This window comes from Echinops telfairi, unplaced genomic scaffold, assembly GCF_000313985.2.
Source record: "Echinops telfairi isolate 266 unplaced genomic scaffold, ASM31398v2 ScPeMD7_7467;HRSCAF=8505_1, whole genome shotgun sequence".
Taxonomy (NCBI): Eukaryota; Metazoa; Chordata; class Mammalia; order Afrosoricida; family Tenrecidae; genus Echinops; species Echinops telfairi.
The window spans coordinates 40583247-40655335 of record NW_022111368.1 but is presented as its reverse complement, the minus strand read 5'-3'; the positions used below and the strand labels follow the sequence as shown (position 1 = coordinate 40655335).

The following is a 72089-nucleotide window of genomic DNA, read 5'->3' as shown; positions in this document are numbered from 1 at the left end:
TGGAGACCCATCAGGTAATTTAAAGCTTTAATTTCAAGCCCATTTCTGAAGGCCTGGAGATAAAACCAACAGATCTGAGATGAGGCAGGAGAGGGGACAGAAACCTATCCTATAGGACCTGAAATATTTCCAGGCCCCACAGAGAAACAAGTCTGACTTGTGGGGTCCATGTTAGTGCTGAGTGTGTGTAAGGCAGCACAGTTGGCTATCAAGAGTTAATCTGGTGGGTAGAACCTATACCAGTTAATACCACTGACTTGGCCCCAACGCACAACAATTCTTTGGGTTTCTGTAATCTTTACGGGAATAGAAAGCATCTTCTTTCTCCGTGTCTAGTGGTTTCAAACTGATAACCTTGTGGTTAGCTGGCCAACACATAACCCTTTATGTCACTAGAGTTCCCTCTAGATGTGTTGAAATACAGCCAGGCTGAACCCTGAGCTGGACACATACTTGCCTTCCATTGAGTATAGAATGGTAGAAATCTCCAGTATGGCAGAAAAAGCTAAGGCTCCTCTAGGGAAGGAGGAATGTAAACCCTCCTGTGTGTTCCCAGAACTATGCAGCATAGCATTGCACAATCATATTGTTTTGCCCCTCAGTAGGTACCATGCACTAACAGCACCAGGTTTTACTCTTAAAGTATCACGAAAGCATATACAGTCCAGAGGATATTGAAAACCGCTGCCTTTTCAAGTAGGTTTTGTTCCTACAGCATTAGCCATGAGTGGGCATACAAAGAGAACCACAAGGATTTGTGGGACTAAAGCAGAGGGTTTAACATAGTGTCATCAAAGTCCTAGAAAGAGAGGCTGAAAACAATACACAAATAAATAATAAATACAATACACAATACATAAATAATGGGTGAAACTCCCCAAATTTGGCAAAAGGGATAAGCCTAGAGATTGAAGAAGCTGAGCGAGTCCCAAGCAAGTTGTCAAGACCCATCATAATAAAGGCAAGGACAGATTATTAAAAGCCACGAGAGAGACAGGACACCTCACCTGTACAAGAACCATTTAAATGAGAGCAAATTTCTTCCTAGAAACACAGAGACCAGAAGGAAAAGGCACATTTTTCTAGTGATGAAAGAAAAGAACTTGGCGAAGAAAGCTGATGGTGCCCGGCTATCAAAAAGTATAGCGTCTGGGGTCTTAAAGGCTCGAAGGTAATCAAGCGGCCATCAAGCTCAGAAGCAACAAAGTCCACATGGAAACACACCAGCCTATGCGATCACGAGGTGTTGAAGGGATCAGGTATAAGGCATCATCAGAACAAAAAATCTTACCATAGTGAATGATGGGGGGAGTGCGAAGTGGAGACCCACAGCCCATTAGTAGGCCACTGGAGATCCCCTTGCAGAGAGGTCTCGGGGAGGAGACGAGCCAGTCAGGGTGCGATGTAACAATGATAAGAAATACAACTTTCCTCTAGTTCCTAAATGTTTCCTCCCCGCTCCCACTACCATGACTCGAATTCGATCTTGCAAGTCTGGCTAGACCAGAGGATGTACAGTGGTACAGATAGGAACTGAAAATACAGGGAATCCAGGGCAGATGAGCCCTACAGGACCAGTGGTGTGAGTGGCGAAACAGGGAGGGTAGAGGGAGAGTGGGTAGGAAGGAGGGAACCGATTACAAGGGACTATATGTGACCTCCTCCCTGGGGGATGGGCAACAGAAAAAGGGGTGAGGGGAGACGTCAGACAGGGCAAGATATGACAAAATAACAATTTATAAACTATCAAGGGCTCATGAGGGAGGGGGGAGCGGGGAGGGAGGGGAAAAATGACCTAATGCCGGGGGTTTAAGTGGAGAGAAAATGTTTTGAGAATGAAGTACAAATGCGTTTTACACAATTGATGTGTGTATGGATTATGATAAGAGTTGTATGAGCCCCTAATAAAATGTTAAAAAAAAACCCAAAAACTTTCACCGTCAAAAAAAAAAAAAAAAGTTGTATGAGCCCCTAATAAAATGATTTTTTTTTAAAGAAAGAAGAAAAGAACTGTCGACTAGAAATCCTGTGTTGGGTAGGATTATCCTTTAGAAAGGAAGAGGAAATGAAGACATTTTCAGATGAAGGAAAACTATGAGAGCTTCTTACCAGCCAACCTACCCTTGAAGCATGACCAGAGGAAGTTCTGGGAACATAAGCAACCCAAAGAAAAGGTCTTGGAACATCACGAACAGAAGAAATAATAGAAAGAGGAACAATATGAGCAAATGCAATAGACTTTCACCCCCCTTTTAAGTCTTCTACCTTATGGTTGAGGCCAGTACAAAAAATATATGCTGGTCTGATGTGGATTTTAACAAATGTAGATAAAATATTGAAGATGATCACATTATGAAGAAGAGAGAGGCCCGTTGGCCCACCAATTAACTGAACACTGGCAGTTTAACACACCAAGCCGTACTGTGGAAGAAAGAGCGGACAGTCTGCTCTCATAAACATTAGAGCCTGGAAAACCCTCCTCGACAGTTCTACCATGCCACTAGAGGTCGCTACAAGTCAAAATCACATCAATGGCCTGTAACGACAATGTTATGAGTGGAGGAAGGTCAAAAGATGTAGTGAGAGCCTTGGTCTCCACCCTTCTCTCAAAGCAGATTTTGGTAGTGAGGAAATTGTTCCCCTGATGGAAGTGGTGATTACAGGCATCTGTACGTGTGATAAAATGGTATAGAACAACACACACACATCGAACCCAGGACCACTCCTGGTTTGGGTCATGGACTGTAACTGTGCAGGATGGAACCACTGGGAGAAACTGGGCAAAGGTTCAGAGGCCCTTCCAGTGTCCTAGAACCCCAAATGCCATCAATGTCACACCTAGGCAAGTCCCTAAGGGCAAGGCTGCCCCTCCCTTGGCGAGGAGGAGAAGTGGTAGCAATCCATTTCCCGGCACAGTCTGCTTCAGGACAAGGCAATGCAGACCTCAGGTTAATGGTCAGAAAGTATTCGATGGAGGTTGAATCTATGTGGAGACTCAAAAAAACAGTTTCAGGACTTTCACTGTAAAGCACAGCCTCGGGCAAAACTAGTGCTCAGCATTTAAGCTCGAATACACTTCTCGTGTAACATGGCTGTAGGTATAAATACTGGCCCAGAGTAGGGAGCTGCCTGATGGCCACAGTGAAATAAAATGCTGTTTCTTCCCTGCGCTGTGTCCACCACCTCCCGCCACCTGACACCTGTGCTTGAATGGCCTCTTCCCAAGGGCCTGAGTGCTGTTGGCAGGGAACACAGCCAGAGAGCCAAGGAGGGCCTCCCAGCTCCCTGCACCACAGCTGTACTCTTGGAAGCCTCGAGAGAAGGAGAACAAATCGCTTGCAGACACTATAGAGCCATTCAGGGCCACACCTGCCAGACCCAATGTGTGATACCCCAGTCCTCCCGAGGAGGTGCCCCCTAAGCAGTACTGCTGGAGAACAGACTCGGGGGTTGTCTCTCTCGTGCGTGTGGCAGATTGGCCGAGACAGTAGGTCCCCTCAGCTGGTGGAGGACAGCCTAATCTCAGGCTCCTCAGGAGGAAGCAGCTTCCAGTCTCTCGGTCTCAATCTGTTTAGTTGTGTTTAGGTGATGCTATTCAATAGCTTGATAAATTGACAGTCTGGTTTGTTTGTTTTTTCCCCACTTGTAGCAAAGTCCATAACTTCCTGCCAGAGGTATTACTTCAACAGCCACTCCCTAGCCACTATAAAAGAAAACAAATTGAATGCGAGAGTAGGAGCACTCGTATTTATTAAGGACTTCCTACGTGCCAGGAAATATGCAAAGTCCTTTTATGTATAATGTCCTTTTGAGCTCTCGTAATAACCTTAGAAGCCCTAGTGTATCTGGTCCCTAGAAGACAGCATTGGTCTGAGAAACAAGGTGACAATCGGCAGAAGTTCTCCTAGGTGGTGGGAGAACAGCTGACCCAGAACTGGACAGGAGGAGAGCCTGGGCTATCTGTGGTTGGTGGTGTTGGTAGGCACCATCCAGTTGCTTCTGACTCAGAGCGACTCATAGTACAACACAATGAAACACTGCCCCCTCCTGCGCCCTCCTCTGAATTGTTCTTTTGTTTGAGCTCATTGTTGCAGCCACTGTGTCCATCCATCCAGTTGAGGGCCTTGTTTTCCCCCTGCCCTTCCACTTGACTGGGCATGAGGTCCTTCTCCAAGAACTGCTTTCTCCTGACAAAACCTCGCCAAAGGCCCCGGATGATGATGCATCACCATCTTCGCCTCTAGCAGCATTCTGGCTGTACTTCTTCCAGACAGATTTTATCTTCTGTCTATCTATCTATCTATCTATCTATCTATCTATCTATCTATCTATCTATCTACCTACCTACCTACCTACCTACCTACCTACCTACCTACCTACCTACCTATCTATCTATCTATCTATCTATCTATCTATCTATCTATCTATCTATCTATCTATCTGGTACTCCCAATATTCTTTGCCAGTACCATAATTCAAATGCATCGATTATTCTTTGATCTTCCTTATTCAATGTCGAACTGGCTACTTAGCAAACACGGCACTGCTGCCCAGTCGATGCCGATTCAGAGCGACCCTATAGGCAGGAAAGAACTGCCCGGTAAGTTTGCGAGACTGTCACTCTTTATTGGAATTGAAAGCTTCGTCTTTTTCCTGTGGAGAGGCTGGTTTCGAACTGCTAACCTTGAGGATCACAGCCCAACAGCTAACCCCATACACCACCAGGGCTCCTAACTGGCTATTTGGGGACTCAGAATTAGCACTGACTATGTGTGGGGTTTGAAAGAGTCCGCCTTCAGACGAAGGACAGGGTTCCTGAGTGGGCAATGGAAGAAAACTCTCCCCAGCCGTTTTCTGTGCGATGGCGCTGCAGGCTGACCCTTGCTGTCTGCCCGCTTTCTCCGGGAATGGACGTCTTGGGGACAGTGTGACTTCCTGCCCAGCTTTCCCTGCAGGGAAGGGCGAGCTGGGAAGGGTTCCCTCCCCGGCCTGCGGGAACAGTCTCCGGACAGAGCCTGCCCCGCCTCTCCAGCGCTGCTCACACCCGGTGATCAGTCCCTCTGGGTGCAAAAGTTCGGCCCAGTGTCTCCCGGACCGGTTAACTCGCGTCACCGACGTGGGTGGTGTCGTCCCGCCCCGTCCCCGCCTCCCGTGACTCCTCCCTCTCTCACTGGCCCGCGTGGAAAGGCAGCTGTGGCGCCATTGGTGGAGGCGGGGCTGGGGGCGGGGCTAGAGAGGGCGGTGAGTTCCTTCCCTGGGTTGACAGGGGACACTAACCTCAGTGTCGCCACTGCTTGGCAAACTCTCCTATGGCACTGGTTAGCCTTCACGGCCTCCTCTGCTGACCCTGGGGTCATTTTGGGTCACCCGCCCTGATAGTAACTAGGGGAGAGCTCCGCACCCCTCACATCCCCTTAGGGATGCTGCTGGGGCTGGCAGAACAGGGGCACCCACCCCTCTCTCTGCCCACTCCTGCATTCTTCCCTTGCCTTCCACAGGGCTTGGGCCCCAGTGCATTCAGTGTCTGCTTCCCAGGGCACCAAATCGGGGAAGAGACATTACACTGAACACCCTGTCTCTAGGAAAGAGGTCAAGCTCGATACTGCTTTGAGTGCAGTGCGGATGAAACACTGAATGATGAGCTGTAATGGGCTTTGAGGAGGGCCAATGAAGTGTGGCTCAGAAGCTTCCTGGTTCCCATTCTTTAAGGAAAGGCCTAGCAGTGCATGGAAAAGCGGAGAGGCTGCCTCTGCTTGAGTCAGCCTGTGGTGTCTACTGATTCTTCCTGATAGTTGTGGTGTATGATTCTCTCTCCCCTTGAAGCTGCGCTTGAGATGAAAATCATCCCCTGCCTGTCTGACTTAGCTCTCTTTCCAGTTCTACCAAAACTAAAGCTTCAGGGTTAAGTGTTTCTGATTCATGTTGTACCAGCTTCCATAAATAAGGTTGTGATAGTTAGGTTTTATGTCAATTGAAGTGGCTGGGATCCTCCCATGGTTTGATGTCAGACAGTGGAGTCAACAGCGTGATGGGATCGTCTGTGAAGAAGGCAAGCAGTTGTGGGCAGAGTCAGGTAGAGATCGCCTCCTTATCTGGTCACAGCCTTGATACAGTTGAGGGAGGTATCATTCAGGGCGTGGCCTACTCAGTAGAGATTTGTGGGATACAGAAAGATTTCTCCCAAGTTGTTTCCTCCAAATTTATGCCAAACCTAGCTGCTTGCTCCACGTGGTAAAAGACTATACACTTGGAGGTCAACGAACGTAGGTCAGAGGTTATTCTCCCTCAGGATTATCAGCCATCTAGAGCAATCAGACTGTATAGTCTGTCCCACTCTAAGTAGGGCCCATTCCCTTCTGATAAGGATAGTAGTAGATTGCTTCCCTGTAGGAAAACCTAGGGAGGTCAAGGCCACTTAAGGGGGACCAAGGTTAGGCCGCCATCCTGAATCTAGGGTCTGCCCTTCTTGTCACATATATACCCCTAGTCCTATTAAGTGTACACCCCTAGGTCATCCCCTTCCTGTTACACTTATGCCTATTGTACATATCTTTCTGTGACGTATGTCTTTACCTGTAATTAGGGGGCATGCATAACCCCAAAGAGATATAAGCCTTGGTTAGTAATAAATCGCCCTCACTCACTCCTGCAATTCCCACCTTCCACATCCTCACATAGACCACCAAGCAGGGCTGAGGTGAGCATGCTACCATGAAATGTGTCTGACTTCTTTATTTTACTCCCTCTCTCCCATCTCTCCCATTTCTCTATGCCTTTCTGACAATCTTTATATATCTTAACCGTACAATTGTGCTTACTGAACCTGTGATTAGTTGTGGAGGGCTGGCTTCCCCCACGGAGATCGACAGGCTATTCATGTCTACTGGGACCTGCATCCTGTATCTGGTGCATTGGCCTCCTGCTGAACTGCCTGTTGATCCCAGGAGCCGTGGGTGGCCTGCTGACCTTGGATTCATTCAGCTCTGCATCCACCAGCTTCTCATCAAGTGTGCTGCTTTCCCATTTAGAACAGAGTCAGCCACTCCCTCCCCAAAGTCTGGCACAACCTGGAGAAGGTTCGTTTTGTTCCATTTCCATCTGGCTGTACATGACTGCGTTGGTGTATTTATACAAAGCTTTGTCATATCCTGATCATAGCGGGAAGATACTTTGTGACATTAATTAACTCAATATTCCCTTCTCACATTGGACACTCTCCTCGCCAAAATTCACACTTTTCCTCTTCACCAATTTATTTGGCATTCCAGGCCCACTGCTCCAGGGAAGAAGATGTACCTTAGAGTGCCAAGAAGAACAGAAATAACTTAGATTTAAGACCCAAACATGTGAGTCAATGTAGCTAAGACAAGAAAAGTATCATCACGGAAAAGCAGAGGAATTAGTAGGGAAGCAGTTGGGGAGAATAGTACAGCTTAGTACTTGTGGATTCCTCTCCACCTTGCAGCTTGGAAATGAAAACCAAACCTAATCCATTGACAGAGTTTCTCTGACTCATTGTGACTTTGTAGGAGAGAATGGAACTGCCCCATAGGCTTTTTCAAGACTGTGAATTTTTACGCAAGCAGTCAGCCATATCTGTCACCCACAGAGTGGCTGGTGGGTTCAAACAGTCCAGGGTATGTTTAATATTCATCTATGCCATAATGCAAAGACATCGATTGTTCCGTTGTCCTGGGGGTGTTTGTCTTCTGGACCTATATCTGACAACGTTCTGCAGCAGCCAGCTTTGCAAAAGTGGAGGCCTCGTCCTTATTCTCAGTCTCTCTTAATCTAGAAGCACCACTGAAACCTGCTTGCCAGGGGTGACCCTGTTGGTATCTGAAAGGCTCATGGCATAGCTTCTAGCATCACAGCAACACATAAGGCACCACAGTGGGGCAAACTGACCTGCATGGGGGTAATTAATGATAATAACTACTATTTATCAAGCACTTACAAGGTGTTAAAGGCTCACAATAACACAACAATGAGCTTTTGGCACCTTATGAGTGTTTAATAAAATAGTAGTTATGATTTGACATAGGGATTTTCATTCCTATCTTAGTGAGAAAACTTGAGACTGAGAGATCACAGAGCCTGTTGTGGAGTTAGAATTGGAATCCAGACCTGTCTTAGACCGGATTCACTGGATTCAACTTCAAAAATCTATTTGTATATATAAATTAGTAGTCTAGGTATTGTCTAATGTCATTGTTGCCCTCAGTATATAAGATGAAGAACTGGAATCAGGCTGGAATGATTGTGAGTGGCTGAAATATCGATAGGACCCTCAAACACTGTATTCAATGCTATTTCTCCTGTACTGCCCACTCCTCACTTGTCAATGTGGTTCCAAAGACCAGATTACTACATAAACATTGGCATTTTTGGAAAATGGGAAAGGATTACATCATTACATAACTGGCTAATTACATCATTACATACCAGCTAACCCACTGAAAAGCATGGCCCAGCCAAGTTGACACATAACCTTAAGCATTATAGCCAACATCAGTTTTGTCTCACACCTCAGCATTCATTACTGCAAGATATGTCATTAATGTACAAAATAGTATGCTGAAGTTTTTACTGGGGTTGTAAATATGAAATGTCAAACAATGAGACAGTTGATAAGTGAGGAAGGAAAAGACATGTCCATTTCATTAGCTCAGCAGATGACAGGTTTTCCATTTGCGCTAGACATTCATTTTTCCAGGTGCTGGGTGTACAGCAGTGAACAAGACATACTATAATCCCTGTCCTCATGAAGCTAAAAATTTATTAAAATCATGCTGAGACAAAATTTTTCTGGTCATCATGCAGTGTACTGATCAATTAAAATTGTAACTACTATTACATTGGTACTTCGGTAAAAATATATAGCTATATATTATTGCCAAATACTATGTATAAAAAGCTGATGAAGCACTGAAAGTACTCATTCATCTATGCCAAGAAATTTCAAAGACAGATACTTGGCCAACTGACTAGAGAGATCCATATTTGTACCCATTCCAAAGAAAAGTTACCCAACCGGATGCTCAAACTATAGAACGATATCGATATCGTTGATATCACATGACAGTAACATTTGCTGAAGATCATCCACCAGTGGTTGCAGCAGTACAGTGACAGGCAGCTGTCAGAGGTTCAGGTCAGATTCAGTAGAGGATGTGAAACAGGAGGTTATTGAGGTCAGATGGATCTGGGTTGAAAGCAGAGAATACCAGAAAGGTGTTTATTTGTGTTTCATTGCCTATGCAAAGGCACTGATTATACAAAGGAGTCTTGGATCATAGCAAACTATGTATAGCGTTGAGAAGAATGGGAATCCCCAAATTCTATAGTGTGCCCATGACAAATATGGAGATGGACCAAGAGGCATGTAATAAAATAAGGTAATACTGCATGGCTTAAAATTAGCAAAGTTGTGGATCTGAGTCGTATATTTTCATGATATTTATTCAATCTGTATGCTGAGCAAATAAACAGAGAAGCTGGATTGTGTGAAGAAAAATCAGGATTGGAGGAAGGCTTAATTAACAACCTGTGATATGCAGATGACATAGCATTGTTTGCTGAAAGTGTGGAGGACTTGAAGTACTTGCTGATGAAGGTCAAGGGTTGCAAAATTTGCTATAGATCACAACCTAATGTAAAAAAACCCCAAAATCCTTACAGTTGGACTAATCAGTAACATCATGATAAATGGAGAAAAGGTTGAAACTGTCAAGGATTTCATCTTGCTTGGCACCACAATCAATGTTCAGGGAAGCAGCAGTCAAGAGGTGTGGTCGTTACATAATTTCATGTCAATTTGATAAATAAAAGTGTAAGGTGGAGTCTAGCCTGTCAATCAGGTCACAGCCTGATGGTACGTCCTTATGGGTGTGACCTTCTCATTGGGAGGTTCCTGGGAACGTCCCTCTCTCTCTCTGCCTTCACCTCTGGGCTTGCTGACCCTGATGGTTGTCAGAGCTGGAGATTCGTCCAATGTAATTGGATCCACAGCAACCACCAGCCTGTGATGTTCCTGCATTCTGCACCATTGAATGTGGCTTTGTCAGTCTAGAGAGAGACTTATAGACTAGCATTGCACTTATGGACTTGTTCTGGCCTGGGCTGGGATGTTTTCCTGATATACAATTACTTTTGCTATAAAGCTCTTTCTTACCCATATATGAGTGTTTCTGGATTTGTTTCTGTAGTCAACTTGGCCTAACACAAGCTCAAAGGACACATTGCCTTGAGGCAATCTTCTGCACAAGACCTCTTTAAAGTGTTGAAAAACAAGGATTTTACTTTAGCGACTAAGGTGCACCTAATCCAAGCCATGGTATTTTCAATTGCCTCATAAGCATGTGAAAGTTGGACATTGAATAAGGAAGACCAAATAAAAAGTGATGCATTTGAAATATGGCATTGGCAAAGAATATTGAATATTTGGCACAAGGACTGCCAAAGGAGCGAAAAGATCTGCCTCCACAGAAGTATCTCCTGTAAGTATATCTCCCAGAGAAGGATGGTGAGACTTCTCACATACTCTGGACACATAATCTGGAGGGACCAGTGTGGAAAAGAACGCGATGCTTGGTACAGTAGAAGGGCAGTGTAGAAGGGGAAGGCCCTTGAGAGCGAGTGGCTCCTGCAATGGGCTCAAACATAAGAACAATTTTGAGGCTGGTGCAGGACTAGACAGTGTTTCACTCTATTGGACAGAGGGTCGATATGAGTTGGAACTGACTCGACGGCACCTGACAACAATGAAAACAACATATTTAAAAATATTTTTCACACTGGACATCCTGGGAAACCACTGGTACTAGTAAAAGGAGCCCTCATGGCATAGTGGTGATGCATTGGACTGCTGCTGTGTTAGACAGGGTTCTCTAGAGAGATAAAACCAAATTGCTGATAATTTAAAATATTTATTTATAAAGATAATTAGATATATAACACAAGAAATGAACTGTTAAATTATATACAGATAGATATATAATACAAGAAATGAACTGTTAAATTATAAAGCAGTACAAATGGCTCAGTGCAACTCACTCCCGTGAGAGCAAGTTGTGAGACACTAGCAGTCTCGTCTGCTGCCAGGTCTTCCTCTATATATAGAGAGAGCTAGACTATCTCAGCACAGCAGCCAATCACAAGGCAGGTCACCAACCGCCAGTCCCCAGCTCCAGAGATGTCTTAAAGGGACCTCAACTTACAGCGACCCAGTCCACAGGCTAGGCGTCCCACAGGTAGTGTAGCCTGTAAATTGAGGCACAGAACAAGCAAGGCAACCGCACACTGGTGTGATGATCAAAGAGCAAGAGACAAGAAAGGCAAGGCTCACGGAGCCATTTATCTCTCTGCCTTTCAGTTAATCCCACTTGTGTTTATGGGCCAGGCTGGCACAATAAACTATCTCAACTGCTAACTGCAAGGTTCGCAGTTCTAAACCACCAGCCACTCTGAGAGTGAAAGACAGGGCTTTCTACTCCTGCGTAGCATTAGTCTCAGAAATTCACAGGAGCAGTTTTACCTTTCCCTACAGGGTTGCTGTAAGTCAGCTTCAAGTAGATGGACGTGAATTTGCTATTAGTGACACTGAAGGATTCAATTATCACAAGTACATGATCCATTCAATCAAAGAGGGATTTGTGTGCAGTCAGTTCAACTTTGGCCTGAGAATATCTGGGTTATAGAGGAAATATTGAGTAATCGCCGTGGGTATTCCTACTCACACATCATACAACTCTATGGTTCAAGCAAACTGGAGTGATGATTTTATTGATATTTTTAATGATGTCATCCCAGGAACTCATTTGGAGGCAGGGAAGAGATTATTTTGTTTACCCTTTGACTCTGGGCTCTCTAAGGCTACTTCTTAAACACGTATGGAAGGAATGAACAGCAAAGTCACATTTGACCTAGAACCTCAGACTCCTGAGTCCCCATGGACCAGGCATTCATCCACTTAGAGCTGGACAAAGGTTGGGTGATAGGTTAAGGAAAAGTTTCATATTTCAAGAAATAAGTGTATTTTCTGGTCTTTCTGGTCACGTTGTTTCCCTCGTGGGACACTGATGGCGTCCAGATTGTCTGTTGTCCTCTTTAATCACAAAGATAGGCCAGTAGGCGGGCGAAGGAACTGGTATTATTCTCCTTTCTGTATGGCCGACTAGAAAAACGAAGACACAGAAAGATGGGTCTAGGCACTTGCAAAATTCCGGCATCGATCTTGCTCCTCTTTTCAGATTCTTGGCTCCTTTGCCCGCATGGCCCCCATCTCTTCAATTTGACTAACTCGTTCCACCGCTCCCACCGGGTCCCAGTATTACAAGCAAGTGGCACTTGCCAAACTACATTTCCCACAATGCCAGGCGCCACGCAATCTCATATTGGGGTTTCCTCTAGCTGCCAGCATAATTATTGCCGTCTCTAACCCACATTTCTCAAAATTAAAAACATCTATTGTTCACTCCCGCGTGAACATGCTTTTAAAATTTCCACTATCGATCCCAAATGTTCCGAGCAGAGGCTGCCACCTGTGTAAATCCGTTCAGGCGACTGCTTTAGTCACTCTCCCGCCCGTGCCCGGGCCCTGCCAGGTCCCCGGGGGCCTGGGAGTGTCATTGGCGGATGACCGCAGCCCCGGCGCTGCCGCCGCGACCATGGCCTCCGGCAGCAGCGGCCTCGCTGTCTCCCGTCTCCTGACGCGCTACTTTTTCGGTGAGTCCGTCGGGGACCCTCTTTTCTCGGTCTCCGCGGGTTCCTGGCCCCGCCAGGTCCGAAGTTGGGGCTCAGGCCTCGCTGAGTCCGTAGGTGCGACGCCAGGCGGGGCGCAGGCATCTCGGGGCTCCGTGGAGTGGAACGGAGGTCCAGTGGGTGGGGGTGGGGAGCGAAAGTGGGGAGCTTGGCCTAGCCCCGGAGCTCCAGCTGCTGGCGAATGGGGTGTAGAGGTGGGGGAGGCTGGGCCCGTAGTCGGGACTCGGAGCTGTGCAGACTTTGAGAGTTGCAGGCTGGGAGTGAGGCGTGTGGTGATCGGGGTTCAGCTCAGCTGGGATGGTGAATTTCTGCGTCGAGAGGGATGAGGATTTCTCGGTAGGGAATTTAGGAGCGAGGCTGACAGTTACAAGGCAGGCTAGTCAAATTGCCCTTCCAGTGTGCCAGGGTCAAGGAAAGCTGCGTGCTGCACCCAGAGTCCTCATGGCCCAGAAGACTCCTAGAAGCTTATAGTTGGCTGGGGCTTACTTAACCAACGTATTTGTAGTGTTTCAAGCCGGCCGTGGGAACACCACTCGTTTCTGATTAAGTAATGCCCAAGGGTGAGCGGTGCTGAGTATCTTACTGTGATCAAAGTCCCTGTAGCTGAAACAGACTTTGGAATCGGTCACGCCAGGGTTTGAGATCTGACTGGTCCTTTATGTAGGTTGAGCATTAATCCTGGACACTTATTTGTTCTTGTTTGAAATCCCATGGAGTGGGAAGGATGATTCCATACTTTAATTAATTGAAGACAGTAGCACTTGCCCCATTATTTTGTCTGCTACCAACAATGTCAAATAGTTGCTAATTAAAATTGTGACACAGCATTGGTTGACATTCTGGTATAAGAGCTGTTTTAAAAGTGGGGAAATGTGCATTTTGCAAATCGGGATGACCTGGGCTCACTGTGTCAACGAAGCTTATGTAAAGCACCTGGTGTGTAATCTGCACTCCTCTAAAGCTAGTTTTCTTCTCCCATTTTAACATCCACTTTGCACCTCATCCTAGGGCTTGTGCTGAATAGTGAATAAATATTCCAAAAGTATGCAATGATAAGTGTATACTCACCCAGAAAATCATACCCCTTACCCCCAGGGAGTTGACCTGCTAGGACAGAGTAGAGCTGCCCCACAGGTTTCCCAGGGTTGTAGTCTTCATGGATGCAGACTGCAACAGCTTCCTCCCTCAGAGTGGATGGTAGAGCCCGACCATTCACGTTTTAGGCTGGCAGCTGAGCCCTTTAACAACTGCACCACCTGTGTTTCTCAGTTCCCCAGTAAGTCCAAATTCAATTTGCTAGCAAGTCAATTTTGTCTCACAGTGACTCTGAGCTTTCTAAGACTGTACATTTGTATGGGAGCAAATAGCCGCATTTTCTCCTGAGGAGCAGGGAATGGGTTTGAACTAGTAACCTTGCGATTAGCAGCCCAGTGCCTAATGCACAGGACAAGAAGGAATTTGGGTGGCCCAGAAGTTAAAAGCTTGTCTGCTAGTTGAAGGAAAGGTCAGCGATTTCTCTTTGGCATCTCTCAAAGATGTGGCACTGTGCTTCTGCACACATCACAGCCTTGGAAATCCTATGGGACAGTTTTACTTGCTCAGTGAGCTAAGTGTTGCACAGCTAATTAAAAAGTTGCAGGAGAAAGAGGAGGAAATCTGCTTCTGCTGATGTTTACAGCCCTGGAAACCCTATGGAGCAGTTCTACTCCGTCCTGTGTGGTCCAGATGTGTTGGATTTACAGTCTCTACAAGTTAGAACCTACACAATGGCAATGGGTTGTGTTTTCAGGGGGAGGACTTAAGACTTTCCGGATAACTTGGGCAAGTAAGAGTTGGGTTTGTTTAGGATGGTTTTCTGGAGATCCTTATTGTATAACTTAAAGGACAGTTGAGGGTTTCTTAGTACGATGAGAAAAAGATCAGTATTACCCAGTAATTACTCTGGTCAGCAGTTTGAGCACCAGGAATCAGGTGTATTGGGTATTGGTCTTTCACTCAAAATTTCACCGCTACTGAGTCAATTTTGACTCATAGTGACCCTATGGGATGGGGTAGAACTACACCTTGGGTTCTCAAGGAGCTCTGGCAGCCTAGTGGGTTACACATTGAGCTACTAACTGCTAGGTCAGCAGTTTGAACCCATCAGCCGCTCCACGGGAAAGTGAAGCTGTCTGCTCCTGTCAAGGGTGCTGGCCTCCACCAGTTCATTCGAATGGGGTGTGGACTAGGATGTAGGAGAAGGCAGTTATGCAGCTCCGCCAGTGTGGTGGGCAAGCCCCGGAAGGAACTGCCCAAAATCTCCCCTGAGATTTTGCAGATTTGGTTCCAGAACATCACAATAAAGTGAGTGTGATAGGCCAGGTTGACCAGAGGAACAAATCCAGAAACATTCATATGTGTGTAAGAGAGAACTTTATATCAAGAAGTAATTATGCATCAATAAAATATCCTAGTCAGTCCAGATCAAGTCCATAAGTCCGATATCAACTCATGAATTCTTCTTCAGACTCATGTAGTAAATTCAATGATGCTGAATGTAGGAAGACCACAGGCCGGTGTGTGGAAAGTCCTGTGGATCCATTGGCGGTGGAAGCATCTCCAGAGCTCTGGCTGCCATCAGCATGGCTCCGTGTGGCTTGTTGACAGGAATGTGATGCAGAGAGAGAGTCCCCAGAATCCTCATTAGAAGGTCACGCCCACAAGGAGGCATCAGTCAGACTCAGACCTGATTGACAGACTAGACTCCACCCCTCCATTCTTATTAAGTTGACATGAAATTGTGTAACTACCACAGTGAGTCAGCTGGAGGTTTTTGCTTCTGAACGCACGTTAAAGTTAGGTGTATACTGCACTGTAGTCCATTAAAGCGTGTAGTAGCGTTGATGAGAATGACCAAATTGTGACACAGACACAAAGTGAGTACCTGGCGTTGGGAAATGGCACCTTTGACCTTGCTTAATGCAGGGTTGCCACAAGCCTTCGGTTGTGAAAAATTCACTTGTCCGTGAAACACAGTAAAAGGAAGTGTGCCTGAATGAGGTTCTGACAGATCCCAGTGCTGGTCAGAGTCTAAAGAAATCATGTCCAACATATCAAGTGCTTTCGTCTGCTTTTAGCAATGCTTCACCACTCTCTTCACACAGAAATGGATGTTCGTTTTCCCTTCCAGGATCAGATGGTCTTAAGTGATCATCTTAGCTTACATTTTTGTTGCTGGAGCGGTCTTTAATTATCCAATTCATGAGATTAATTCAGTATTAAAGATCTGACAGGTGTGAGGTAGAAACCAAGCCCTCCTATATTTAGGGGATTTCAGCCTATGGCGTTTCATGTACAAAGACACGAATCCCCCAAATCTTCTCTTTGCCTTGCCTCATTTCTGAGCCCATTTCCACACCTACGAGAAAACACAGCAGCCACACTACTCCCACTTTGCAAACATTTCATGTAGACAATCACAGATTTTTAAACTGTGAGGTTAATAACAGAATGCTATGCACCAGGGTATATTCGGTCCCCTTTGTTCTTTTAAGTTTCAATTGACTGCACTTGACGGGCTGAAGGTCATAAATGTTGCAATATTAATTTGAGTTAGAAAACAGAAAACAAAAATAGCTTGTCAATTCTTTCCTGTTGGGGTAGTCTGAGTGCCTAAACATTTATGAGCAGTTTAGTAGCTTGTGAAAAAAAAGGGGATGCTACTGGTCGAAGTGGAGAGAGAAAATAAAGTGAAAAAACGAGAAAGATTTATTTCTTGAGAAAGTTTAAGGATTTTAGAAGCAGCTTTGAAGCTGAGGTAGGAAGTTTTTCAACAAGTATAAAGTGATACAAGGCCATTTGAGCCAAGAGTTCCCATAAGGAAGGTCTTTCAGCATAAATAGGGAACAAGAGCCAGTCTTTTTGAAATTCAGAAATATGGCATTTTAATGCCAGAAATTGAAACTGGGTGCACACCTCTTTTTGGAAAAAGAAGACAAAAACCCAGAAGGATTATGTTGGCTAATCTCAGAAGGGGCACTAGAGTCCAGGTCTGTGCTGACTGGGCTGTGCCCTTCCACTTACTTCCTGTGTGGTAGTTTGAGCCTCCTTTTCTGAAGCTGGGACTTTTTGGCAGTCTCAGTGCTTTGCTGAGAAGGTGACTGCCCTGCTCACATTGCCACCTGCTGTTTCCACATGTTTGCCAAGTTGTAACAGCCTGTTTTTAGCATCAAGGAGGTGTAAGTGGTGTTTCTGATAGTAGTATCCATTGCTATTCCGTCAGAGAGCTAAACCTTTAATTCAAATACACAGAGTGGCCTTGGTCTAAATGTACCTTGAGAAAGGGATTTGATTTTTCTCATCTCAAATTTCTACTAGAGAAACATAATTGGGGTGTTTACATTAACTCACCGGCACCTAGCAACAATGGTGTCATTGACTTTGAGACTGATTTTAGTGTCTGACTGTAGTGTTAGAAGAGGCATACGTTAAGGTAATATGTCAGTCAGAGAATGAGGTTTCATAGAGCCTTTCTTTAGTTGAAAGAAACAAACAGATATGCTTAGCAGGAACATTGAGCCAAAGAGATAATATCCCGGGCAGTCCATATGGTGAGCTGGCTTTTAGTGTCTCACATCAGGCAGGAGGGAAGAGTATACTTGGTGTAAAGGACCAGGAATAGAGCAAGCTTTAGTTCTAGAGTGAGGTGAGTTTCTGGGATTAGAAGACATTTGGTGGTGATTATGGTAAACCGTCCCAGCTTGCTGGGGCTCTTCAAGATTTCCTCTGGATTTCAGAAACCATTGTCATTATCATCATTTTATTATCACCTATATGGCCAAGAGCAGTCATCTAGAAAATGAGGCCCATAACAGGGAACCAGTGAGTGAGTTCACATCTGGGATCTCCTAGGCTACGCCCTCCTGTATGACATCATTTTTGATCACCCCAGGCAAGTTGGGTTGGGGTAGGGGTAAGGATGGAGTAGAAGTGAATGGAATTTTTAGTTACAGGGAAGTCAGTGAGGAATCACATAAAGTTCTTTCTGTACTGGAGACTAAGTATTGAGGATTTCAGGAGTAAATTGCAGGTAGTGCAATGTGGGGGAAAGGCCAGCCCCCACAACTAATCATGAGTTCAGTAAGGGCAATTGTACGGTTGAGATATATAAAGATTACAAGAAGTCATAGAGCATGAGAGCGATAGGAGAGAGTAAAATAAAGAAGTCAGACACATTTCATGGTAGCACACTCACCTAGATGGCCATGTTCTTAGCAGCCAGGTCCGCGCACAGCGTGGGCCAAGGCGAGATGGGGTGGAGACAGCCGGGGTCCCCCGTTGATTGATAACCAAGGCTTATAACTCTTTAGGGGGGCGTGATTGCAGGTAACCACACGTCACAGGAGGGGGCAGTACAATAGGCATATACATCATAGGAAGGGATGTACAATAGGCATCAGCATGACAGGAAGGGGATGAGCTAGGGGTGTGCGTGTGACAAGATGGGTGGACCCTAGACTCAATATGGCAGCCTAACCTTGGTCACCTTTGGGTGGGCTTGACCTCCCTGGGCTCTCCTACAGGGAAACAATCTACTACCCTTATCTGAAGGGAGTGGGCCCTACTTGTTGCGGGATAAACAATGGTGTCTGCTTGCTCTAGATGGCTGATAACTTTTAGGGAGAATAACCTCTGACCTACTTCTGTTGACCTCCAAGTGCATAGTCATTCGCCATGTGTAGCAAGCAGCTAAGTTTGGCATATATTGGGGGAGACAATTTGGGAGAAATCTTTGTTTCCCACTGTGCAAGACCAAATAGAGTTAACTGCCTTGAGGAATCCTTCCTTTAACCCTGCCCTATGCCATGCACACACCAACAGAGATTGCTCTGTCTTGGGATGGAGGACTTTATCGCCCCCAAACAGGCCAAAGCCTGCTTTTTGTTAGTCAAGATAGAGGGCCGGCTTTTGGAAGACTTGAACTTTCTTGTTCAACACATCATCCTTGAAGTCTGGCTCTGTAGCTTGACTATTGGTGTTTCCCAATGACTGTTGAATAAATGAATGTCCATGACAACCCCTGGGATTGGTATAGGTGCCTTCTTATCCTAGCAGCCCTGGTGACGCTGCTGGGTAAGGGTTGGACTCCTAACTCCACGTCAGCAGTTCAAACCCACCAGCTGCTCCGTGGGAGTAAGCTGAAACTGCCTGCCTCTGTGAAGATGGGTAGCCTGGGAAACCCTGTCTGTGTAGGGTGGCTCTGAGTTGGAGCTGACCCGATGGCAATGCGTGTCGGTTTCAGATCCCGTGTTGCGTGGCAGACGAATTGCTTGCTAGCATGTGGTCAGGAATGTCTTAGGGTCACTGTAGGGTTGCCGCGAGTCGGAATCAACCTGATGACTGAGTTTGTTTAGGTGGATCTTAGAGTGCACATGTGGAGACTATGCATATGGGAAACAGGTATAGGAGTAGCCATGGAAATCACGTGTTTACATGTTTGTTCACACACCCACATATACGCCTAGCAGGCCTCCAGAATCCATTTCATCAGATGCAAGGGTATTCATCACACAGACTGCGAAATCCCAAAGGACTAGGAGTCTGCAAGGTGAGCTGCTACTGATCACAGTTTCCGATTCTGTTTTTATGAGCACCTTACATGGCTCTCCGGAGCTCTACCGAGTTGATCACGGAAGGTCTGGAGTTAGTAGGAGGAGGAGGTGGTAAGGATCTAGGATTGAGGCCATATCATTACCAACCGAGGCCAACCTGTTTATCTTTCTCAGAGGGCAACGGAGTAAACTGTCTGGTATCCCCATTCTGAAATTAGTATTAGAGTGTTTATGGAGGATCAGACTTTACAAACAAAAACCAAGTATTTTCCTTTTAATAAGTACACCTGCCTTCCTCTCCATATGGGTGGGTTCCACAGACTAGGCCCTTCATGACAACGGTTCTTGAAAGTGGAGGATGACTTCATTAAATCACAGAATGGAGGATGGCCACATCTTTATATTATTGCCAAATTATATATTACAGTCAGTGGGAATCACAACCCTGCTTTTTGTCCATGAATTGTTCGTTTTGCCCACTTAATTGCCCGTTAAGTGGACACATAGCGCTAACCCTCGCAACCAGCATCACTCTAGCCCCCCACCTTGGTGTTCCTGACTACCCAATGTACATCATTAATATACATAATAGTATTGTCAATGTGAAATGTCAGGTGGGCTAGTAAGTGTGGAATAAGCTCTGATCTTGTCACCTGAATTTGTTATCTAACCTTCTATCTTCTGGCCTGAAAACTGATACTTGGAAGTCCCTCTGCCCCTTCCCGCTCCTGCCCCACCAGGTGTTCTGTTTGTTTTTAGAAATCCAGGATTGGAGGAGCAGGTGCGATCACCTCAGCAGGAATGGCAATGGGAGTACAGAATGCAGCTATTCCACAAACATTGTGGTTTGGGGCCCCAGATGGCAGAGCCGTGAGGGAGGGATCGTACTGGCTCTGTTGTTCTCTGCTGCACTGCTCGGCGGAGGCAGTCACTCAGGCCACAGATTCTTGTTTTCATGTCCAGTGGCCAAGTCTCAGGAGCTGAGCTGAGCCCACTGTGTCAGGATTTGATTTCCAAAAGTTTCTCTTGGCCTCTTGCTCAGCATACGTAAGTCCAAGAATGTAGCACACTCAGAACAACCTCTCCATGAAGGCCAAGGGTGAAATCTGATCCAACTTTTCCCTAAAGGTAGAGGGAATTCTCAAGTCAAAGCAGTTAGAAACCAAAGTTGTTAGTACGCAAGACAAGGAACTGGGAGGAGTGCTCGAAAGGTCAGAAGCAGATGTTGAGGTGTTCTCAGTTACAGAATCTAATGTCCAAAGACCCACAAGGGCACGAGGCTGTGATTCTGGGCCGAAAGCATTGTGCAGACCGTGGACTAAGGTGATGAGACTTTCTTTTCTGGGATAGCTTTGTGGGCCACCTCATGGACACCCCGTGTGCTTCGCACGGCCAGTTTTGGGACACAGATGACAGGCGATGGGTCTGCCATCTAACAGCGAGGAGTTTTGTCCTTACATTGAATTACAATTCGTACTGAAGGCTACTGCCCTTGACCTTCAGCAGCAAGTGCTTCAAGACCTCCTACCTTTCAGCAAGCCAGGTTGTGTCATCTGCATCTCACCAGGCAATAAGCCTCCCCCATCCTGATGCTGTCATTGTGGAGCAGTTCTCCGTTCTGTCAGGTCACCATGGATCGGAATGACCTTGACTGCAGTGGGTTTGATACTTGGATTTTAGCCATTTTTTCTTGAGCCAAGTTTTCTTTCTGAGGAACAAAAATGATCGATTTCACCTTTTCTTTCTCAAGGTAGCAAGCTATAAGAATTCAAGACTGCACAAATGTGCTTGGCCCAATGGAAGGGTGTATGGATTGTGATAAGAGTTGTACGAGCCCCTAGTAAAATTATTTAAGGAAAAAGAATCCAAGACTGTGGTTCTTGGTGAAGAGACAATTCTGGAAAGTGAAAACATGTCTTTTTTGGTTTATTTCTCTAACAATCTGCTTGACTTGTATAAAAAGTTACACTTAAATTTGCATGATAACTCTGTATTATGAGATATTTTTCAGTGGATGGTCCAAAAGCTTGTGAAAGTTGTAATGTGTCACGTTTCCTTCCCTTTCAGTGCAGCAACATGGAATTCGACATTGTTCCTATGAATCTTCCCGGAAAAATCTCTATATTGATAAAAATACAAAAATTATTTGCCAGGGTTTCACTGGCAAGCAGGTATGTATATCTAGAACTTTTTTTAAAGGTGTAGATGAAAGATAAAATATTAACTACTTTTGTTTATTAATATCCCCAAAGTAATAATACATGATTGTTGAAGGAAAGTCGTATATCATGTAGGAGTAGACTGGTATATGAGGAGGAGATTAGGTAAAATGAAAATTGTATTTATCAACACTTACCTAAAAAATAAACGGGCTGGGGACTAACAGTAACCACCTTACCATGTGGAGACCCAGCTAGCTTTCCTCCAGCACTGGAACCAATCACTGGATGAAACCTGAGCTAAAGTGGACAGCATGTGGCTAGACCTTGTGCAAAAACTTGCGCACAGTTCAACACAGAATCCACGGGCGGTGATGGGAAATGCTCAAGCCCCAAGTGGATTGTGGGAACTGAGATAGGTCCATTTTAGGCTCTCGGTGGTAAATGCTCTTCAAGGAGATATGCAAGTCAGATCGTCTGAAATATTTTAGTTTGTTCTCATTCATCCATATTTATTGTCCTTCCCTCTTCCCTATGGGAATTGGTTTAAATGTGTCTGTGATGTGATTCTACAACTAAATGTAACACGAGGATCTGCTCGGATTTTCCTTCTTTCACAAATTGGCATATAGTCTTCCAGTTTGTGTCTGTAGACTGTGTATTGTAAACAATCTATTCATAGAATGTATGTCATGTACACTGTCGTGCTGCTTGGTGCTGCCAAGTCAATTCTGACTCATCGCGATCCCACGTACAACAGAATGAAACACTGCCCAGTCCTGTGCCACGGTCATCAGTGCTGTGTTTGAGCCAGTGTTGCAGCCAGTGTGTGAGACCACCTCCTTGGCAGTTTTCCTTTCTCTTAACCCCTTCTTTACCAAGCATGATGTCATTGGTAAAGGACTGGTTTCTCCAGAGTACAAGGGATGGAGCCACAGTGGCCTCACTTCTAAGAAACAATTTTTTTTCCTTTTGGCAGTCCAAAGTATTTTCAATATTCTATGCCAATACCATAATTCAAATGCGTCAGTTCTTTCTTGATCTCCTCTATTCCCTGTCTAACTTTCACACGCATGTGAGCTGGTGGAATGTACCATGGGCTTCAGTCGGTGCACCTTAGTCCTCAGACTTCCACCCTTGGTCTTCAACACTTTAAAGAGGTATTGTGTAGTGTGATACAAAGAACAAATGTGTGTAAATAAATTCCTAAAGGTGAAATTGAGTGTCAAAAGCTGCATGTTGAAAAATTTTAATAGATATTCCTAAATTGTTCTTTAGGAAATTTGTACAAATTTATACTTCCGTAGTTGACAGGTAGATTAAGAAGAAGAAGAAGAGTAACTACTATCAAAACAATTAGAACAGTGGTTCTCAACTTGTGGGTTGTAACCTCTTTGGAGGTCGAATGACCCTTTCACAGGGTTCGCCTGATTCATAACAGTAGCAAAATTACAGTTAGGAAGTAGCAATGAAAGTAAGTTTATGGTTGGGGATCACCACAACATGAGCAACTGTATGAAAGGGTCAAAGCAATAGGAAGGTTGAGAACCACTGAGTAGAAGATTCCGTGTCTTTAACGCAAAGTGTCACTCTATTCTCAAAGGTGCTGTGGCAAGATATAGGCAGTTAATGGCTTTTGGATTGGGTTGGCCCACTGTTTTTGTAAAGGGAACATTGTAGTAGCAAATATAACTGTAGACAATATGTAGGTAAACAGAATGAAGCTGCTCTGATAAAACTAGTTAGCCCTTCCTCTCTAGAGTTCCCCAGTCCCAGGATAAAGTGTTTTTGCCTCCCCTTGATCATTCCAGTATCCCCAGGGGCAGTGTTGCTTACTTTGGCCTTATTTAGGGGCTGGTATTTAATAAACAAATTGCTATCACTTTTGTTTGTAAAGCTCTTTGAAAATGCTTTGAAATGATACAGCTTTTGGAGCCTTTAAAAAAGAACATGGTTAAACGATTGCTTTATGTGAAATGTTCTTTTGATTTTTTACTTTTTCCTTAAATAATGGCATAAAAATATGAGTTGTGCAGACTTTGCTCCCAACGCCAACGAAAACAAAACTTGCTAAAATGCTGGCATTTTGTTCATAGGGAAAATTGGTGTCGTTACGCCAAAAGGCAAACGTTTTCTAAGATCCCTGCCACTGTCCACGTTCTGAAGAAAGCAGATTCTTATCTGAAATTTCAAGTGCATCTAACCGCTCCCCTCCCAAGTATAATCACATTCAGCCCCCTTTGTGACTCTGCATTTTGTTAGCACATAATTAAATAATCGATTAACTTAATGCCCCGCATATGTTTCCCTTTTAGGATTCTTGCTTTTACTTTTTGCTAGACTTCCTTGATTCCATGTACATTGTGAGCTTTAAGCTTTGGGGAAAGAATCACTCACAGTCCATTTTGTAAGCTAATGGGTCTGTCCCGTCTCTTAAGTTAGGTGATGGCTTGGCTAAATATCTAAATTCAGGGTATTTTTAGTTACCTGTAAATTAATGTGGTTTCTCATTTACTTTCCATTTTAATTTTTTTCCTGAGTTCCAAATTTTAAATTTGTTTTTGTAATTTATTTTAATTTTTTTATTTTGTTGAGAATATATACGAAGCCAATGATTGCTCCGTGTATAATTCGTTGACATTGATCTCATTCTTCAACTCGTGTAAAACTATCTTACCCTTTCTGAATTGTCCTCCCATCAGCATGCACTCCCCACCCGAGTTTCCTGGCTAACTTTTTGAGTTCTTCTTGCTAATCAGTTCTCACGTAGCTGTGTAAGGGCCACAGTGCTTCAAGCCGCAGTCTGCGCTTTTAAGCCGTCGTTTTTCAGCTTTCAGGAGACTTCAGGGGGTATTTTTAATTTAAGATTTAGAGATGATCTCAATGTAGTAGTTTGGGAGGTTCATCCAGCCAGTGACTCCTGAAAGGCTGAAATCCAGGAGGATTTGAAAATCTGGTCTGGTTTTTATTTTATTTTTTAAAAAGTAATCGAGAGTCTGGACTGTCTCAGCTTTGTTGGTTCAGAGTGTCTTAGTACGGAGGTAATTGTGAGGTCTGAAATCTAAGGCTTCTCCCACAGGAAATTTGCCTTCCATCTTGTTGTTGGTGGTTTTTTTTTTTGGGGTGGTGCTTTAATGCTCTCATTGTCCCACATTTGGAGGCGTATTTGTGTGCATATTTCAGAATAGGTTCCAGCAATGCGGATTTCCAGTGGGTGCCATATAATTTCTTGTGCTGGTTTTTATGAGCTGTTAAAACGATTCTTAATTGTGAACTGCCTGGTGAGAATGGAAAAACTACAGAAAGTAACCTTATTTTTTTTTTTTTGAAAGTAACCTTATTTTGAGGTGAAATATTATCCCTGTGTAGCACTACCTGCGGACTAGCTATATTGGTTCATTTGAATTTCATCAGCAGTGTGGTTTATAGCAAACCAGAAGAACCGAAACACACTGCGATAGAGCTGATTTCAGCCTATAGTGACCTTGTCCCCAAGGGTTTCCGAGATTAATAGGAGTAGAAAGCCTCATCTTTCTTGCACAGAGCAACTCCATAGGACAGAGTAACACTACCCATTTGGATTTCTGTGACTGTATTTTGTTGTGAGTCCCAACTTCTGGCCTGTGGCTAGCAGCACAGTGTGTCACCCACTGCTCCACTAGGGCTCCTGGGTCTAAGGCCGCGCTCCGCAAAGTGGGCTGAAATACCAGTTTGGGTTTTGTTTCTTTCTTGGTTCCTTTTAATCCTTTGAGTCAAAACCGACTCGACCGCAGTGGATTTGGTTTGAGGTAGTATACTGCCTTCATGTTCTCTACTTGACCTCTAGCTTCTAATATCCACTGCAGTGGCTATACAGAACTCACAGGCAAAATTCATGATTCAAGAGTTTATTAAGGGAGTCAAGAAGTTGTAACACCAGTGAGAAATGCTCAGGGTTGAGTTGTTTATCAGGACATGCTGTAATGTTCTTTCAGGCATACTACTGGGGCATACCACTCCATTGCAAGTCTCAACCTGAAAGCATTCAGCTCAAGTTCTGTGGGTCAGCAAACCCAGCTTCCCTTCTTAAGTGCCCAGAGGCACCCCACTGTGCAAGCCAGCTTCCTGCACAAAAGCACTCAGCTTTCCTTCTGTGCTGGGGAAGCCCATCCCTGGTTTCCATGCTCAGGCTCCTGGTTTCGCAGCTGCTGCACTGATATTATAGCTGTCTTCTGCCTCCAGGAGGTCCACTACTTAGCGATCTTGGTCCAGAGGGGGAACTCCACTTTTGGCTTTTGTTGGTAATGAAATTCCACTCGAACTTCTCCGAGGGCTCTTTTTATCTGCAGCAGGACGGTGTTGACCAGGGAATTCTGGTCTCACTAATAACCAAGTACTCACAGGCGCATCCGATCAGTAGCTTCTCCTACCTTTTTACAAGACCCATGCAGGAAAAGGTCGTTTGGTGGGAGTTAGAGACTGTGGCTAGAAGAGCCACGCTAAATAATTCACTGTCCCTGCAGGCTAGATCAATACTTTTTTAAAGTAACATAAAAATAACAACAATATTTTACTCCTATAATAATTTGCAGGTACTTTTTTTTAAAGATCATTTTATTGGAGGCTCTTATACAATCCATACATCAATTGTATCAAGCATATTTATACATATGTTTGCAGATACTTTAAAATATATTTTCTTTTTCTTATTTTAATGATTTAGCATTTCCTTTTTTGTCATTTTAATTTTTTTTGTCTCTCCCAGGAAGAGCCTGCAGACCACACTGGGTAGCACTGCTTAAAGGCAGCGCACGGCTTTGCTTCTTTCCCAAACTCTGCTGCTGACTTTAGAAAGTCAGCATTCTGGGCACGAAATTTCCGATTTTAAATATGAGGAAGTTGAATCAGAGCTCCTAACACCCCTTTTAAGGCTTTAATATATATTTATTTATTTATTATTGTTTTTTAAGGCTCTAATTTTTGTGTGTTCGATAGAACTTTGAGTAGTTAGGACAGCATTGTAAGTCCCTGTATAATGACTGTAGAGATTCATTCATTTCCCCCCAACAACTCTTTATCTTTTTTGGTGCCATGTTGCAGTGAACATAGCAGACACAGAAATCTGGGAAGTATTACATGTTGTTTTGTGTGTGGTAGAGAGAAGCACACATCAGAGAGTAAATTATGTGGTATGTTAGAAAGTATAAATGGTAAGGAAAAAATATAAACCACGAAAAAGAGGTATAGAGATGTGTGTGTGTATACATGTGTGAATGTGTGTGTGGGGTGTACTCGCATGCGTGCGCATGCGTATGAGGGGCTGGAAGAGTGGCAGTTCCTCAGTGAAATAGGAAGCAAGTTCTTCAGCTGAGAGTAGGGATGGGCTGGGGAGTGTTGGAATTTGAGGAAGGAGGAGAGGGCATGAATGATTATCTAGGATATTTGGCAATGCCAGGAAATATTTTGGACTGTCATAATTGATGTGCTACTGGTATCTAATAGGTAGAGGCGATGCTCTGCTATCAGGGTTGCTGCTGACCGTGGTCCCTTGAGTCAGAATTGACTCAATGGCAGTGAGTATCGGGCAGTTTAAGGAGGTGGGGAGAAACAGGATCAAGAGCAACGTGAGGACCGGGGCGTTGAAGTACAGGGAGCAGGAGGGGTTCTGTTAAATCAGCGTCAGCGTACTCTGGCAGCTGCTAACTGCTTCCTGAAAGCCAGGAGGCCTTGAAGCACTTGCTGACGAAGACCAAGGAGTGCAGTGTGGATTGCAGCTCAGTGTAAAGAAGACCCACATCCTCATCACTGGACCCACACACAACACGGTGCTCTGCGGAAACAGGTCAGCGTTGTCAAGGGTTTCGTTTTGCTTGGATTCATAATCAGTGCTCATGGAAGTCGCCGTCGTCAAGGCAGCACTGGGCAACTCTGCTGCACCAGACCTCTTCCAGTGTTGAAGCGCAGGGATGTTACTCTGAAAACCAAGACGCACCTACCTGAGTCATGGTATTTTCGATTGCCTTTCACGTCTGCATGGAAAAATCAGACGGTGAGAAAGGAGGACCACAGAAATTACTGATGTGTTTGAGTTCCCGTGCCGACGAAACATGTTGAGAGTACCATGGACGGCAGAAGAGCCAGCACGCCTGTCCCGGAAGTACAGCCAGAATGCTTCTTGGAAGGGAAAAACGTGAGACTGAATTTTATCAGTCGCTGGAAAAGGACTTTATGCTTGGTAAAGTAGGGAGTCAGTGCAAAGGAGGAAGACTGTCAGGAGATGGGTTGACACACTGGCTGCAGCAATGGGCTCAAACATGAGAGCAGTTGTGAAGAGGATGCAGGCTTGGGCATTGTTTTGTCCCGTTGTGCACAGGATCTCTATGAGGTGGAATGCACCCCATGGCACCTATCAACAACAACAAAGCCGCCGAGTGTTTTATTCCACCAGGTTGGAGATGCTGTACAGATGTTTGACTTTGCAGAGTGGTACTTCCGGGTTTCCTTGCTCGCTGAAGTGTTGAGACTGCTGGGGAGTCTGGTGGCATGGCAGTGTTCCCCTGTGTTGCTAACCACAAGGTTCGCTGTCCCTGGAACCACCAGCTGTTCGGAGGGAGAAAGCGGAGACGCTGTACTCCCTGAAAGACGTGCAGTCTCATAACCCACAGGAGCAGTTCTGATAAGTCCTGGGGGGCGGGAGCTGTGAGTCAGCATCTCCTCAATGGCGGTGAGTTTGGTTTTTGGTTGAGAGTGCTGGCTACATGTCATTGTTTATTCCAGCTAACCTATTTTTTCTTTGCCTACAGTGCGTAGATGGCTTTTGCCTCACTTTGGCCTTCCCCAGCCTGCCTTTCTCATAGGTCTTGGGCCTTTTTCCCCAGGGCACCTTTCATAGCCAACAGGCCTTAGACTACGGCACCAAACTGGTTGGAGGAACAACCCCAGGGAAAGGAGGCAAGATGCATCTGGACTTACCCATCTTTAATACTGTGAAGGAGGTAAGGGACGGACGGTAGCTAAGTTTGGAAAGAGAAGAAATGCCGAGAAAAGTGATCAGACTTTGGGTAGAGAGAAGAGTCATTTGCTGTTTTACAATCCAGTAACCTACAGAAATTGGAATTGAAGTAAAAACCAGTGAGTTTACTTTAGTCCTATGAAGTCAAGGCTGTTTGGTAGTTCAGGACTCCCCAATTTATAAATCCATTATGTATAGGTTTTTAATTTTACTTTGAGCTTGCATATAGAATGGATACATACACGCATATAGGTACACACATGTACATAAGTGTGTAAATGTACTGTACTTTAAAAAGTAAACAATTTTTATATCACACATTAATATAGAATATAATAAATATTGTTTTACTTAAAAATTATATATTCTGTAGAGAGATACATAAAATATATACATTATTCTGTAGAGGGATTATTTATGTTTTTGTTTTTTTTCCTTGAATACTTTTACAGTTTTCTTTTTCCTCTAAATTGTATTATGACTGATTTTATGGCCTTCAAATAGAGAGAGGAGCATTTGGAATGTTCTGGAAGTTCCTTGAGGGATATAGTGTATTTCTCACTGCTCTGGTTTTACAGAGCCCTTTCTGGGTCGATAAAGTGGAAACCTTCCACCCAGTATCACTTGCCAGCATAGTGTCCGTGGTCACAGTCTAGCCTCTACTGTGTTGGGAGCCTGAAGAGGCAGATGCAGTATTTTCAATAAAATAACAATAAAATGCCTGTGATCTGACTTCTTTTGGTTCTAGCCTAGTTTTTATTTCTTTATTTCTTTCCTCCATCTTCCCCATGATTATCTTACACAGCCTTTTAAGAAATTATTTTTAAACTCCTCGCATTTTGGGGGGAGATCTGCCTGCATCTTTTTTAACTTTTTTTCCTCTTGCTACCCAGATACCTTATTATTATTATTTTAATGACCGGTGCAGTAGAGAGAGCGCCCCAGTCTGGATCACTGGGCAGTCATACAGGGGTGCTTCTCAAAGGCATGTCTTTTACTTCTGCCCCGTCTAGTTGTACTTGTATGTTCTACGCCTTAGTACTCCTATCCCTTACAAAATCCTGTAGCGTAGCCTTACAAGAGTTTGATGTATAGCTTGGCTGAGGTAGCTTTAACATTCAGAACGAGGCAGCCAACTGTACCTACAAAGAGCAGAGGCTTTGGAATCGATAGACTGAGACTTGTATATTGATTCTACCATTTCCTTTCTCTGTGACCCTGTGCAAATTACTTAATAGCTCTTGGCTTCTGCATCGCCATGTCCAAAACAGGGGTAATGAGCACATGGGTTGTGGTCCAGCCTTAAATGGACCTGTACTGGCCCTCTCACAGGCCACGAAGTAGGTGCTGCTTGCTGCTCAAGGAAAGTCAGAGATGACCACAGGCGGTGGCTTCAGGAGCGTAGGTTATGGTGAGACGGACATGGTGTTGGGCAGAGGTACTTCTGTATTGTTATAGAGAGAGCAGGAAGGCCCTAGCAGGCTCGTGTCTGCAGAGAGAACTGAGGCTCAGTCTCCAAGTACTTTGCATGCGTTTCGAGCGCTAATGTAATAATAGAACCAAATGCTTATTTGATGCACGTTCGTGCGTGTGCATTTTAGTTAGGTTTATTTCTCATAAACTTATATTTAGAGTAAATGTCAGCTAAAAGAAATTGCCCAAAAGCCACTACATTTTTGCTGTCTCTTGATTAGATTTAGTAAACGCCAGGGGCCTTCTAAAGGTTCCTAGGCGAATTCCATTATCCTGTAATTGCATTTTTCCACAAACTGTGGAGAGCTGAGTTCTGAGGGGCTCTGGAGCTCAATAGTTCTTGCTCTTCTGGGCAGTGGTACTTGATAGGTGGGGCAATGACTTAGCCTGGGTCTGGATACAAGAGGACAGGAATGAGGGTACAGTGCTCGCAGGGTTCAGGTTGGACTTGATTTTACAGTGTTTCCAACTTCCAAATAAAGCATTTCATGATTACTGTTTCAGGCCAAGGAAAAGACAGGAGCGACAGCATCTGTCATTTATGTCCCTCCTCCCTTTGCTGCTGCGGCCATAAATGAAGCTGTGGAGGCAGAGATGCCCTTGGTGGTGTGCATTACCGAGGGCATCCCCCAGCAGGACATGGTCCGGGTCAAGCACACACTGCTGCGCCAGGGAAAAACGAGGCTGATCGGGCCAAACTGCCCCGGAGTCATCAATGTGAGTGTAATCAGAGGGAAACGGCCTGGGGTTCTTGTCTCCTGACGCTAGCCAGCTTTGAATCAGTCCAAGTGAACATGATCGTGGAATCACTTTCCCCCCCCTCTTATGTCACTGATCTGTTTTCAGCCTGGTGAATGCAAAATTGGTATCATGCCTGGCCATATTCACAAGAAAGGAAGAATTGGTAAGTATGTTTGTTATTATGGTCTAAAAAAAGGTCTTTGCTTTAAACTAAAAACTCAAAGGAAAATCTGTGACTATGTCAATTTGAGCAAATCCTTTAGACTTTGGTTTGCTAAATGTCCCTAACATTGGTCAGGATGTGCGTGCGTGTGTGTGTGTGTGTGTGTGTGTGTGTGTGTGTGTGTCTATAACTTCAGAGAAAAGAATGTGACTGTGAGGTTTTTGAGAGGTGAAAAGAAGTTGATTGTACATTTGGCACCAGTGCAGATTATCTTCAGTAACCTCACTCACTTCAGATCTTTAGGTTAGAGCTTAGAGGAAAAGAGAGTGTTTTATAAAGTTCTCTGGGTATTTCTGAACTGACAGAAGGTAACATCATAACAGTGTAGTAGTCTCAGTGGCTCTCCAGCTTGTGTTAATGGCAGGTAATAAAATTATTTAGCAGTTAGTTAAATGTATTGAAAGAAGAAATTGCAGGATTCCAGACCAGTGATACCTTACCCCTCACCTCCTGGCTCTAAAAATCAGAATTTAACATCCTGCTTTCAGGAGGCTAGAAGTTGACGTTCAGAGCTGCACCACAGGAGGAGGCTTTCAGGGTCAGCTCTAGGGAAGGTCCTGGTCATCAGCCTTCCGCTGGTGTAGGAGCTGCTCAGTGCAGGGGCCCCAGGCCCAGAGGTCGTGTTCTACTCCTGACTTCTCTTTCTTGCTAGTAGCGAAGTCCTCCCCACGAATGATGTCTACCTTGAACACATTTTGATGCTTTCAACCACATGTGGCATATTTGATCCCACCCCTCCAATCCTTTCCCCCATTGTTTTCAATATTGAGATAATTAGATACTCATAACACATTTTACATTGAGATACTTATAGACGTTTGTGTACTTTTTACCTAGTTTCTCCCAATGGTAACACCTTCATAACAATGACACTGATACTAGGAAAATCAGGATACTGACAGGGACGTGCTCAAGATGCAGCCTGTTGCCAGCCTCCTTCATGTTGCTCATTGATCATCACACCCAGGCCCTTGCTTGCCCTAGGTTGCTGGCATCTGCGCATCCAGTTGTGTTCTGACCACATTTCTGATTTGCCAATTAAGAGCACCTTTCTCCTGCCATTTGGGTCAGTAAGAGATTACCAGTGATCATCGGTTCTGTGCTGCCTCTCCTTTTTGCTTCAGGTCCATAGAGAAGCCTTTTGTCACCCAGGTGTTCTTAGTATGGAGCATCTGTCCAGGTACAGAATGTGCTCAATAAATGTTTGCCGAAATGGTCAAAACTGAAAACTCAGTACACCTCCTTCAGCCAAGTCTGATTCCTGTAGTTGCAAGCCCATTCACTTACTGGACCCTCAGTCATGACAGTTACCCTCCAGACGTCTCATTTATCGGGTGACCCCTGTGCCTGTGTCTTCACCCATCTATGCCCTCTCGCCCTCGCCCAACTGAGGGGACCTTTTCCAACAGAGACTATTTAGAGACAAGAAAGACCATTTCTCACATCTTTTTGAGAGTGAGATCAGGAAAAACCTCAACAGAAAAGGCACATTAGCTTTCAGTATGTATCATGAAAGGTGGTGTGAATTTTTGTCTAATAGTGGGTTAGCTCAAGACCAGTTGTCACATACCTTAACTTCTGTCTGTCCTTATCCTATTCTGACACCTCTCATCTGCTGGGTTCAATATTTTGTTGCAATGGCCCCACAGAAGCCAGACAACATTCATAGTTCTGGTGCTTTGTTTTAGGGAAGTTAACAAGTTACTACAAGCCAGGATCCGAAAACACCGAGGACACAGTCACTGGTCCTCAGCCTGCAGCCGTGTCTCTTTCTCTGGTCCTGTGGCTCGCAGCCAGGTGGTGGGCCCCATCCACGGGCCAGGAAGCTCACCCACAGCTCTAACTCACAATTTCATTGTTCATACACTCTTCCTCTTCCCTTTCTTATGGTCTCCTCGCCTCAGCCTCTGGTCTTGGTGTGGCATGGCTCTGTTGTCTCTGCCACTTCAGGCAAGGATTTCAAATGTGCCCCCGTGGCGACTCCTTCCATGATGGTCTCGGGAATGTCCTTCTCTCCTGCTCCGGAGATGGCTCTCTAATACACAGTAGAATGGCAACACATACTGACCAGTCCCACCTTATTTGGTCCACCCGGTCATTTTGTTCAGAGTTACAAAGACATGGATAGATTCTGAGCCATATTAAGGAATTTCACTACACCACAGGCATGGACGGACATGTTACTGTGTGGTACAATTACACTAAAAGAGCTAGCTGACAGTGCTTTGTAGGGCACTGTCTAGGAGTGGCCAAGACACACATGCGTGCGTGCACCTTTCCTTTCCTTTGACTTGTACTGAGAATCTGCACCTCTGTGTACCCAAATTCAGGATTAGAAGATGTGTACTTCTGCACTGATTTACACTTAGTGTCCAGTAAGTGTGCAGTGTTCGTAACAGGATTTTTGCCTCCCTCTGACAAGAATTCATCATGGTGTTAGAAAAGCATTTTCTGTGTCTTTTAAAAAATTTTTAATCATTTTATTGGGGGCTTGTCTTCTGTGTCTTTAAAGAATGCTCCGAGGGAAAAGTTTAAAGAAATCCAACCGTGGACACCCTCGAAATAGCCACCACTCCAGTCAGCGCTCTGATCTGCATCCATAGCATAGCCTTTAACCCAAACACAGTCTTCTGTTTTAAGTGTGTAAATATTTTAGATAAAGTGTTACAACAGTTGAAGTTACTTGTCAACCTTTTAAAATTGGGGATCCAATGATTAGATTTTTCTTGTTTTAAAATTATTGCATACATTGTGACTTGCATTAAGTATTTTCCTGTACCTCAGCCAGCCATTGTAAGCCACCAGCTGCCATTACACCCTTCCCCACCTCCACATGCACCTTGTCCAGCTGTGAGCAACTACAAGCCCGTGATATAAAGGAAATTAGGTGGTAGGCTTGACTCCAGGGCGATCTTGATCTTATTCCTTATTTTTCTTTATAGTTGTTCTATAGCCGATATATTTTTTGAAAATAATTGGGAAAAAATAGTTTCAGGAGGAAGGTGGGTAGCATGTGACTAATGCTGGTTTGGTAGACATCGGTTTTGGCGGGTTGAAGTGTGGGTGCCTGTACTATCTTCTGCCACCTCGAAGCAGGATGTCTCTACCAAGTTCATATTGACATTATCCCCTTCATAAGAACCTCAAAATACGTCATGTAGATCTGTCTTGAAGCAGTTTTGTTGTCATAAAGCAACAATAATTAAAATCACTTGAAAATGTTAGAATGTATTTTATGCATGCCCATCGTGGTTATTCAGCGTATTTGTGATTATGTTGATTGTATGAGTCTGCCATGGGAATATAAGCTAACATTTTTGAATTTTCTTTTGTCAAGGCATTGTGTCCAGATCTGGCACCCTGACCTATGAGGCAGTTCACCAGACGACACAAGTTGGATTAGGGCAGTCCTTGTGCATTGGTGAGGGCTGTTTGTTACACTTGTTGTATCAGAGGTAGTGCCATTCAGTGAGTGCAGTGATTACTGATTTTATGAGGCAGGCTTGGTGATCTTCGATTGACTTGAGTGTGAAGCTCCTAGGTCTCATCATTATTTTAATTCGTAGGCCCACAGTTGATGACCAGGCTGAGGATCGAACATCCTTGGGTCTGTAGCTGCTGGAGAGCTAGGCCTAAACAGAACGCTTACTTTGTGTGCTGGGGAAATAAAACAGGGTTTTCACACTAGGATTTTTATTACCAGAGTTAATGTCAGGTGTGTCACACTTACTTATTTCTTTATTCATTATCTCATTCTCAAGACAGCCCTCTGAGCCATCTCTGAATTGGGAAATCTTACTGTTTTATTGGTGAGAAACTCAAGGTTGAGGAAGGTTGTTTTTCCCACATCCTATTTTTATGTCACATAATTTCAGAGTTTATTACCAAAAGTCAGGCAGATTAAATCTGCTTTCAAATCCTTAAACCACCTTTTAAAAGCCTTTCAAAATTAGGCTTGGTTGTTGCTGTTTTAAAATTTCTAAAATGATCAAATAAAACTCTGGAGTATTTTTATTAGCTTCAGGGCCCTGAATTCAGTTTGCAGACATCAGCTGAGTCTCTGTGCAAAACACTGTGCTGGACCGAGTGATGGAGAGTGAGAAGAGGCTTCGAGACAATGTTGCCGAAGTCCATCTTCTCCAGCGCCAGTTTTCAAGCACTAAGCTGAGAATAATAATGACGTTTCATAGGGAGCTGGGGGAATAGCCCCAATATGTACGCCTTTGCATTTAATACGTGCAAGTTCTTTTTCTCAACTTTATTTTTCAGAGATAAATGGAAAATTAAGAAATCAACCCCATTTCTAATTTAAAAGAACATGACCGCCAGGCTTTAAGGAGCATCTGCAGATGCTCATTTGTAATCTTGAAGTCATTCTGTGCTTGTAGCAGAGCCCCTATAGAAATAGCATTCCTTGACCTAAATTCCATGGTTCATTCATACGTTTTCCATGGGCGTTGATATTATTTTATATTTTCAGGCATTGGAGGTGATCCTTTTAATGGAACAAACTTTATTGACTGCCTAGAAGTCTTTATGAATGATCCAGCCACGGAAGGCATCATATTGATCGGTGAAATTGGTGGAAATGCAGAAGAAGATGCTGCAGAGTATTTGAAGCAACATAATACAGTAAGTTTGTGTTAAGGACTATGTAACTGTTTACTCTTCATCATAGTTTGGATCCGATTCATTGAGATGCATCTGTGTGTACTTCCACGTACATACATACATAGTCATGGGTGGAGATTTACTTCAAGGGATTAGCTCATGCAATTGTGGGGCTTGTGGGTCCAAAGTAGGTAAGTCCTGCAGTAGGCTAGAGACTTCTGCAGACTCGGGTCCCAAGATCCGCAGGTCAGGTGGTGAGAAGAACCCTCTTCTCCCAGAATGCGGTCTGTCGTCTGAGGCAGCCCCAAGGAGACTTCCTGTTCAAGTGAAGGGCTGGTGACATCAGATTTCACGCTGGAATGCAGTCACATTATGGGACATTAATGAACAGCAACCAGTTCTCTACCTGCAGAACCACTGAGAATCAGACCTTGGCTAAGTTTGCCCATAAAGTTAAACTATGACACCTTTTTTCTTTTTTAAATATTCTTGAATGCTACTTATTTTAGAAACTTTCGTTGGTAAGATGAATTTTTATGAGACTATGGAAGATAAAATTAAGCCCATTTTTGCTAAGGTCTTCAGGTTGGGACTCTTTCTAGGTGGATTCCCCTCCCCTTTTCCCACGGTGTCTGTTCTCCACTCTTCTACCCCGAGCCTCTTCCCCGTGTCCCCTCCAATTTGTGAAGTGTGAATACTGAATACTCATCTGAAACACAGTTGCACCTGTAATAGTAAGCCCACTTCTTGAGCTGTTAGCCGCTGTTACCATTCGGTCTTCTTACTCTGCGGCATTGCCCCCGTGGACGGCGTCAGGGACCTTGATTTAGGCTTCCTTTCGCCAGCCCTTGTGTTTTCTTCGGCACCTTCTCCTCTTTAGTTTTCCCAGGATATATTTTATTGCCAGTCCTTAAGGGTAGATGATCCTCATATACTCAGATGGCATCAGACAGTTAGTTTCCAAGGAGGTTTCTACCTTAGAACTATCTCTCACTTCTCTCTCATCTCATTTGTACTTGTTCCCGAGTTCTTCCTCCCAGACTTTGCAGTCAGACTCACACTCACACTCACACTCAGACTCAGACTCAGACTCATGTGTAACTAGAGCTTCAGGCCTTCGTCTTGGTCACTGGGACCATCCCAGTCGTTTCCTCCCTGCTGTCTCTACGCCTTTCTGAACAAACAGTGACGCCCTCTGCACCTGTTTCAAGCCACGGTATTCCCATTCCGCGCCGGCTGCAGGCCCACCTGGCCATGGCTTCTGTCTGTTTTCTTCCTAGATCACGTCCTGTTGAGCATGTTACTTGTTTTCCTTTTCCCCAGCCCTGCCTTATTGCTTCCACAAAGAGTCCTGAAGGCCTCACTCGTGTGGACTACAGTGTGTAGGGCAGAGAACAGTTCTCCTTGGTGCCCAGTCCGCTAACGCAGTGGGCACTAATAATAAATGAAAGAAAAAAGTAGATTGTTAGGAGGTTAGAGTAAAATGTTATTATGATCTTTTGAATTCAGAAAAGCTGTTAAGTTTGCAATTTAAGTAAAAACTGACTTCTCTTTGGAAAGGAAAGTTTTAAGGTAAGATGATGTGACACTATGTTAAGATATAATTAAAATTTTTTTGGGGGGGCAACTCTGAGGCTCTTGAGCAGCATAAAATTTTGTGAGGAAAAGCCTCTCATCCATGTTTTCTTTTATTTCACATATATTTTCCTATCCTGATGATTTCTTAAGGGATTAACCTTTTTATTGATTAATCAGTTCATATGACATATTTTAAAAAGCATTTCACACAGTACTTGAAAGAAAAACTTTTTAAAGCCACTGCCATTGAGTCGGTTCCAGCCCCGGGTTTCTGAGGATTTTGTAAATCTTTAGGGGGGCAGGCAGCCTCGTCCCTCTCCCTGAGAACAGCGGGTGGTCTCCAGCCCCTGGCGGACCTGAGTCTGAAGCTCACCGCGGCAACAGTGCTGCCGCTGCTCTACTGAGACCATGTCTACAATTACTGGCTAAAGTTGTGCCGTTTAAGTGTTTACATGATTCTTTTATAAGATCCTTTTGTCCTCTTTGTGTGAGTGAGGAAATAGGCACACGTTTAACACCTTGCCAGTGATAGGTGCACAGCAACGAGCAGGGGTGGGATTCGAACCCAGGTCGGCCTGACTTCTCTGTTACACCATGTAAGATTGCAGGGGTGTAGGACAAAGGCAGGAGGCCGCGCCTGTGGTTGGGCAGACACCGATACCACACAAATCCTTCTCTGAGTTCTTAGGCGTCACGTTCCTCGTGGTCTCCGCGTCCCCTAGTGCCCGTGTTCTTTGGGGCTGACTTTTCTCTGCTTAACCATCTCAGAGGACTCTTGTGGTCAGTAGGGCAGATTGCAAGCTTGTTTCTCATCCTAGGGCCATCCTAATCTTGCTTCCTTTGTTGTAATAACACTCCCCAGTATTTGACAGGGCAGAGGGGCACCCAGTGGGAATTCGTACCCCTCACACGTGAGGTACCAATCCTCCTCAGTCTCTGAGTGCACAAGTGACTCGTGGAGTCCCTTCTTTTTCATCGATTCCGCTAGTCTCCGGTCCATGTGGGGTACACGGAGATGAACGAGAACCCAGTCTCTGTTCAAGGAATTCCTCTCTCAGAAGGGGAGCCAGTCGAAAGTAAGGTGCTCCTGTGTATGGAGTTTAACCGTAGAAACATGTACAAAGCGCAGCAGGCTGACCGAGGGCACTGGTAGAGAGTGTGCGGGGAAGCCAGGGGAGCCTTCTGGGGGAAGAGGAGCCTGCGCAAGTCTTAGCTATTAAATGGACATTGGCCAGGGATCCCAGGTGGTGGAGAACACTCTCCGCAGAGAAACAGGCAGGAAACAGCTTGGCGCACCGGAGAAGCCCGTGGAGTCGGGTGCCTGGAAGAGGAGGCAGCCGTCCGCAAAGTCAGCAAAGAGAGCATTGCGAGCCCCAGCTCAGTGCGAATGGCGGCGGTGGAAGCCCCCTACTTGTGGTCATTCCCTGCTGTGCACCCCCAGTAAAAAAAGAGAACTGGTTTCACCTGAAATGCCCTTGACTAGATAGCACACATTATTAATTTTAGTTAGTTTCACGCTGGAGCCAATGTGTGTGCTAACATGGGAAGTCAATGTACAGTGACACGTGTAAGATGAGTTCAGGGTGAACCACGTGTTTCCACGACGTACCCGCTGGGCTGGAAAGACTGACCGCCAGACAGGCTTCGTCCTCAGGTGCAGGTATTTGTTGGGCAGACCTTCTCAACTCGAGTGCAGGAACAGTGGCCGCGCTGTCTGTGCCAGTGCTGAGACTTCAGGGTGCAAGTAAAGATTTGAATTTTGGAAACCTGTGTCTGTCACCGTGGGCTTGACGACTTCCTGACCCCCAAAAGCTTCTCTATGAGACTGGAAGTGCCACTGGTAAATGTGATTTGTGGATATCAAATGATTACATTTGTCAGCTTCTGAAAGATCTGCATAACTGTGAACTATTATCCAACTGACTAATGCATGTTACAAAATCGTGAGGAAAAGATCCATTCAAAGTCCAAGACCAATAGATTTTAAAGTTAACGGAATACAAAATTCACTGCTGTGGTTTCAGATTTCCACCACTGTATCTAATCTTTAAGAAATTACCTCTTGAAGAGTTTTGTGACGTGTTAAGGCACAATATCCACAGTTATCTGAAAAGCCATTAAAATGCTTTTCCCTTTTTTGATTACATGTCTGTGCAGGCCAGATTTTATCTCCCCCAACTAAAATAACATGGTGACAGATTGAATGCAAAAGCAGATACCAGATTCCCTTTCTATTTATACACTGTGCGTTAAAGAGACTCCCAGAGATGTAAAACATCGGCACTCAGCACCGAAATTTGTTTTGATTTTGAAAACAGTTTGTTTTGTTTTATCTTAAAAAAAAAAGGTTGTTTCTAAATGAATTTATGAGTATTTAAAAATTTTCTTTGGGATTCTAAGGGGTTCTAAGACCAAACAGTTTGAGACTTACTGCTCTGTGTGAAAGGCACCCGAATCAAGGCAGTCAGCTGCCCTGTGCACTGTTTGAATGTTACATGTTCACATAGCAGTTGTACCTCAGAACAGATCTTCGAAATAAAACCCACCCCATCTCCTTTCTTAGGCCTCGTGACCTTTCAGAGTGCTGACCCATGGCCACCTACAGTCCGTTCATTAGTTAACAGGGAGGTGGGTCTAATGACTCCTACCTGAGCCTCTTCTTTTAGCGAGTATTTCCCTAAACCAAGCAAACCCACCGCTGTTGCGTTGATTCAGACTCAGTGCGACCCTAAGGGCCGGAGTCCAACTGCTGCCCAGGGCTCTGAGGCTGTCTGAGGCAGCGGCGGCCACATCCTTCTGCAGAGCAGTGGGTGGGCTTTGAACCACTACCCCAACGCTTGACCCTCTGTGTCACCAGTGCCCCTTAATGAACTCAGGGTACACAAGCAGATTGTTTTAGTTCACACAAGATCAGATGTACTCTTCTGGCTTTCAAGCTGAAGGGTCACGTGTGTTTATTAAATTGCCTACACCAGTAAAGTTGTGTCGTATCAGAGAGAGCCCTTGCCCGGCGTTGTTTTCCTGAAAGCATGTGGAAGAGTGGCGTCAGCTCTTAGCACAATGTGGTTAGTTTTCTTAGCGTAAGTGATGGGCCTTCCCCCACCCAGGCCATTTCCCCTTGTGTTAGCCATCATGAATTTGAAGTCCAATTTTGATCAACTTTTCTTCTTCAGAGTAATATCCGGAAACAACATCCTTTGTTTAAAATACCACTTTCTATCCAGGGTCCAAATGCCAAGCCTGTGGTGTCCTTCATTGCCGGGTTAACAGCTCCTCCGGGCAGGAGAATGGGTCACGCGGGGGCGATTATTGCAGGAGGCAAAGGGGGCGCGAAAGAGAAGATCTCTGCCCTCCAGAGCGCCGGGGTCGTCATCAGCATGTCTCCCGCCCAGCTGGGGAGCACCATGTACAAGGTGAGAGGGCTCGTTTCTTCTCTGCAACCAAGGCTGACCAAAAAGAACTTTCTGGCTAAAAAGGTCATTCAAGACTGTGTTTGATGCTTTGTATGGAGTACAATCCAACTTGGAGGAATGCAGTTCTGAGTTCAGAAGTGCCAGGAAGCCCATTTGGGGGCTGGGGGTGGGTTGCAGAGACTTGCTTCTGGTTTTGTTTTTCCCACGAGGCCCTTGGGGAGGACCTTAACCTCATAGGTCTGTTTGCAGGGAGAGGGCCAGGAGGCTAAGTCACCAGAAGTGAAACCTAGGTGCAGGGGGATCAGAGGGGAGGGGCCCAGCCTTTTGTTTCTGGCCAGCTGTCATTGTTGTGTAGATATTAGAAGTTTGACTTAATTTTTTTTAAAAGCGTTTGGCTGAAAATATTCTTAAAACGATTTTATGTATTCCATAAGCTCTTGGAGATAATTTTGAGCAATGTCTCCTTGATAAATATTTGTGAGATTCCCTCTCCCTGTTGTTTTTGTGATGGCCAGAGCCTTGGAAGTAAACAAAGAAAGAAACCACGTCCTTCATGTCAGGGTGTTAAAAACAGGCTCACCTTTTCCCTCTGGGGAGCAGTGTTCGGAGACGCCTTCACCAGGCTCGTTTGTTATACTCCTCTTTGGGGTCACTCAGACGGACTCCTTGTTTCATTTGTTATACTCCTCTTTGGGGTCACTCAGACGGACTCCTTGTTTCATTGATTCTGTAAATGAACTTGTCTTTGGGAATATGACGTTATGGTCTACAGCATTTGAATGAACTCTGAGTGATTAGTCAGTATGTGAAGAGTTTTATTTGAAAGCAGAGACAAAAACAGAAAAGCGAATGCCTGACTTCGCATTGGAGACATGTATTGCCTTTCCCCTCCACTAGATGGCAGCCAACATCCACACATGTTGCAGCCCAGTGTCCCACTCCAGAGAGAGTGTACTGTTCACTGTTGTTTCCTTTTCAGGTCTATCTGAGGTTCTTACTATTTTGTACTCATCCTTACTGATTCTGTGCTTATTCTGGACTAAACACGCCTTCGGTTGCCATTGCCTTCCTACAAGGGTCAGTGGTGGTTCATGTAGAGCCTGTCAGGTGTGTGTGAGCACAGCCAGGTGTGTCAGCCCCCAGCAATAACACCAGGTCGGAAGGGAAGTCTCCCTCTGCTGCTTCCTGCTTGAGGAGGCACAAAGCTGAAGCTGCACACTTGGCCTGATGAAATGTAAGCTGACACAGGCTAATTCCAAAGCTGGTGTTTTATACTCAGACACCCTCATCCTGGTACATTTTACTTCTGTCTTGTGGGAGCCTAAAGGATCTAACACTAAGAGACTTCAGAGTTAGTCTGGCCATGAATGTTATCTGGGTCTTTTCTTCTTCTCTCTGTTTCTGAAGGAGTTTGAAAAGAGGAAGATGCTATGAAAGAAATGCCAAACCAAAAAATTTCCCAAAGCTGTGGAGTGAATCATAGGAATAAGAACCAGCAACTGTCTGCTCCTGTTGTCCACTAACTGTCAGAGGCGCTGCACCCGACAGTGGTCTTTCAGTGCAACAGGAAGCCCAAACAAAGAATGCTCTATTCTGAGATGTCTTCACTTGACTGTGTAACAGAGACAACCAATAAATCTACCTTTAAACTTGAATTTGAAATTTTAAGGCTTTTTATTTCCAGTGTGAGGAGCGGGAGAAACAAAGGGTGTGTTGTGTGTGTATGTGTGTGCGTGTGTGTGCGCGCGTGCTATAGTGCTCTGAAGAAATGTTCTAACAGACCTTTGAGAGACTCTAGCAATCTCTGGGTGGGATTTACATTTTAGATGTAGAGTGACGTTTGTCTCCTTTTGAGTCATGGTTATCTCATGTGGATATATAATAATACCTATCTTGCAGGGTAGTTTTGAGAATTAGAAATAAATAAACTAAGCCCCTGGATTGTAGTAAGTCAGTGTTCCATCACCATCAATGGCTGCATCAACGTTGTCTGCAGGCGCTACAAGATTACAAGCGGAAGCTCATCTTCTTATTCAGGCTAGCTGGGAAATGAGGGGTCTTCAGTCATGCTGTTTTTCTCTGTGGACACATGGAGGACACTCCCTCTTCCCATCGAGGGTGTACAGTTTTTGAAGTTTAAGACATTCACCTCCAACCTACCAGCATGTGACTTTGTGTCCGCCTTGGGAAGTGAAGCGTTTTCGTAAGAAGCAGTTCTAATGTGTAATTCTCATTGCGTAAGACCGAGAGTGTCTGTCCTCAGAATCTTATATCGCAGAGAAGTAAACTCTATGCAAAATGGAGTAGCTGCTTCTCAATCAATCTCAACCTTGAAGCCAGCTTACAGACCCATAAACTATTCTCAATGGGTAACTGCCCTAAAGGAAATAACTTACCCCCAGATCGTATCGGGAGCAGCCTCTGAAGAAAAGCAAATCAAGGAGTCTCCCCGGGGGAGACATGAGTGGGATCCGAGGGCAAAAAGAATGAGCAGCCCCTGCACCGGCAAGTGAGAAGAGCTCCTTTTGAGGATGTCAGAGGATGTTGGCTACCTGGGCACAGTGGATCCTGGGAGGGCTGGAGGAATCTTGGGAAGGCATGGGGGTATCATTTGGGGAGCTCACAGATGGCCAGGCATCACAGGGCAGAAAGCAGGTGACAGGAGATGGAGCCATAGCTTTTCCCAAATCAATAGATTTGAGAAGGGAACCCTAGCATCTCTGAAGACTCTTACAATTGCTATGCTACCTCAGCTAGGCTTGACAGTGGGAGCTGCCATAGTGAATTAAGGTACTGGCCGGAATGAAGATTGGGCCCTGTGGCGGTAGGGGCTAAGTGGTAGCTCTTCAGTCAAAGGGGCATGGCTCCTGCCATGGGCAGCGGAGTCAAAGTAGTCATCTGAACAGTCTGACTCAGGGACCTATCGTGTTGGCCATGTAGGCAGATACTCACTTTATCTACGCAAGCAGAAGAAGGTCAGGTCTGGTAAATGAGGAGGAGTGTAGAATGAAGACCCAAAGCCCATCTGTAGGCAACTGGACACCCCCTTACTGGAGGGTCACAGGGAGGAGACGAGTCAGTCAAGGGTGCATGGTAGCAACGATGAAACATACAACTTTACTTAAATGCATCCTTGCCCCCGTCCCCCCTCCAATATCATGATCCCAGTTCTACCTTACAAATCTGGCTAGACCAGAGGATGTACATTGGTACAGATAGGAACTGGAAACACACGGAATCCGGGACAGATGACCCCTTCAAGACCAGTGGTGAGAGTGGTGATACCTGGAGGGTGGAGGGAAGGTGGGGTAGAAAAGGGGACCCACTTACAAGGATCTACATATAACCTCCTCTCCTGGGGGACATTTCCCACCATATCCCCATTTACCCACTCTATTTGGCCTGTGCACAACTCAGGTGGATCTTGGAAAATAGCAGTAGTTGTCATAACCCTAACCAGTGGTGACTGCAATTGTAGCAGCTGTTCCAGATGTGGTTTTGGTGTGTGTGTGTGTGTTTGGTTATTATGGTAAGGACACAGTTCTTTGTCTGCACTGCCTTTTCAGCTGCTTAGTTGTGCTGGCCGGCGTGTCTCTCAGGTCTTTGGCCTCTTAATCTTTGGTCTTCGCCTCCATCAGCCCACTTGCTGCTCTGCCTCAAGGTCTTGGCACTGCTCCTGTGCTGTGTTTCGTGGTCTTGGTGTGGCTCATCTGCTCTGTGTCATGATCTTGTGACTGTAGCCTCTGGTGCCCCTGGTCCCTCTATCCCCTCAGACCAGAATCTCACACATGCACCACTGGTGGCTTTTCTTTCTCAATGGCCATGGGATTCTCTACCCCCTCTTTCTGTGATGGGTCACTCTTATATACTCAGTGGAAAGTCAAAACTGACCAAACCTCTCTCACCAGTATTTCACAGACTCTATTTGCATGAGTTCCTCCCAGCATTTGGTGAGAGTTCCAGAGATAGGTATAGAAGAGCCGTTCCAAATAATCTCACGTAACCTTTAAGCAGCTTGATTCCAGTTACACGTCTCACTTGGAACTAGAGTGGCCTCTCCCACTACATATTTTCCTACCCCCTCGATCCATAGTATAGAATCTTTTGGGGAGTCTTATTGCCCTCAGAGAGTGTTTGAGCTCACAGCCTGACATACATGGCCCTTCAGTGTCAGCGCCTGTCTTCTTTCAGTCCCCATGTTATGCTGGATTGACCAGAGAAACAAATTCAGTGACACTCATATTTATAAGAAATAACTTTATATCATGAAAGTATCTCAACCCAGTTCAACTGAAATCCATGAGTGTAATCCTAGTCTGTAAGTCCCTCTACCCAGCTACATGCAATGCCAACGAATGCAGGAAGGAATGCAGGAAGATCGCAGGCTGGTGGGTGCAAATTCATGTGGATCCAAAGTCCATGTAAACATTGCAGGGCACTGGCAGCTCTCAGGGTCAATGACCGAGTCCCAGCAAGCAGGAAGGGGAGGGGGCAGAAAGATTCTCAGGTTCCTGCTTATAGGAAGGCCTCCCCCCACAAGGAGGCATCCTCAGGCTTGTGACCTGATTGACAGGTTGGACTCCACCCCTATACTTTTGTTAAAAACTCAAATTGAAATAAAGTCATCTAACTCCCACAGTCCGCAACTGTCTTTGAGGAAGCCACACGGCGCTCTGCAGAACTCTACAGATGGCTTGGATTTCCTGGGGATGATCCTGACATATTTCGGTCCTTCTTGGTGGAATTCCCTTCTGTACATCTGTCTGTGTTTTCACTCAAACTGGCACTACCTGACTACATTCTTCCTGAAATGTGGAAAATATTTTAGAAAGGCGAAAGCATTTCTTGATGCTTGTCCTCAGTGTTTGGGGTGGGTGGGGTGGGGGGTATTAGAGTCCTATCCCCTCAGCTTCTGTGACCACTCTGGAACAACTTCTACATTGCAGGCATTGCTCAGGGCTTTGCTTGTATATTTCTAATGATTGCTCTGAAGTGCATGCCCCTTTCCTCCAGCCAGGTTGCCTCTCCAGCATCTCCATCCTTGAAGCAACATACCTGCCGGTAACCTTTCCATCTTTGTATCGTTACAGGATCTCTTTAAGGCATGGAACAGATAAACCTGCACTCTACTGCTAGTGGGTGATGCTTTCTAATTACCTTCCTGAAGGCAAGCATTTTGTTCACAGGTTACCTCCGACGTCTAGAGCTGCGTATGGCATATGGGAAGCTCGGTAGTGTTTGAATTCGAATAACAAACATTTCAAAGATGCAGAAAGAAGATCATGATCTGCTATTGTATTTTTGATCCTTCATTGCAACTGCAAAGTAGATATACTCCCTAATCTGATTGGGGAAATATAGCTTACATGATTCACTTATTCTCTAAGGAAGATCCTACCGGGGAATTTTAACCATTGGAAAAGAAGCCCAGCATACTCCCTGCCCCCATGCACTTCCTCATTCCCGGAACGCACCCATCCCCGGCCCCCTTATTCCTTTACTCAGTATCCCCACCTATTCCACTTCTGGGACCTGGCCTGTGTAGACAAAGTATGAAGCGATGCTAGGCGCCCTTCTGGGCCCAGTTCTCCTAGGACGCTAGTTCCTCTGGGTCTCCAGAGGAGAATACATTTTCCCTCTTCCAAGTTCTCCAAGCATGCCACCTGGTCATTCCCGTGTCATGATTTTGCTGTTACTGCCCAACACCCATTATTGACTCTCTGGTATGGATTCAGCACTTGGTTGAGCAGGAATTAAAAATGTTCAACACAGGATCCTTCCCCAAAGGCGAGGAAGACGGCTTCCACCAAATCACGAATGTGATGACAATCATGAAATAAAATCCTTAATGCACAGTTGCGGAGATTCAGGAACAGAGAGGTAAATCCTTCGTCCAAAATGAGACACCTAGTATTTTATGCAAGCGAGGGTCTTACAGAAGTATCTAACAAGAGGCTCGACCCAGGGAGGAGAGCCAGCCTGTTCTGAGATTGTGATGTTCACGCCTGACATTTGTTAAACACCGGTGTGGGAGAGATGTGGTCTAGACAATACTCCATATAGCGGACCCTCGGAAGACTGAGGAAGGCCGGGACCTCTGAGGAGGAAAGAGAAGCCGAGGAGGCTGGGCCAGAAGGGGCATGCCACTCAGTGAAGCTGTGGGATCGGAGCTCTTGCAGGCCAAGGGACGACGTTTGCACTTTCCTCTAAGCGCCGTGAACAATATTAAAGACTTTAAAGTAGTGGTCTCCACTCTCTTGAGTGAGATTTCTGGTACTGGAATGGTGCAGATTGGTCAGCGCATTTACTTCCTGAATGTAGCTGAGACATTCTGATCTTTTTGGGCCAAAGGGGTAGGAGTAGAGATCCGTAGGAATAACAGATCGTGGTAAATGGCTGGACTTAGAAGGTAGGGATGAGTGAGAGAGGTGACATTTGTTTCCAGCTTGAGCAAAGAAATAGACGCCTCAGAGCCGGATTTGATGGGAGAGTAAAGAATTCAGGCTGAGGCGTTAATTTGAGGTTCCCTGAGGGGACAGCATCAAGCAACCATGGTAAATGTAAGGCTTGCAGAGGCTCTCTGAGATGCCTTTGTGTGAGAAATACTTAAAGCCACAGAAGTGATAAGGCCACGTAAGTCACAACTTTCCAAATCCATATGGCCTTTTCAGGGAAAAAAATTCCTCAGTGCCCCCCCCTCGCCCCCCTTGGAAATGAAAAACATCTGTATGTAGCATAGATATCTGCTTTTGTAGCACTCCTGGATTATTCTAGCATCCCCAGGTGTTGGCCATGCCCTCTTATCAGCTATTCAGGAAATCGCGATCTGGGTAAATGGTAGACAGGAAGCCTGTGCTTCAAGTCTGAGTACTGCCATTACCAGACAGCGAAGGAGCCCCAGAGAAGGTGCGCTGCATGCACGATGGCACAGCATGCCTGCTCAAGAACTTTACGATAAAGTGGAGGCTCTTTTTATTTTAAATGTTCAGAGTCCAAAATCTGATTCTCAAGACTGGTGGGGGCAGGGGACACTGAAGGAGAAAAAAAAAAAAAAAAGAAGCTTATCTATTTACATTGGGTGTTGATTCCTGGAATACCAGCACTGGGAAGGATTTGCCCGTCATTCAGTGCATCCTTTATGAGCATTTGGTGCATAAATTTCCTTTCCAACACATGGGTTCAAAGTGCCAAATAAGACATAATCAGGAGTTCCAAATGAGAACAATCTTATACTCTGTTAGGAATAAATGCCAAGAAGTTTATTGAAGCAACGCTGTGCACCCTGGGCCATGCCATGTGTGTTAGACAGGGTTCTCTAGAGAGATAAAACCAAATTGCTGATTTATATTTTGCTGATAATTTATATTTATTTATAAAGATAATTAGAGATATAACAAGAAATGAACTGTTAAATCATATACAGATAAATATATAATACAAGAAATGAACAGTTAAATTATAAAGCAGTACAAATGGCTCAGTGCAACTCACTCCCGTGAGAGAGTTGTGAGACACTAGCAGTCCTTCAAATCTAGTCTGCTGCCAGGTCTTCCTCTCTGTATAGAGAGAGCTAGACTATCTTAGCACAGCAGCCAATCACAAGGCAGGTCACCAACTGTCAGCCAGGTCACCAACCACCAGTCTCCAGCTCCAGAGATGTCTTAAAGGGATCTCAACTTACAGCGACACAGTTCACAGGCTAGGTGTCCCACAGGTAGTGTAGCCTGTAAGTTGAGGCACAGAACAAGCAAGGCAGACCCACACTGGTCCAATGATCAAAGAGTGAGAAACAAGAAAGGTGAGGCTCACCGAGCCACTTATCTCTCTGCCCTTCAGTTAATCCCACTTGTGTTTATCGGCCAGGCTGGCACAATAAACTATCTCACCATGGTAGCAGTGTCACGTGCTCTGAAGTCCAAAAGAACCACGGGGCTTTTGCTACCTGCAAATCAGCTATGTTGTCATGGCCAGAAAGATGGCTAAAATAATTCTTCTTTTACCTGTGTTCTACTGATCAGCTCATCTATTTTCCACCTAAGAACTCTCAGTGCTATCCTTTTAAAATGAGCTTTCTTACCCAACAGTACATGGTCCCAGGAACAAGTCTGATATCACGTCTCCTTACACTGCCCTCCTTTGGTTTCCCAGAAATGATTTGAATCACCCCCTTACTGGAAAGCTGCCCCCAAACACCCCTGGATTTTAGGGCCTGCTACTGTATTTCCCTTTTTTGATCAAGCTCCAATGTTCAGGCGTTAATTACCCACAATTGAGTAACCCTTCTGCTGCAAGAACTCTGCCGGAGGGTTTTCTAAAGCATCAGTAGCCGCTGAAGGAAGATTGGGCTCTTTCTCTGTCCTGCCAAATTTATGGGTCCTTTGTTAAGAGTAAATTCGTTGTGGGATGACAGGGAGTCTGGTGAAATTGGAGGAACAATTTGGAAGCAAGTGCCAATGAAGTGCCAACCTGAAGACATCAAAAGGAAGTAAAGGAAGGTTCATTATATTGATTAAAGATTGATAAAACTTTCAAGAACAAATATAGACAATAAGTCAAGTACAAAAGTATGGTGGCTAGTGTTCCAGTTCAAATACGCCCAGTTTTATTCAAAACGAAACCATAAGTGTTTTTGCACAGATCCCTGTGATCCATGGGTGGCTACAGACTAGCTCTGTCGCTAATACATTTGTCTTAGTCACGTTAAGTTACCTTCAAGGAAAAGGTCCAGTTAAAACCATGGCTTCTGAGGGTGGCTGCTGGGTCCACTAAATCCAAGGCCCAGAGGTCAGCTCAGAAGGTTATGATGACTTTTTTTTTGAGGATTCTCAAGGGGGTAATCTTCACATATTATCGCAAAGGACACAGGGTGATCATGAGCACTTATTAGGAAGGAGTTTGAAGGAAATACAAAAGTGCATTAGTGAGAAGAAGACAGTTGCACCGAGGAAGGCAAGCACTGTCCTACAGTAATTTCATTGGGACATCTTACCCCATCCACCTTACAGCCCCGATCTTGCCCCTTCAGACACCCAGTTCTTTTTAAAACCCAAAGAACACTGACAATGAACACAATCTGAATCTCTTGAGGATGCCCAAACTGCCCTTTTAATGATGCATATCAAATAGCTCCTCATTTTCTGGGCTGGATTAGAGAAGGAAACACTACCTTTAGAAGGGTGGGTTGAGATGGAGGCTACATTGAGAAACAATACCTTCACGTTTTGATAATTTTGTTTTATAAAGTTGTCTGTAGCAATACTTCTTTAATTGACCCAAATATAAAAGGAGAAACAATACGCTATAAAAGATGAACTATTAGGATTACAATTGTCATGCTAAGGACTTATTTTCTTTGAAGTACATAATTCTATCCATGTTTAAAGCCATGTTAGTCTCATTAAAACCGCTAGTCTAATAGGTCTTGCTACATTTGATTAAATTTATTCTAATTAGCAGGAGTGGTAGAAAGATGAATCCCATCTACAGAACAGGGCAGAACCAAGCATTCATAGGATTAGGTAAGTAGCTAAAGTTTATTAAAAAGGAAATATTAAGCATTGAAGATACTGACTATAACTAGGTTGCCTTTGAACAAATCTTCTCAATATCTTGTATTGTTTTCTCAGGCATATTTACCCAAGTACAATGAGAGGCATTGGTAATGGCACAAACTTCCTTTAGTTGAACTAAAATAAAAACTGCAGGAATTATATTGTTCTCAACTTTATCAAAAGACTAATGATTTTTGCTGAGTGGTCATTCCATCTGCAATGTTAGTAACTTGAGCCATCCTGAATATCCTATTGTCGTCGAGTTGATTACAGCTCATAGCAGCCCTATATGGGGTTTCTGATGCCTTATATTCTCCAGTAGCGCTGCTGGTGGGTTTGAACTGCTGACTGTGGTTTGCAGTCCAACTCTTGCCCAACAGCGCCATCAAGGCCCTTTTGAGCAATAGTAGTTGACAAATTGCAAGTGGGCTTTTCAAATTGAGGGGCACAATACAAGGACAGAAAGGCTCAGAGAAATGCCTACCCTTATTCCGAGTTTTCCGATGGGATCTAGTATTCCATTTTATCTGCACACTTAGAAGGGCCTGCATCTTTCTAACACTGAGTAAAGATATTCAAATCAATGGTCTAGTACATGCTTGCCTTACAGGAATTGATGTCATTTTGGCAATTAGGGTCAAAAGAGTGTTAATAGCCACTGAACAAATATTTTCATTCTGATTAGGCTAGATTAAAACATAGTATTTAAGGATGAGCCAATATTGCAGAGGGATGTCATAGCTAACCCATGTGGCATTCTGGGAGATCAGGTTGGATGACAGATTTAGCATTTAGTTAGGTTACTGGCACTGGCTACTGATTGGACCAATGTATTAAATGCATTTTCTCTTCATGCATGGGAAAAACCTCTAGAAAAAGAGTCACAAAACCTAAACAAATCTTTGCTATAAATAGAATTGCCAAGGAAAATGACTACAAATGTGAAGAAAAGCTACTAAGAGGATGATGTGATAAGTCCATAGCTTGTATAAAGTAGAAATAGTGCGTGTGCAGAGTAGTGCCCAGGGAAGGCTTGGATATGGTATTCTCAGACTGTGGGCTCCCTTCTTACTGGCTCTTTGCAAAACAAATGCTGAACGTTTCACAAATGCTGAATGCAAGCAAGGCGTATGAGGCAGTCATAATGAAGTCATTCAGAGGGGTGGGGAGTGATAAGCACAGATAGCTTATTCAGGGTGACAGTAAGGCCCCAAACCAAACCAAACCAAACCAAACCAAACCAAACCAAACCAAACCAAACCAAACCAAACCAAACCAAATCAAACCAAACCAAAACCAAACTAAACCACTCAGTGCCATCGAGTGAGTCAACTTTAATTCATTGTGATGCTTTAGGGCAGAGTAGAACAGTCCCTGTGAGTTTCTGAGACTGTAAATCTTTATGAGCTTGGAAAGCCTCATCTTTCTCCCACAGAGCAACTGGTGGCTCCCAACTGCTGGACTTGCAGTGAGCAGCCCAGTGCACATGGTAAAGCATGGAAGGCAGGGATCCCAACAAGGAGGATTATGCTTGTAACCCTCCCTCCTTGAATTTCACATATCCTAGGAGTGGAGCCCTAATGGTATAGTGGTTAGGAGTTGAGCGGTTTGAAACCACTAGCCACTCTGAGAGAGAGGGAGAGAGATGAGACTTTCTCCTCCCACAAAAAGTTACAGTCCACATGGAAGAAGCACACCAGCCTGTGAGATCACGAGGTGTCGAAGGGACCAGGTATCAGGCATCAAAGACCAAAAAAATGAGAGCATTGTGAATGAGGGGGAGCACAGAGTGGGGACCGAGGGCCTATCTGTGGGCAATTGGAGATCCCCTTGCAGAAGGGTCACGGGGAGGAGACAAGCCAGTCAGGGTGCAGTGTAGCAATGATGAAACCTATAATTTTCCTCTAGTTCTTGAATGCTTCCTACCCCCTCCTCCCCGACACACACACTATCATGATCCCAATTCTACCTTACACATCTGGCCAAACCAGAGCATGCACACTGGTACAGATGGGAACTGGAAACACAGGGAATCCAGGACAGATGACCCCTCAGGACCAGTGGTGAGAGTGGCGATACTGGGAGGGTGGAGTGAAGGTAAGGTAGAAAGGGGCAACCAATTACAAGGATCTACATATAACCTTCTCCCTGGGGGATGGACAGCCAAGAAGTGGGTAAAGAGAGATGTCGGACAGTGTAAGATATGACAAAATAATAATAATTTATAAATTATCAAGGGTTCATGAGTGAGTGGGGAGCAGGGAGGGAGGGGAAAAATGAGGAATTGATACCAAGGGCTCAAGTAGAAAGCAAATGTTTTGAGAATGATGAGGGTAACAAATGTACAAATGTGCTTGACACAATGGATGTACGTGTGGATTGTGTTAAGAGTTGTACAAGCCCCCAATAAAATGATTTAATTACTAAAAAAAAAATTACAGTCTCAGAAACCCACAGGTCCAGTTCTACCCTGTCCTGTGGGGTCGCTATGACTTGGAATCGACTTGATGGGCGTGGGTTTGGAGTTTGGGGAGGAGTGGGATAAGAGAGCAGAGGACACGGAGCAAAGCTGGAAGACCAGGCTGGAGGCAGAGCCTTCCCCTTGGCCTCAGTGATGTAGTGCTCGGCTGCCCTTGCTAATGAGCTGACCGCAGACCACAGGGAGGGCATGTTCAAGACTCTGTGGGCAGCCTTGGGAAAGGCCACTAGAAATGGAACCGTAGCTCCATACAAATTTCATTATATCGAGGATTCTATCAAAGCGCTGTGGGACTGGGGTCAGCTCTGTCAGCTCTGGAATCGAGATTTGAAATTGCTTCTGATCAAAAGCTAGGTCGGGTACTTTGTAATCCTGGGGAAAATGGAACTGACAACGTGAAGGTCAGGACTCATCGCTTTTATTCAAATAAAAGAGTTCTATCTTTTAATAACTTTTCAGTCCATTAGTATTCTGATTCGTTGGAGTTATATGGGAAGGGAAGCATCATTTTAGCTGCTGAATTAATAAAGTTTCTATATATACATATATTTAAAGTTTCAATATTAGAGACCTTTAATTTTGACGCTAGAGGTTGGGGGTTCTTTGCATTTGGTGATCTTGAGAAAGAAGCAATGATCCTGAGAAGAGGGTGTCCCTTCATTCTCTTGATCTGTCGGGAACACGTCTCCAATGAGAGATGTAGAGTGTGGAGATGCAGGGGAACTTGAGAAAGAGTCATGTGAAAGCACTGTCTAATCCTGGCTGTTACAGAGCCGTGCTGTGACAGTGCTGGTCAAGTAAGAGCCTTTTTGCTCCCTTTGCTTCTCCCGTCTCTTCACCCTGGGTGCCTACTAGCATGACACCTGCCTTTGGATTAAGAGCCCACTCAGGTGATCTCATCATCTCAAGACCCTTACTTAATTGCAAAGACCCTTTTCTCAAATAAGGTTACTTTCATAGTAAACTGGGAATGAAGATGTGGGTATGTCTCTTTTTGAGTTGGCACCCCTCAGCCCAAGACACCCCCTGGGCAAAATGTACAGGAACAAGGAGAGGGCTCTGTGGCTGCATTCCCTGGGGCATGCTTGTCCTACCCTGTGGGGAGAGGTCAGATGCGCAGGCATTCCCCCACTGAGGGCAATCAGTTGCCAGACTGCTGTCTCATCCCACGGCAGGGGTGGGCCTGCTCCCTGCCTCTGGGGACAATGGACAGTCTCCTGTAGGCAGAGTTCACATCCTACTGATAATGGTTCCTATGGAGACCCAGAGACCACCCTCTCATTGCTGTGTAACCTATAGTGCAGCTCCTCCCTGTGATGTAGTCTCTACCTGTAATTAGTGGGCTGGCTTGCCCCCAAAAGGTATATAGGTAAGTCAGCAATATAGATCGCTCTCTCTGACTCTGAGCTCCTTGCTGCTCACTCCCTGGTCACTCCCCTCTCCCTTGTTCCCTTCCCCTCCTTCCCTTCCCCCTCTCTCCACGTGGACCACCAAGCTGGGCTGAGGTGAGCAATGGTACCATGTAACATGCCTGACTGTATTATTGTATTATCTCTCATGCTCTCGATGACTTTAATATAATACTTATATATCTCAACCATACAATTGTGCATTACTGAACCCAGAAGTAGTATTACTGAACCAGTGAGTTCAAGCAGCGGGTGGGGCTGGTCCCTTCACCCCACTCCTCCGTGCCAATTTTAATTTAATACTACACTACCCAGTGCCACTTGGGTCTGGAGAGGACCTGACGGCATGGTTGGCAGGGGCACTTTGCTCAGCTAGGGAGGGTTTTAGTGCAGTAGGAAGTTCATGCGAGTCCAGGATTCCCTGTGGGAGGATGACAAAAACAAAAACAAGATGCAATGAAATGCAGACAAGATACAAGGTCATCAGTGGAAAGAGAAAAATGCAGAGAATTATTGGAGGGCGGAAGAGAACGGAGGATGGCAGCGTGAACTAGCGCAGGTCTTTCTTACCTCACACTTGGCCCCCACCGTGTGGCAATCTTATGCTCAGTGGGATTTTAGGGTTGTGACCCACCAGGTTTTCAGAAGTAGTAAGCCTTTCTTCCTAGTCAATTTTAGTCTAGAAGCTCTGCTGAAACCTCTGCAGCACCCTACCAATGCGTAAGCTCCCACTGACAAAGGAGTGGAGGTTGCATATGAGGTATAGTGTCTGGAATTGAACTCACTTCTTTTTCATGGAAGGTGAACATTCTACCACGGAATCATTACTGTTCTCTACACTGGGGACCAAGTACTCCTAATTATTATCCTGCCTCAAATATTTTCTCTGTCTTTATCTTCATATAAGTACGTCTTCTCATTTTCTGTCTTTGCTCCCAAACCAGTAATGAATCCCTATCTCTAAGAGACTAACCTTCATGGGCCCTCTCGACCTTGACCTTTCTCCCTGATCCTCATTCCATTCAAGATATGGTCCCTCTGATAAGCCAGAGGGAGGCATTTCTTTGCCCCTGGAAAAAGCCAACAAATAAATATTTCAGGCTGTGCCTGCTGGTTGTGACCACTGCAATTGTAGTACAAAAGCAGCCATAGACGATAATGAACGAATGAGCTGAGCAGCTGCATTCCACCGAAACTGTATGGTCACTGAAAATTTCTTTTCTTTCTCTTGATTTTATTGTAGTAAAATAAATATAATAAAACATTTTTCCCATTAAAATTTATGTTTATTTTGCCTTCGACATTTGCCTTTCAACAATTTTTTTTCTTTTTTAACATTTTATTAGGGGCTCATACAACTGTTATCCCAATCCATACACACATCAATTGTGTAAAGCGCATTTATACATCGTTTGCCTTTCAACAATTTTTAAGAGTAAATTTCAATGACTTTACTCATATTCATCATGTTGTGCAACTATTACCACTGTCTGTTTCCAAAGCTTTTCTATCAGCTCCAAAGAAACTCGGTACCCGTTAGCTCCCAGACTCCTCTTCTCCCAGCTCCTGGAAACCACTAAAGTTCATGTAACATGGGCGATTTGAGCAGCCTGTCTCAAGTAAGTCAATTCACAAGACAGGGATGGAAGGGAGATCAAGAGTGTTTATTGAATATCAATATTCAAGGAGATGGTAAATCCAGGTTCTGGATCAACAGGTTGAGAGGTGTTTCAGAGGTAATCGCAGAGGGATGTCAGGAAAGAATCAAAGTTAAGGAGAAAGCCGATGATCTCGGTAGAGGGAGGTCTTCTGGAGCAATCAATAACTTTGTGTCTTCAAACTTGAGACAGGCCAACTGGTTCTCGGAGTGTTCTCTTTGCTTTTGTCAACATTTATGCTTCAGGAGCGTGTCCTTCCAAGGGAGGTAGGTGGGTTAATTTCTAATTTCTACAGGGAAATAGCGAAGGTTTGTCAATTATGATGAATTCCAACAGCATTACAAGAGAGAAACCAAGAAAGCAAAGTACGCGAAGCCCCAGTGTTTCGGTGGTGCTGGTGTGGTACCTTAAAACAAAGGAGAGCCACGTCTATGAAGCCCCAGCATCGTATCATGGCCCGGTGTGGCATCACTAAGGATTGTTGTCTCTATACATTTGCCTTTTATGTAGATAGTTCATATATCTGGGGTCATACAGTATGTCTTTTTGTGGGTACTGAAGTTTGAAGTTTATATAAATAAGACACAGAAATACTATTTCTTACTATTTTCCAATCACAAAAATGGTTTTCCAAAACTACTCTCTGCTTGAAGGCTTTACAAAAACAGATGCCAGGTTGGGTTTGGCTTCTGAGACATTGTTTTCTTTATTCCAGTCATTCTGCCTGTCTAGAATCCATTTTCTTACAGGTCTGAATCTGCATCCCAAACGCTTCTTCTTCCCCAACAATCTTCTTCAATCCCCCACTTCCCCAGACCTCTCAGGGACTACTCTTGGCATTTAACCTCCCGGGGCTCCAATAGTCAGAGCTCTCTGCAGTGTCCATCTGGGTCCTGTTAGTTGCCTCTCTGTCTTGTTGCCCGAAGATGGCTGAATGTTTCTGAGGGGCAAAGCTGGCATTTTGTGTCTCTGTGAATCTCCTTGAGTCATGTCCGGCACCTACTTGGTGCTCAGTAAATATTAATGAATAATAAAATAAAGAAAAGGCACTTTTTAGACCTTACTCTGCAGGACTCACAGGAAATGTTTTATGCACAAAGTTCAGAAATAAAAAGTCAAACGCCAGCAAAATCACTTTCTTTTGCATTCTTCATTTTGATGATGTCTCTAGAGTGTGGTTTTCCAGATTCTTTATGCGCCTAATATACTCCAAATCACCTTACGTTTCTGTTGCATCTAATAGATCGGAGGTGACATGGAAGGGTACAGGGCCCTAGTCACCTAGAGTCATATACCACAGCCTGTCGGAGTAATCTCAAGAATAGACCACACCAGAACACTTTCTTAGGGGCTTTTACGTTGCACCAGGTAATTATGCACTTAAGCCACACTATAAGAAAGTAACAAAAATCTGGGGTGTGTTGAATGTAATTCAGTTAGTTGGGACAATGGCACTTATGATGACTCTGGGTGACATGACAGTATATCATTCAATCCAGGCACGTTTGGAGGCACAGCCAGAGGTCACTGAAAGGATATTATTTGCACTACTTCTATTCTCCGGGAAGAGGAAGGAGGGGAAAATAGGGGCAGATGATCCATTAAAAATAATGAATGATGCCAATTCTATGTCTAAGGTATCTGTGTCTAAATTCCCTGACCCATCTCTATTTCAGGGATAGTCAAAGTCAACGTGTTTAGACCTTTCAGCCTAAACTCATATTAGCCTGCACTTTATAGCTGAAAATGATAATTGTTTAAGTCAGGTCTCCCCCTAAAGCATTTTTTTCAAAATATGGTCTGGTCTGATATTTCTCCTCTTTCCTCTCAGAGTCATTAGTTACCTGAGTTATTTCAGGGCTGGTGGTAGCAGAAGCACCGCACAGGAATCCAGCCTTCAACACCCCAGCCAAATCCTGCTGTCAGTCCTTTCTGTTGTAGAGTACCATTCTTCTCTGATTCCTTCTTTCCTCACCACATTCTAATTTTTAAGAAAAACTAACCTAACTAGTTACTATTAAGTACACCAAAGATAGCTTAGACAGAGTGGCTGTTTATGTACACACACACACACACACACACACACACACACACACACACACACACACACATTATCTGTGTAGTGGTGCAAACACTTCATGCACTCAGCTCCTAACTGGAAGGTTGGAGGTTCAGGTCCACCTGAAGTTACTGCAGGAAAAACGATCTACCAGCCTACCTTCAAAAATCAGCCATTGAAAAAATGGTGCTGTATTCTTTTCAGTCTCACATGGGCTCACAAGGGTAACGCTACATGTATGAGCATATGTAATTTGCAAAGATACAGCAAGCGGCGGAATGGTGGGATTCATTCTTACCCATTTCCTTCACAATTCAGTCTTTCAATGAGAGGCTTTAAGATTGTCCTACATTTATAGGGCCCTGGTGGCGTAGTAGTTCCACATTGGGCTGCTAACCATAAAGTCAGCAGTTCAAAACCACCAGTCACTCTGCGGGAGAAAGACAGGACTTTCTACTCCATAAACATTTACAGTCTCAGAAACCCACAGGGGAAGTTCTACCTTGTCCTATAGGGTTATTATGAGTCAGCATCAACTTGATGGCAGTGAGTTTAATTTTTAAAAAATTTTGTATACTTCCTGGGAAGTCATTAACTACTGTGGCCAGGTTATTAGCCTAAACTTACAAAAGAGTCTAAAACCTTCTTAATTCTAAATTGCTAAGACAGAGCAAGTTGCTCAATCCATGAGACCAACAAGCATATGTTTATTTCACAGCTGTGTCCGCAGAGTCTAGTATAACCTGTGATGTATAAACCAAACTAAAAGCAAACTCAAAACCCGGACCTGCTGTTGTCAAGTTATTCTCGATTCACAGTGACTTCACTTGCTACAGAGCAGCTGAGGCACAGAGGGCCCTGCAGAAGAGATGCTTCAAGGTCCAGGACTTCATTCGACGCAGGTTTAAATACCCTTCTTGCCCTGTGACCTGAAACTCATGCCAAGTTTAGACAAAGGGAAATTTTTACAATTATTTAGGCTATACAAAGAAACTTTAATACGTCCGTCAAGCTGTTCACAGACAGGAGGGGAGGACAAGGTTGGGCACATGAAGTAACTGATAAGTTTGCAGACCGCTGTTTCTGCAGCCTGGCCAGGGAACATGAGGCAGTGTCTGTTTTATCTCAGACCAGTTATGCTTCATCAGCTCCCTAGGTTGAGCTGTCAGCATGTTCCTATGAACATGTGGAAGGTGGTGGTTCTGTCCCATTAGCCTAAGGAGCAAACAGCCCCCCCCCACCCCCGTAACTATGGTTTCAATAAGTCCTAGTTCTAGTGACTGCTGCCCAGCACTGCTCTATGGTGGGAATTGATTGGTCTTCTCCCTTGACATGGGAGACCAGCTCCATCTGTAGTGAGGCCACCTCTCTTGAGGTGATTTTTAAGGCGTTCCAATGAGAGGGTGATATATAGTCTATGAGAATTAGGTAGGCACACTGCCTCATTGCTTGGAGGACTAGATTAGAAAATGACATGACCTAGGAATCGGAGCCCGTCTTTATCTTGGTTTGTACCATTATAGTAGTGGGCTTAGGCAGTATTTGTCCTTCTGTGATTAACTTCACTTAGCCTGATGGTTTCCAGATCTCTTCATGTCATGAGGTGCTTCATGGCTCCCTCGCTGTTTTTTTCAGGGATACATAGTATTCCATTGTGTGTATGGACCAGAGTAGTTTATCCATTCATCAGCGGATGAGCAGTTGGGCTGCTTTTAGCTTCTTCCTGTTGCAAATGGTGCTGCTATGAACACAGGCAGCATATGCCCATCCGTGTTCCAGTCTCTTCTTCCGGATATACGCTCAGCAGAAGTATTGCTGGGTTGTATGGTATTCCTTTTCCTAGTTACACAATGGGAATTGACATTCTTTCCCATGACAGTTGTACATGTTTGCAATCCCACCAACAGTGTATGAGAGTTCCGGTCTCTCCACATCCTCTTCAGCATTTGTTGTTCGCTGCTCTTTTTGAATCGGGCCCCTGTTGTGGGTGTAAGGGGATCTGTCATCATTGTTTGGATTTGCATCTCCCAGATGGCAAATAATTATGATCATTTCCTCATCTGTTAGCTAGTAATTCGAGTGTCTAGTCCAGTGAATTCTCTGTTCATGCGCTTGCTCATCTTTTAATTGGGTTATTTGTTTTCTTCTTGCTGAGATTTTCCAGAGTTCTATATATTTTTACTGATTAATCCCTTTTCTGTTGTGTTGTTGCTAAAGATTTCCCCCAAGTATATGGGTTCTTGTTTTATTCTTTTGAGGTGGTCAGGTGTTGTATTTTTAATAAGTACCTGTCAACTATTTTGTTCTTTGGTGTGTGTGTGTTCTTTATTATGCTTGGTAGTCTGTGTATGCATTCAACAAGGCACTTAAGTTTGTCCCAATTTTTTTCATTTATGATCCTTATAGCTTTGGGGTTTACATTTAGATCTCTAACAGATCTTGAGTTTATTTTTGTGCATGGGGTGGGGTGTGGGTCATATTTTATTCTTCTGCAGATGTAGATTCAGTTTTTCCAGTACCATTTGAAGAAGGTGTCTCTTTCCCACTTAATGATTTTTAATCCTTGGTGAAAAATCAGTTGCCTGTAGGTGGATATTTTTATTTTTTTTAATTTTTTTATTTATTTATTTTTTACCCGTTTTACTAGTGTGTGGGGGGCTTTCTGGTAGAAACCAGAAAACCTGCTAGACAAATTCTAAAAGAGCTGTAACACTTGGTGGATATTTTTATTTCTGGGTTTTATATTCTGTTCCATTGGTCTATGAGGGGACACCAACAAAACCCCCAAATAGTGCTGGGCAGAGTGGAGCTTTTTAACTATGCATTTTCCCTGTGAGGCAAGCATCCAGCAACTTGCTTTGAGTTAGCGCACCCAGTGGCGTCTCCTGGGAAGGTACTCTCTGGTCACAGTGAATTTTGTCATAAAAGCAGTTTTGCTTGAACCTTTTTTTTGTGATGGTAGATTTAAGAGAGCAGCATGAGGCTGTGAAATTTTGTTTCCTGCTCGGGAAAAATGCCGCAGAAGCTGTTATGATGTTGAGCACAGCTTACGAGGACAGTGCTATGGGAAAAACGCAAGTGTATGAGTGGTTTTCTATTTTCACGAAAGGTGAAATGTCGATTGATGACAAACCTTGTTCTGGAAATCCATCAACTTCCTGAATGGATGATAAATGTCAGCTTGTAGTGCATTTGGAGTTCATTCCACCAGGTCAGATTGTTAATCAAACTTTATATTTAGAGGTTCTGAAAATATAGCGAAATAGTGTGAGACAAAAAAATAGTGTGAGACAATTTATGACAGATGGGGGACTGGTTTTGCCACCACAACAATGCCCCTGCTCATGCAGCCATCTCAGAGTGCCAGTTTTTGGCAGAAAACACAGTATGCCTCTCTTGCCCCAAGCATCTTACTCACCTGACTTGCTCTGTGTGACTTCTTTTGTTTCCACGAATGAAGAAGGACATGAAAGGACAGTGAGTTGATGACATAGAAGAGGTGAATAAAAAACGAAGGAGGTGCTGTCAGCCATCCAAACAGATACGTTTGAAAAATGTTTCCAAGAATGCAATTGCAGATTTGACAATGTATTACATGTAATGGAGAGTACTTTGAAGGTGATAAGGTTGCTTTGTAAAAAAAATTTAAATACATAGCTTTGAAAAAAATATTCTGTTTTGGGGGGTTACCCTCCTGTATATGTCTGTCTTTATACTAGTACCAGGCTCTTTTGACGACGTTGACTGTGTAAGTAAGTCTTGAGAATGGATAGTGCAAGGCCTCCTACTTTGTTCATTTTCCAGGCATTATTTGCTTAGTGTGGGTTTCTTCCCTCTCCATATAAAGTTGGTAACTACTTTTTCATTTCTTTAAAGATTGAAGTTGGGATTTGGATAGGAGTTGCCTTGTATTTATAGATTGCTTTAGGTAACACTGACATTTCACAATATTGAATCTTCCTGTCCCATCACCAGGGGATATTCTTCCATTTGTGCCGGTCTTTTTGGTTTCTTGGGTTTTTTTTGTTTTTTTTTAAAATTCAGCCATGTTTAATACATCCATAGGGTTGTGCAACTATAAAAATCTTGTCAGCAGTAGTAGAATGTCCCCCTTTCCCCCATTTCTAGAGCGTGACAACTCCTAGTCGATGTTATGATATGCTTATTTTGAATAAGTCATGTAATTGGAGTGATACAAATAAGCATTCTTTTGTATCATTCAATTAAAATATTTTGGGTTCATCTACATATTAGCTGGTGTCATAATGTTGTTGTTGTTGTCAGGTGCTACAAGTTCCATTTTGATTCATAGCCACCCATGTGCAACAGAGGAAAACCATACCCAAGGCCATATTGCCCTTATAATTATTACAGTTTAAACCATTGTCATTGTAGCCAAAGTGTCAATCAATCAAGTTAAGGAACTTCCTTTTGACCCTCTACTTGCCAAGCATGGTATTCTTCTTCATGGTCTGGGTCCTGCTTATAACGTGTCCAAAGTAAGATGAAGTCTCACCATCCTGCCTTTTAAGAAGCTTTCTTGTACTTCTTCTATAGCAGATTTGCTTACTCTTCTGGTGTCCGTGGTATAGTGAATATTTTTCACCAACATCATAATTCAAATGCATCAATTCTTCTTTGGTTTTGTTTATTCATTCTCCAGCTTTTGCAAGTAGAGAGGTGATTGAAAATGTTAAGGCTTAGGTCAGGGTCACCTCATGCCTCACAGTGACATCTTTGCTTTTCAAAACTCTATGGAAATTTTTAGCAGTAGATTTACACCATGCAATACACTTGGTTTCTTGACTGTTACTTCCATGGATCCAAATAAAATGAAATCCTTGACAATGTCAAAATGTTCTCCATTTATCATAATGCTACTTATAGGACCAGTTGTGAGGATTTTTACTTTATTTATGTTCATGTGTAATCCATACTGATGTTCTAGTGTTTGATCTTCATCAGTAGGTGCTTTGAACCCTTATCATTCTCAGTAAGTTCAGTTGTGTCATGTGCATCTTGTAGGTTGTTCACAAATCTTCCTTACCATCTTGCTATTGGATTTGTCTTCACATGGTCCAGCTTCTTGGAGTATTTTTTTAACATATAAAGTTTAAATAAGTATGGTGATGAGAAACATATCTGATTCACACCTCTCCTGGTTTTATGAAAGGTAGTATCCCTTTGTTCTGCTAGATAACTGCCTGTTGGTGTAAGAAAAAGTCCTGAAACGGACTGCTATCCAACTGACTCATAGCAACTCTAATGGACAGAGTAGAAACGCCCCTGTGGGTTTCCGAGGCTGTAAATCTTTACAGAAGCAGAAAGCCTCATTTTTCTCTTGCAGATAGGCTGGTGGGTTTGAACTGCTGAACGTGTGGTTAGCTGTCCAAACCATGACATCACCAGGGCTCCTTGAATCCCCACATTTCACAAAGTTATCCATAACTTATTATCATCCACACAGTCTCATGTTTGCGCGTAGGGAATCTTTTTGGTATGTTGCTCCCATTCAAGATCCAGTTGACGGCAGCTATGGTAGCTCTCATTTCAAGGCCTCTTTGGAATCCAGTTGGAATTCCCATCGTTCTTTGTTGATATACTGCTGAAATCCTTTTGGATTATCTTCAGCAAAAGTTCACTTGTGTTTGATATTAATTATACTACTGAATTATTTCTGCTCTTTGGGATCACTTTTCTTTGAAATGAGCACAAATATGAGCTTTTTCTCATTAGTTGAGCAGTTAGCTGTTTTCAAAGTGTCTTTGCATAAATGAAAGTGCTCCTCCTGTTTTGCATCTATTTGTTGAAACATCTTGATTAGTATTCTGGAAATTCCTGAAACTATATTGACACCAACACCTTCAATGTAACTTTAATTTCTTCATTTAATGCCATAGGTTTTGATCACATGCTATCTATTGAAATGATTGAAAATTGGATAGTAATTTTTTCTACAGTGTATATTCCTCATCTCTCTTTCTTGAAGTTTTGACAAAATATTACAGGCATATCACTTTTCTATTAAAATTATATATATACATTTCTTTAATGACATAATTTGAAACCCCCCCAATTTAATGTAAAAGCACTCCTTCTCCTCCCACCTTGTATTCATCATTTCCTATCTTCTTTTTTTTCCCCTTATCTTCTGTCTCTTCTCCTTTCTGTCTTCTGAGCTTTGTTCTTGGCAATTCCCTTCTTTTTTTTTTTTTTTTTAAACATTTTATTAGGGGCTCATACAACTGTTATCCCAATCCATACACACATCAATTGTGTAAAGCACATTTGTACATCGTTTCTCAACTTTTTGGTTTCTTGTAATAGTATTCTGTGGTTTTATTTGTCCAGGTATTTTCCCCCTTTGGTTAGGTTTATTCCTAAGTATTTCACCTTTTGTGTAGCTTTTCTACCTGGTATTGTTTCCTTGATGTCTTTCTGAGAGTCCTTTTAGTTGGAGTATTGTCTGTTTTTACTTCAACTCTATCAGACTTTGGTGAATGTATTTTTCAAGCCTTTCATTTAGTGTATAGGTAGTTATTATAATTTTTAAAAATTATCCTTTTGATCATTAGGGAGTGTCCTTTGTTTTCTTGGTGGATATGTGGATATGGTCTTGAAGTCTATTTTATAATGGATACATGCTATTCCCGCTTTTTGGGGGGTATTATTAGCTTCATGTACTTTTCCCATTTTTTGATTCTTAGTCTAATTTTGTCTTCACATCTAAGGTGTGTTTCTTGTAACAGCATATTAACAGGTACTATTTTCTTATCTAGTCTGCCACTCTCTGTCTTTTGATTCATATATTTAATGATTTCATTAAGTGTCATTATTGATAGGTATGATTTTTATTGTTGCCATTTTGCTCTGTGATTTTTGTGATATTATTGGTTTCTTTGTTCCTCTTAATTTTCTGTATTGATTTAACTTTGTTTCTATGTTTTCTTTTTTGAGTGTTCTATTGTTTTATAATTTTCTTGGGCTTTGTGATTTTCATTTCTAAGAAATTTTTGAGAGGTTTTTACATTTTGTTTGAGGCAATCTTGTTATTTGTTACTTTCTTCCCAAATTTAAAACAACCTATTCTTTCTTTTTATTTTTAATCATTTTATTAGGGGCTCATAAAACTCTTATCACAATCCATACATACATCAATTGTGTAAAGCACATTTGTACATTCATTGCACTCATAATTCTCAAAACATTTGCTCTCCACTTAAGCCCCTGGCATCAGGTCCTCTTTTTCCCCTCCCTCCCTGCTCCCCTTCCCTCATGAACCCTTGATCATTTATAAATTATTATTTTGTCATATCTTGCCCTGTCCGACGTCTCCCTTCACCCACTTTTCTGTTGTCCATCCCCCAGGGAGGAGGTCACATGTAGATCCTTGTAATCGGATCCCCCTTTCCAACCCACCCTTCCTCTTCCTTCCCAGTATCGCCACTCTCACCACTGGTCCTGAAGGGATCATCTGCCCTGGATTCCCTGTGTTTCCAGTTCCTATCTGTACCAGTGTGCATCCTCTGGTCTAGCCAGACTTGCAAGGTAGAATTGGGATCATGATAGTGGGGGTGGGGGTGGTGGGGGGAGCATTTAGGAACTAGAGGAAAGTTGTATGTTTCATTGTTGCTTTATCGCACCCTGACTGCCTCGTCTCCTCCCCGAGACCCTTCTGTAAGGGCTATCCAGCGGCCAACAAATGGGCTTTGGGTCTCCACTCCGCACTGCCACTGTCATTCACTACGATAAGATTTTTTTGTTCTGATGATGCCTGATACCTGATCCCTTTGACACTTCGTGATCACACAGGCTGGTGTGCTTCTTCCATGTGGGCTTTGTTGCTTCTGAGCTAGATGGTTGCTTGTTTATCTTCAAAAAACATCATATATTTTTTTCAATGTGTGTATGTGTGCCTTTTTGTTGATCAGGCAATTCTGGAAAGGCTGGTGAACCTTTTTTAGCATGTTAGCTGCTGGACATGTGGGGTTGGTTCAGTTGTGGAGGGTCAGCTCTCTCCATCGGGTAGAGTGATAAAAGAATGATTTTACAAAGAAAGACAAACGTACAACAGCAGAATACAACAAACAGATAAGGAAACAAATAATCATAGAATGCAAAAAAAGACCCCTCCCAAACCAAACAATCAAATATTAATAAAATAAAAAATAATAATTAATATGTGAGTGAAAAAGAAAAATTTTAAAAGGAAAGTCCAGACAGAAGCCAATAGCTGGTTTCTCCTTTTCAGTCAGAAGGATGTTTACAAACATCCCAAACTGGTGTGTACGATATGAGGTCAGCCATGAGTGTATGAGAATCGAGAGTGGGGACTTTTCTGGACACCAGAGGGTTATGGGGAGTTAGTAATGATTCCATTTGTCTTATATGCTGTGATTGTCAACTTGTAGTTTATCAAACCAAACAAATACATGACAAAAAAAAAAGCAAAAAGAGAAGAGAACACAAATCCATGCCAGCACCTATAATCCCAAAGTCCTAACAGTGTCCCTGGGGAAACCAGTTGAAGGCCACATGCAACTGTCATCACTGAGCTTGGGGACATGTAGGCCTCACCCCCCAAGCACTGTCTCACGGTTTCTAAAACTGCCTCAAGCTGGCAGGGTTGGATCTTGGGCACTGGTAGCCTCAGCCAGCTCCACCTGTGCTGAGTTGGATTTTGTAGCCTCTGCTGGGCGTGGAGACTGTGAGACCTAGACACCTGCATGTACTAGGTGTTGTGGGCAACAGGTGTGGTTTAGTCCCTCCTAAGAATGCCTCCTGCTCTGTGCGTGTCCATCTGACTTAGAATTTTCTTCTTCTTCAGAGATTTGGGGCTCCAGGTATTTCTTCCATATCTTTTTTCTCACACTTCTGTTGAGGAGGGGTCGTGTAGCATGTTTATCTCAGTCACCATCTTTACTGGAACTCTACCAAATATATATATTTTGAAAACAATAATGTGTTTCTCTGACTGCTTGCATCATTGCTTCCCTCAGGATGTTAACATGCATGGGAATGAGTGTGGTTTGAAGGGGGGTGGGGTGGTGGGTGAAGTCTTAAATAAGCAGGCCCTAGGGGAGGCTCTTGCCCCACCCATGGCAATGAGAGGAGAAGCATGGGAAAGCAGCTAGCTGGGGAAAATTTATCAAGAAGCCAACCTTCTAAGCCTCTGAGAGAATCCTGGAAATCTTGTATTTGAAACACAGCATAGTTTTCTTCACAGCATGATTCTCTAAATTTCATAACAATCCTACTCCACAGAGTTTGAACCTGCCCTGGGAGGGTCTCAGAATGTCTCAATGATCAAATGAAGGCCTGGTGGCTCAGCTGCTACCAGTTTGAAATCACTAGATGCTGAGTAGGTGGGAAAGATGTGACAATCTGTTTTCATAGAGACCGCAGCCTGGGAAACCCTGGGGGAGTTTGACTCTGTCCTACAGGATCACAATGACTTGAAATTGACTTGGCACCAATGGGTTTAGGTTTAGGTTCCGGTTTGATCAAATGTGTTCTAAGTCCAAGTTCAAACAACATTACTGTGAGAACATCTCCCAGGCTACTGTGTGAACATCTCTCAGGCTACTCCCCCTATTTCCATCCCACTTCCCTCCCTGTCTTCCTTTATCTATCTATCTGTCTGTCTGTCTGTCTATCTATCTATCTATCTATCTATCTATCTATCTATCTATCTATCTATCTATCTATCTATCTATCTATCTATCATCTATTTTTCATCTATAGTTTTTTATGTGGCACACCAACCTCTCTTCCATCTACAAGTAACCTTGTATATTATTCCCTCTTCCTTCCTGACACACATATATCCTATTGACCTGAACAATTTCTCCCTGCAACAAGTCTTTAGATTTAACTTTTCAGATTCCCCAATCAATATTTTATCCCTCTTTCAGTCCTAACTGATTCTCTTTCAGAGTAGCTTGTTCATTTTTACCCTAGAAATCATCACACACATTACTTACTAGCCTCTCTATTTAGCATCCATTTTCCTATACGTCCTATAAAATTCATGTGAGTAGAGATAGGTGGTTTTATTCACTCATGCTTGCCATTTTAGGTCCATTGCCTGGCACATGGTATGAGCTCATTGAACATGTAGTGAACTAATCAACTTACATGTTGATGCTTCTATGGCACTTAGTGAAAATCCCATTGTCCTATGGCTTAATTTTTGCTCATTTATTTTTCTGAGTTTATTTCTTTTATTAAGCACTCTTGCTACTAGAGGGCAGGGATCTCATTTAAAAAAAAATTATCATCATTTCAGGTACCTTGGCAAGAATTTAAAAGCATTATTATAACAATATAACAACATCAATTCTTTTTTTGTTGTTGATATTTTATTTATTTATTTATTTTTTAACATTTTATTAGGGGCTCATACAACTGTTATCCCAATCCATACATACATCAATTGTGTAAAGCGCATTTGTACATCATTTCTCAAAACATTTTCTCTCCATTGAAACCCCCGACATTAGGTCCTCATTTTTCCCCTCCCTCCCCGCTCCCCCCTCCCGCATGAGCCCTTGATAGTTTATAAATGGGTATTTTGTCATATCTTGCCCTGTCCGACTTCTCCCTTCATCCACTTTTCGGTTGTCTGTCCCCCAGGGAGGAGGTCACATACAGTTCCATGTAATTGGTTCCCTCCTTCCTACCCATTCTCCCTTTACCCTCCCTGTTTCGCCACTCACACCACTGGTCCTATAGGGCTCATCCTTCCCGGATTCCCTGTATTTCCAGTTCCCATCTATACCAGTGTACCTCCTCTGGTCTAGCCAGTCCTGCGAGATAGAATTCGAGTCATGGTAGTGGGAGCGGGGAGGAAACATTTAGGAACTAGAGGAAAGTGTATTTCTCATCATTGTTACATCGCACCCTGACTGACTCATCTCCTCCCCGAGACCCCTCTGCAAGGGGATCTCCAGTGGCCTACTAATGGGCTTTGGATCTCCACTCCGCACTCCCCCCATCATTCACTATGGTAAGATTTTTTGTTCTGATGATGCCTTACACCTGATCCCTTCGACACCTCGTGGTTGCATAGGCTGGTGTGCTTCTTCCAACAACATCAATTCTTATATCCTTCTCAGTGCTAGTGGGAAGTATTCATGGTGATTGACTATTAGCTCCAAGACCTATGGAGTATAGCATGTGTTCTGAGCCCATGCTGATACTATTTCTGTTTCCTTGTCCTTTTGGTGATGGGCTTTTACAGCAAGGAATTCACATGTTCTATGTTGTTAGATCCATCACTTGTCTGTCAGTTTGTCATACTGTGTTGGCTTGTGTGTTGCTGTGATGCTGTAAGCTAGGACACTGGTATTTCAAATGCCAGCAGAGTCACCCAACACGAACAGGTTTCAGCGGAGCTTCCAGAATAAGAAAAGGCAATACAGAAGGACTTGGCTCCCCATTTCGGAGGAAGGAGCTACTGAAAACCATATGCATAGCTTTGAATCATTGTCAGATACTGAAGGCTTAATGAACACTGTTGAAGATAGTGCTGGAGGATGGGATCCTCTGGTCTGTGGACACTCAAATGTGACTGAGGAGAAACTGATGGAATTGATGGAATACCAGTTGAAATGCTTCAGCAAGCTGATGAAGGCACTGGAAGCACTCACTTGACTATGCCAGGAAATTTGGATGACAGATACTTGGCCAACTGAATGGAAGAGATCCCTATGTGTGCCCATTCCAAAGAAAAGTTACCCAACAGAATGCTTAAACTATAGAACAATATCATTTGTATCACATGAAAGTAATCTTTTGTTAAAGATTATCCAACAGTGGTTGCAGCAATACATTGATTGGTAGGAAACTACCAGAAGTTCAGGCTGGATTCAGAAGAGAATGTGGAATATGGGATATCATTGCTGATGTCAGAGGGATCTTTGCTCAAAGCAGAGGACACCAGACAGATGTTTACTTGTATTTTATTGACTATTCAAAGGGCTTTGACTGTATGAACCATAATAATTCTTTCTGGAGAATTGTACTCATTCACATCCAATTAGACTACTGCTGACTTGCAGGCAATGAAAGGTAGTGAATCAGGTCAGGCGGTAGGATGCTGGCTCAAGCCTCTGGAACTGGTGGTCAAGTGAATGTAAACCAAGCACAGATCCAGAACAAGAGAGTGAACCTTGTCAAAGTTGCTAAGCAAAAGTTAACATGGCTACCAGAGTCTTGGGTCAGTGGTTTTCTTAAGATAGTAGCTGTTTGTCATTGGGTAATTCAGAACTTAAGTTCTGAAGCTACTTAGTCAAGGATTGGGGGTGCATTGGGAGGTATCACAAAGACAATATCTTGCTTATGTGTAGGGTTTTGTTGGAGGTGTGGATTTAACCTCTGCTTCCACAGGTATAGAATGCATTCATCACTTCTGTTCATTTACAGGTCCACCCTTAGTGAATTCTGTGACTCCAACCTCCTGTCTCAATTAATCAGGCAGACCACACCTTAAAAAATCAAAATGTCGTGATTTGAGCCACACTGTCTTGTAAATTAGGGACTCAAAATATATACCCCCTTAATCTTGACTCCTTAGCATAACAGATAACTCACTCTAAAGTGAGATCATAAACACAGCCTAGAATTTACAAAACATCAAAAATAGAGTAATATGGCTAGACAGACCATATTAAGTGATTAAGTACACTGCACATCACACTAGGGGAAGTTTTGAATAAGTAGCAAATCCCAGGCCCCACACCAGAACACTTCTTACATTGATGGACTCCACCATTGAGATGGTTTAAAGTTCCGCAGGTCATTTCACTGTATAGCCAGGCTGGGAACCCCTGCCCTGGAGGAATAACAATGGCCGTGGCATATTTTCAAGGCAGGATAATAGAATCTCTACCATAAAAATGACAAAACACTTAGAAAGGGTGTCCATTTTTGTGAAAAAATTAAGCAGAGGAGCTTTGCTTCCAGACTGTGATCCAGTTTTTGCAGTGCACAGGAGTGGAAGGAATAATTGTGAGAAGTGTGACCTGGAAAACTTCAGAAGAGAAATAGGGCTTTGGGGGCAGAAATTCTCATTTGATTCTCTAAAGCCTCACCCGTGTCAGGGAGGCATGCAGAATTTATGAGGCTGGCAGTCAGGGGCCAAGGTGACTTGAAACTTGATTATTAAAAGTACCAGAGTCTCCAAGAGAGAAATATCACTGGGGGAAGCAGACAGTGGTCCATTTATCTAGCCTTAAACCTTTAGACCTACAATTGTAGATGCTCATTCAATTTCCACTCAAAGGCCTGAATCTGATACTCACCTTGGCTACTTACCACATATGCGGTTCTGGGCAAAGTCACTTAGCTTTCTGAGTCTCAAAATCCTCATTTGTCAAGTGGAGATAGTAGTGTATATGCTTGGATTCTTGTGAGAATTAAATGGCTATTGCTTGTAAAATACTTGGCACATCACCAGGCACATAGGACATACGGAATAAATATACCTGTTACTAATCATATAGGGCCCTCGTGACGCAGTGGTTAAGCATTTTAACTGTCAACCAAAAGGTCAGCAGTTCAAATCCATCCGCCATTCTGCTGGAAAAAAACATGATGGCCTCCTTCTATAAGGATCACAGCTTTGTAAACCCTATAGGGCAGTTCTATAGGCTTGAAAAAGGTTGGAATTGACTTGGCAGCAATGGTTCTCAATGGATTAGGAATAATAAAAGTACAAAAAAAAGTTCTCTGCATATTCTATATGATTGGGCTATAGATTCTTTGATGTTCTATCCTCAGACCCCAGTGTGAACACTAAGAATGCTGTGGAGCTGAACAGGGAGGCTGGGAGAGGAAGTGAGGAAGAAGGTGTTTTGGGAAGAGTTCTATGAAGCAGAGAACTTTGTGTTTACTCTCGGTCAGTGAATCTTAACCGTGTGAGTAAGCGTGCATCAGAAACACCTGGAAAGCTTTCTGAGACACAGGTGTCAGGTCCCCAGTCTGAGCGCTTCTGATTCAGTGAGTATCCTCTAAGATAGTCCCCAGATGATCCCCATCTCTTGATCTCCATGACCGTGTTTAATTTCTTCATCTTGAGTGTGGGGTGGATCTAGTGACTCACTTCTAAAGCACAGAGTATGGCAAAAGGGATTCCAAGCCACTTGCATGATTAAGTTACAAAGAGACAGTGATTTCTGCCTTCTTTGTTCTTGATGGATTCTGGTGCCATGTTGTGAGTTACCCCACATAGAAGCCCACATGGCATGTGGTACCTCTGGTTAAGAGCTGGTGAATACTACTAAGGCCTGCAACTAGTCACATCCATGAGCTTGGAATCAGGTGCTTCCCTCATTGCATCTTGAGATGCCTGCAGCCCTGGATGACATCTTGACTGTAGACCATGAGTCAG

The 72089-nt window shown here is 43.9% G+C and overlaps 1 protein-coding gene and 1 non-coding gene across 2 annotated transcripts; one reads left to right on the top strand and one right to left on the bottom strand.

Annotated features, from left to right (window-relative positions):
- Window positions 1–12621: 12621 nt before the first annotated feature.
- Window positions 12622–42196, top strand: SUCLG1 (succinate-CoA ligase GDP/ADP-forming subunit alpha). The gene is given in 10 exon segments (XM_004713855.4): window positions 12622–12646; window positions 12649–12726; window positions 21420–21523; window positions 28369–28485; window positions 30480–30692; window positions 30822–30879; window positions 34277–34360; window positions 35420–35571; window positions 40353–40541; window positions 41949–42196. Coding segments are annotated over 10 exon segments (1032 nt in total). The 5' UTR covers window positions 12622–12636; the 3' UTR covers window positions 41976–42196.
- An 18154-nt stretch (window positions 42197–60350) lies between these two features.
- Window positions 60351–60412, bottom strand: LOC115873281. Its single transcript, XR_004048327.1, has one exon. It is a non-coding gene; the product is annotated as a U7 small nuclear RNA (small nuclear RNA).
- Between the last annotated feature and the right edge of the window lie 11677 nt (window positions 60413–72089).